The following is a 72,089-nucleotide window of genomic DNA, read 5'->3' as shown; positions in this document are numbered from 1 at the left end:
AAACAATGAATCTTCTCTGATCCTCGTGTTACATCATGACAAATGATTTCTTTTTTTTATAATTATGATTATTTTTATTTGAAAAAAAAAACAAAAATTCTTCATGGCCCCATCAGCCACTGCACATTATGGGGCAATGTTATTTCCCAGTATTTATGATATATATATATATTTTTTAATCATACCTTTTATTACTGGAACTGTAATGATTAGATATTCAGTGTTGAGGATGAGGACTGGTTCCATTTTGAGTCTGGTTCCTCTCAAGATTTCTTGCTCATGAAGTCTCAGGGAGTTTTTCTTACCATAGTCGCCACTGGCTCACTCTTACAATTATAAATCATAGGCACTATTCTTTTATACGACTTTATAGGCACTTGATCTGTGTAAAGCTGCTTTAAGATAATGTCTATTGTTAAAAGAGTTCTAGAAATAATAACAAATTGAATTGAATTATGTTTTCTTGTAAATGTTTAGGCTGTGACAGTCATATCTTTATAATACTGTAGATGCTTATGCATGTACCAAGAACAGTACAGCCTATATATATTTATAAACTTTTATATACCTGTCATTCAGATTCCATTTATTGTTTTAAAGATTATCTTTATGTCTATATTTCATATTTCAGAAATCTTCAAATCTTCTCTATTGCTAAAAATCGACCAGGAAAGAAAAGGGATAATTGTTCTATAATTTCCACCCACTGTTGAATCATCTTTGTTTTTTCCATCGAATTGAAATAGGCTGAAAACCAGCTCCGTCTCAACCTGCTGTTATACAAAACAGACCTGAGCTCGCCGACCCGAATAATGACATCATACAGCGACGAGAGTTCCTGTCTGACAGCTACGAGCTCGGCGATGATGTCATGCGAACCCCTGGTGCATGGTTTTTCGCTTCCCTGACCCTGCAGGTGATGTTATAGTTATATTACGTTATATAGTTAACATATATAGTTTAGTTTAATTGCAGTTCTCGAAACTGATTGGTCAGCCATATTTTTTGTTGAAAGCGACTGATGAACACATTTGAAATATTGTGACGTTTTCAGTAATGAGAAGTTTTGTAAACATTTGTGGAAGGTGTCTTCAGTTTCAGGGGTTTATTACAGCCAATTGAAATTACTATATATCTAGCTCAGATGTTCATGTGTTCAAATCCCAGCACCACCATGGTGCCAGTAAATCCAGCAGGGAACACCCTTATCCTTGGTCAGTTGTATAAATGAGATATTTGTGAATGTGTGTCTGCCAAATGCTGTAAATGTAATGAAAATGTATTTCTTTGTTTTGTACTGAAGTAGTTTTTTTGTGTATCTGTACTTTAATTTAGAGAGACTTTTACTTTAAATTCACTACATTTCAAAGTCAAATATCGTACTTTTCGCTCAACTACATTTTGTGAAATCAGTTTTTCCTTTTTATTAATGCGGTTAAAAATGTAACTGGTCAAACATTAAGAAAACCACCAATCAGGGTCGAGCGGGTGTTCTGTTTCGATTGGCGCTTGGTGTATCTACTGATCACCAACATACAGTTAAGTGTCAGTTCAAAAGCAAGCAGAACTCCTGAATTCCCAACAACACACATGACCTTCTTTGCACAATTCTTTTCTTAAGTAGTTCATGATCATTTTAATAGAATCAGTGTTTAACTCATTAATATTTTCATTTCATTTTCTCCCGCTTATCTGTAATTCGGGTCGCGGGGGCAGCAGTCTAAGCAGATTCCCCAGACACTTCTCCGTGTCCAGGGATCGGGCTGTCAAGGCCCCCGCCTTCGACTGCTGCCCAATCCTCTCAGCACCGGTCCCTTACATCCCTCCTGCAGGTGGTGAGCCCACGGGAAACTCATTAATATCATTCTATTAATAGATCAGTGTGCTGAGAGTAACTGAGTACACTGTGTTGAGAAGTCTTGGGATAAAAATGATAACAGGAACGTTATAGTCATAATAAATCATAGAACTTTGGAGGCAAAAACTTTAGTACTTTTACATAAGTGAAAGTTTACTTTTACTGGGAAAAAAATTTGTATCTCTAATTTTAGTCAACTACATTCTTTGTGTACTTCGTCAACCTCTGCTAAATTTCCACACAAGTTTATTAAACTATCGAACAGTGAGGCCTGCTGTCTGAAAAACACGTCACTGAAGCCAAATCAACTCCAGGAAAGAACTCAAGCAACCTATACTGAGCCATGTTCACAAAATTGGAAATACAATAACAACACACTGTACTATATACATATATAAGAGGGAGGCACACTATTGTACAGGTTGTCATTGGCTGCAGAGTCAAACTTTAGTTTGGAGTAAAAGATCCTGCTTAAAGCCATTTAAAAAAAAAAAAAAATTCTATCAATCATTTAATAAAATTCTTGACAATTTTTCATCTCGAAAAACTTCATGTCGAATAGGATAATGATATTGTTTTCATAAAACAGACACTAAACATGAATACAGTCTACACAACACAAAACCTAGTAACAATAATAATAGTAACAATACCAAAGGGTTGAAAAAAATAATAATAATAAAATAAAATAAAAAAATTACAATAAAATACATAAATAAATACAGTCATCAAACACTTTTTTCTTAGAACATAACATCAATAACTACAACATACATGAGATTTTTTTTTTTGTGTATAAAAACAGACAAAAACATAGACACCGTTTTCCAAAACTTGAAGTTAAACAAAAGAACAAGTCTAATAATAAAACATAAAAGATTCAGTCCATCATATTTAAATTGTATTCATTTTAATCCGCAACAAATGAATACACGATTTTAAAAAGCCTTTATTTATGTATTTGTTTGTTTGTTTGTTTGTTTACTTGTTGGTTCAATTGTATTTATTTCTTTATTTGTCTCATGTTTATTTATTCTTTCTTTTTTAAATGTTTATTTATCAATTCTTTTGAAAAAGTTTTTGTTAAATTTTTTTAGTTTTTCAATTAATTAAAATAATTTTTTGTTTTTGTCTTTTTTTTTTTTTTTTTTTTTTTTTAGCGAAAGCCACAGACAAGATTTTTGTGTATTTAGAATAAAAGCAATCTTGTGTTCACGCCTACTAAGAGACAACCGCCACCCCCCCCGAAACACACACACACACACACACACACACACACACACACACACACACACACACACACACACACATACACAGATTAAATATGAACCTCTGAACTCCTCACTCTAAACCACTGCTCTGTGACTCAGTGTGTCGCTCCAAGCTGCTCTTTAGCTTTTTATCCCTCTGTCGCACAAATCCCTCTGAATTCACCCCGTGACCTTTCACCCCTCGGCCAGATCCGAAGCAGACGCCATTTTAGGAGGTCAATCACAACCACCTGAAGCCATGACCTCCATCAGGTGATGCTCGGAGCGCTGGTCTGGGACTAATTAAAGCCGAGGGCACAACCTTGGCCGGGTTAAACCAGCACATCCAACCTGCAGCTCCTCGCTCCCTTCAACACGTCTGCTTCCAATAGCCAGCAAATTACTGCAGTATACAGAGCAACCCGGGGCCATGTGCTCGCGTTTTATAAGACTGATGTGAAACAAAAGGGCGATCGTCGAGTAATTAAGGGGAATCTGGTGAGTTAGAATAATAAGAGAGTGAGTAATTTGGTCAGGGAACGTTCAGAATGGTGCTTGTCAAAGCACGCCATTATTAATTATTAATTATTTAATTAAGAGAATTAATTATTTATTTTGTCTAAAAAAATGGGACAATACGTCAAATAATGACGTCTAGACACGACGCATAGGGAACACGTCATCAGTCATTCGAGGATTTACTCTCTGCTCTGCTACGGGGTTTCTCCAGGATTAAAGGAGTCAAATGTGTGTTTGTGTGTGTGTGTGTGTGTGTGTGTGTGTGTGTGTGTGTGTGTGTGTGTGTGTAAAAAAGAGAAAGAGAGTATATGTATATGTGCTTTCACACTCACTTAACAGCCATCCTCAGAGAGCCATCCCTTACTGTCACAGCTGAATCAACATGTCCAGAAATGTCAATTATTTCACTTTCGGACGTTTCCAAATAAATCCACAAACCCTAAAAATAAACGCAGCCCTCGTTCTTTCAGACAGAACGGGATAAATGGATTTTAGAAAACAAAAAGCTTTAACAGGAACAAAGGTATTGGGACACCTGACTTTTCCACCCATACGTGCTTCTTCCCCGAACATCTTTGGATGCTGCGGCATTAAATTTTCCCTTCGCTTGAACTAGGAGACACAAACCGCAAACCTCCAGCATGATGACACAAAGCTCCAAGAAGATCTGCTTTCCATGGGTTGAGAGATGTTAAAGATCTCCTGCTATAGAGCTCCAACCCTGTTAAACATGATGAATGTGAACGCCGTCTGAACCCCAGGCCTCCTCACCTTCTCACCTACATCAGTACCTGGCTTTACTAACAGCCTTGTACATGTATCTATCTATCTATCTATCTATCTATCTATCTATCTATCTATCTATCTATCTATCTATCTATCTATCTATCTATCTATCTATCTATCTATCTATCTATCTATCTATCTATCTATCCTGTCTGCCTCTTCGTGTTATTATTTCTGTTCATTTTTTTTATTCTTCTTTGCATCGCTCTCTCTCTCTCTCTCTCTCTCTCTCTCTCTCTCTCTCTCTCTCTCTATCTCTCTCTGCAGATAAAAAAAACTAAAAACGAAGAAATAAACATGGAATGGTAATGCAAATTATAACCTGTAGAAAATGAAGCAAAACTACAATAATGTAAAAAATTTTTATAAACTGCTAACGTTGCCAGGTAACTGTCGAATCAGGGTGGAAATGGTGGATCTGGCAACACCATGTTATCAGTGCATAGCATCAGGAAGGACACGTTCTGCCCTTTACAGTCATGTGTGACTTGTTTCCTTACTCCTAATTCTTTACAGCATATTTGATCACACATACACACACACACATACACACACACACACACACACACACACACACACACACACACACACACACACACACACACACACACACACACACACACACACACACACACACACAGCTCTGAGCTTGTGTCATTATTTATGGTGGCTCCAGTGTTCTTGAAAGGTGCAAAGTGTTTCTAATAAACGGTTTCAGATTTCCCCACGCCTCAACTGCATCCGTGTGTGTGTGTGTGTGTGTGTGTGTGTGTGTGTGTGTGTGTGTGTGTGTGTGTGTGTTTGTGTGTACACTATCAAAGAATCCCAGACTGCTGACAACCCGGGGGTCATCCAACTCTTCTCCCTCTGAAGAGAGAGAGAGAGAGAGAGAGAGAGAGAGAGAGAGAGAGAGAGAGAGAGAGAGAGAGAGGGAGATAAAGAGAGAGAGAGAGAGGGAGATAAAGAGAGAGAGAGAGAGAGAGAGAGAGAGAGAGAGAGAGAGAGAGAGAGAGAGAGAGAGATAGATAGATAGATAGATAGATAGATAGATAGATAGATAGATAGATAGATAGATAGATAGATAGATATAAATTATATGTTATAAATTCTCTCAGTTATAAGTTCCATTTTTATTTAATTGATGTTTCAAAATTTTCTCTCATTTGAAAGTTTTAATTTATTACTACTTATAATGTATTTAATATATTTTTTATTGTATATTTTTTATTTTAGTTTATCGACATGTTTATTAATTCTGTTCACAGTTTTGTATATTTGGATGAAATAGGAATCCATAATTTGATTTAAATTAGAATTCACTTTGTTTAGTATCTGATTCTAAGTTTCAGCTTCTAAAGATTCTCAGTTGATGTGAGAGATTGTGTGTGAGTGTGTGAGTGTGTGAGCAGGTATAATGGACTGAGACGCTGTTATAGAAACTCAATCTTCAGCTGTGTCTCCATGCTGTGGCATGAACCGTTTCTCTCTCTCTCTCTCTCTCTCTCTCTCTCTCTCTCTCTCTCTCTCTCTCTCTCTCTCCCCCCCCCCCCTCTCTCTCTCTCTCTCTCTCAGACCATCACACGGCGACAGCAGCTCTTACAGCAGAATTTAGCCAACAGAGAAGATGAAACCTGAGAAACATTCTGCATTTTATCTTTGTGCGGCATCGGAGGCCAAACAGACGAGGAATTAAAGACGTAATATTTGATATTGGTGGGTTTTTCTCTCACTGCTGGATGGTCACTGTGAGGAGACATCTGTCTTTTGGGGACAAAGGAGTGCAAAGTTTTAAAAATGTCTGTCTGTCTGTCTGTCTGTCTGTCTGTCTGTCTGTCTGTCTGTCTGTCTGTCTGTCTGTCTGTCTATCTATCTATCTATCTATCTATCTATCTATCTATCTATCTATCTATCTATCTATCTATCTATCTATCTATCTGTCTATTCCCTTTTTTTGATGCCTCCCTTTCTGCCTTGTTCTTTATATATTTCTTTGTCTCTATGTAGTAAAAGCAAATGTTCACATCAGCATTGTTAATATGAAATGACCATTACATGCTTCCTGAACAACCTATTCCACATTTATTCCCCATTTGCTGTTATAATGAGCTCCACTCTTCTGGGAAGATGTTTCTCCAGATTTAGTGGAGATTTGTGTAAAATTTTTTCAGATATGAATCAAAAACATGAATCAGGCAAGAACTCCAACACTCTCCAAGTCTGGATCCTACTATATCATCCTGTACTCATTTGCATATCAGATGTGATTGGATAAAATGTGCTGAGCTTTAGTGACATCACAACTCGATTGTTAATTTTTTTCTCGAGCAAAAGAATGTTGTACGTTTTTATCTATTTGTTTATTCAGTTGATTTTATTTAAAATAAATAGATACATTTAGAAAAATACCCCCCCCCAAAAAAAAAAAATAAATTAATTAAAAAAAAAAAAAAAATATATATATATATATATATATAACTAAGTTAAAAATATATAACTTTTTGTGAGTTTCTGCTGCGTCCCGACCGTAATCTAAACCCCAGCAGGGCGTGTCGAGAGCCTAAATGATGTGAGAAGAGATGAAACGACCAGCAGGAGAAGTTTCACAGCAGATACGGGAAAATAAAGACACACGTCTGCAAAAGTACACCATTAACCCTCAGCCTTTTTTTCCCGTATTTTCCCCGCTCCGCCGTCTGGATCTTACGTGGGAGAACCGAGAACGTCAGACAGAGGGGTAGAGATGGAGGGCAGAAGGATTTATATGAGCAGAGGTCAAATGGTCACCGTCTAACTCTCTATGGTCAGCTGACCGGCTCCAGGAGGACCTCGAGAAAAGCTCTGTGCCATCGAGTTAAGTCAATTGTGGGGTTAAAATTCTCATGAACTTTGGTCTTTTTTTTATTTCATAAAACAAAAAAAAATCTGATTTAACTCTCATTAATTAATGTGAATAATATAATGGGGGTTTTTTTGTTTTTTTTTTAACCACACATTGTGGCCATAAGTATTCGCCTTTTCCAGCTTTTGGACGGTCTTTGAATGCAGTAGCATGACATTTTCCTTTCACTTTAACTACAAGACCAAACCGTGTTCCAGCGTGATGATGCCCCTGTGCACAAGCCAGCTCCATGAAGATCTGCTTTCCATGAGTTAGAGTAGAAGAAGAAGTGCACTGACTGCACCCCCAGGCCTCCTCACCTTCTCACCTACATAAGTACCTGACTTTACTTACACCCTTGTGGGTGAATGAGATCTCGCACAAATTATAGAATATCTTTCCAGAAGAGTGAGGGTTATATTATGGTCAGGTGTCCATAAACTTTCAACCTATAATGTACTTTATTAATGAATTAAATAATGCAGATCTGCTGACCTTTTTTTTTTTTTTGCCCTAACCTGTTCAATCAAAATAAATTTTCACCTTTGACCTTGTACATCTTAATAAATAATCAAGTAATGATCAGTATATATATATATATATATATATATATATATATATATATATATATATATATATATATATATATATATATATTTTAGGGCTGTCAAAAATAACGTGTTAATTAATAAATTTTATTGGTTCTGTTTCACCATTTTCATAAAAAAAAAAATTTTTTAAAAATAAAAATTTAGGTGGAATTACAACCTTAAACGTCTTTTCTTTACTTAGATATAAAAATAAATAAAAAATAATTACATTAAAAATAATTTTCAACACTATACATTTGTTTTACTGATGCGCCAAGTCTCAAATCAGCACCAACATCCGCCATGATGCACACATCCGGCAATTAAAAGCGTCCGTGTGGAAACATAGTGAGTTCCGTTTGATCTCCTAAAGATTTACACCATTTAAAACACTATAATTACTTTCAAACATTTACAAGAATATTTTGTCTTCATGCTCTGTGTTGAGTTTAGTTTCACTACTAATAAACATAAATTTGCATGACGCATCAATATTTGTCCATGCGCATGTTGATTGGAGTATTAAAAACTTGAAAAATATTAATTTAAGGTGCATTTAGAAGCAGTTAGAAGTCACACACTTAGTATTAGCATTTCGGCTCAAACATCAAGAAGCTGATTCAAGCAAAGTTCTTAAAAAAAATAAAACCCAAAAGTACACCAAAATGGGCAAAAATCACTGGAACACCATTATTGTAAAAAATTACATTCAATTTCACTTATTTTTGCACAAGTTTGAATGTTGTTGATTAAGATATGAACGCAAGCTCGGGTGCAAATTGAAGAAGAAGATGAAGAGGAAGAAAGCACTGTTATATACACTTTTATACAGCATAAAATGCAGTGTTTTTTCCATACTTTAGTCACAAAAACATTTTGCTACACAAGGGTTTATTCCAAATAACCCAGATCTGCACTATATTGATGTATTTATTTTGTCCAGTAAAATAAAATGTGTAAAATATTCACCTGCTACAGTTTTAATTCCAATGTTCATAATCCACATTTTCCAGATATGCACTTGTTCCATTTTGGTCATTTTGATGTATTTCCTAGGCCTATTTTTAGAGAGTTTTAGAGACCTGCAAGTCTACAAGACCCACGTATTTACCTACTACTACAATTCCATCCACCATTTATACATATTTACCTCATGACACTGAGTATTTTATTGCATACTTACTGATCAAGTAAACGAATCGCATAAAAATGCTACCTATGTAAACCTTCAGTAGCAGCTGAACATACAGAACATGAAACTACAAAGCTATACGGTGTCCTAACTTCTGGGCCAACGAGTTCAAAATACGAACCCAGGGAACATGAACGCGGTGTGTAAATTTGACGATGATTTCATCGCCGCCGAGACGGATCTCTGTGACAGAATGCGGACCATAATGGAGCTCTGTGCCGTACCTCACAAGTAATGAACCATGAGGTATTTCGAAGGCATCTGTCCGTCTGTCAGCGTTCCGAACAACGTTCTGCCTAAAATTAGCAACCTGTGAAACGGTGCGATAGTGATGTCTTGCATCATGTCATTCATGAAGGACTTCTTTGTTCTTTCTTTACTTTTCTGCAATATTTAATATATAAGTTCATGTGAACTCGTCCGTGTTTCGGTTCAGCCGGACGTCTGAAAATATGCACACAAATATATACACATATACACACTCATCGCACAAGCACACACACTGCGCTTCCTCGCTCAGCTGCAGAGTATAAACTACTGTTTTAACGTTCGTCTTTGGCATTTATTACTGTTTCAATAGGATCAGGTTACGCCTCCGTCTTGGGTTACGACGCTACACGCCGAGCAACGAAACCCGAGATACCTAAGGCGTTTATCTCACAGTGTCCACACACAGAACACTTGGCGCTGACTCACTCGGTGTGGCCCCTATAAAGCTCAATCCACATTAAATCAACGCTTCACCTCTCGTGTTTTTTGTTGAAGTTGGACGCAGGCGCTTGAGCAAAGATGGACTGCCTGAACGGCTTATCTGCACCACCGGCCATGCTCAATCACACATTCCTGCCACTGCATATCCTTAAATAACACCGTCTGGAATATTTAGGAAAAAGTCACTTTACATTCCGAAAACACAAAGAGAAGGAAAAACATGAAGGAAGGAACAAATTCAATATTATTATAATATGTTCAATATTTTATGCTACAGTATATGGAAATAATGTGATAATTTTTTTTATTTTTTTTACAAAAGCTCCTATATATTATATTTAAATTGTTTTATATATTTTTTTTATTATTAATATTATATTATATTATTGTATTCTCTTGTATATTCAAAACTTTTTTTTTCCTTAAAATGGTCCCCAGTTTAAACATTTTGATATGTTTTGTTGTTTTATTGTGAATGGAATATGGATTTATTGCATTCTGTTTTTATTCATATTTTCACCTTTTTATTTATATTTTCTCAACTTTTGGAAAAATTGGAATTGAAACACGGTAGTAAGTTAAGATAAAATCTGAGCAAAAAATATATATATTTTTGTTTCTCAATTTATGGAAATGTCTGAGATTTATTTATTTATTTATTTATTTATTTATTTATTTATTTATTTACGTAATTATTTATTTTTGATTATACATTTCTTCTAGCTAATGAAATTCGATTCGTAAACCTTTCTTGACAGATTTTAAAGACTGTCACTTGAAGTTTGACCCTAAAATAGTTACAAATTAAGGTGCAAAAACCTTCAGTTTACATGAATATTCATTCAAATATTCCTGATCTGCCTACTAATGTTATATGCTTACAGAAATCATCGTGATAGAGAATTGGTTTCTTGGTGGGTGAAGATATTGGACTTCTGATCCGAAGACCCCTGAGCAAAGTCGTTATCTCTGAACTGCTTGGGTGCATAAATGAGATGACTGTAAGTCGGCAATCGCTGTAAATGTAAACGATAAAAACCCGACTGTCATTAAAATTTGTCTAATAACTAAAGAAATAAGAAAGACAGCCTACAGGGAAGAGGTTCAGGATCTGTAACATGGTGTGTAGGTAACAACCTGAACCTCAAACTGAAGAAAAAAAAACATTGAACTGCTTGTGGACTCAAGGGTATCAATCAATCAAGGCATTGATGAGCCGCAAACACACCTGTATGAAAATGTTTATTTATTTATATATATATATATATTATTTGTAAAAAAGGAGTGCTAATTTAAATAATGCTGAAAGAGGTAGATCTTTAGAAATGGTCCTTAGAACCTCAGCTGTTTGGAGATGAAGTAAAAGTTTATTGGCACCAGAACAGAGAAAAGTCTTGAGGCATGTCTTCCCTGTACCCTGAGAAATGGTGGGATTAGTGTATTGGTGGTTGAAGATTGGGGCTGTGTGGGGGGGGAGGGGGGGGAGTGGGAGAGATTTATTAACACAAAAATGAATTCAGCATTTTTTGATATTATTTTATATTGATGCTTATCAGTGTTTCATGTTTGTGAAAAAAATAGGCTTCTTTTTCAAAATGGCAATTTCAGGACCACAGTAGTTTCAACCCAAGAAATGTTTTTCATATTACATTTTTGCCCATTTGTGGTAACAGTTATTGTTGTAGAAAAAGGTATAGGGACACATGACATTGCCAGCCATATCTGGTTCCTCCCCAAACTGTATATAATGTCTTTGCTGTAACATGACATTTTTCCTTTACTTGAACTACAAGCCCCAATTTTTTCCAGCTCTTTGAACAAAACCAGCTCCATGAAGATCTGCTTTGCATGGGTTGGAAGATCTCCTGCCATTGAGCTCTAAACATATAGAACATGATGAACTGGAACAATGACTGCAGCCCAGGCCTCCTCACCCCACCTACATCAGTACCTGTCTTTATTAACAACCTTGAATAAGCACAAAATCTTCACAAAATCTAGTGGAACATCTTCCCAGAAGATTGAAGATTATTATAACATTAAAAGGGGACTACATGAAGAACGGGATTAAAAAAACATACCAATCTTATGATCAGGTGTCTACAAACTGGTGTCTACATAATGTAGTTTCTAGTGTTGTGTTATGATATTTATTCCCTTATAAAAATATGTTTTAAAAATATGCAAATAAGCAAAAATCTGGTTATTATGGTAAGAGGAAAAAGATAATTGGTTGTGCTGATAAATGCTGACATTTTGATCAATGTTCAATATACAACAGCATGTTTTTAAATCTGATTGATTATTGATTAATAAGCTAAAAATTATGTGAAATGCTGGTGGCTTATTGGTTAAAGCATTGGACTATGGCTCTGAAAGTTTTGAGTTCAAATCCCAGAACTATTAAGCTGCTACTGTTGGGCCCTTGAACAAGGCCCTTGACCCCATAGCTGCTCAGGTGTACGGATGAGATAAATGTAAGTCTGTCTGAATAAGAGCGTCTGCCAAATGCCATATATGTAAAATGTCCTTAGTGATAACATTAGAACGACTACATACGTATTTCTTCAAAACGTGATTCGCACATCAGCTGCATCTACTGTCAGGCTTCTGTGATAGAAAATAAATCAAGACGTCAGACGCAAAATCAAGAATCAGAAGTTAAAATCAAGAATCCATAATCAGGGATCTATATTAAGAATCAAAAACAGCTCAGAACGTCACTGAACAAATGCATTATAAACATGTAAAATACACTCTATAAATATAAAATAATTTTCACTATTTTGAAACCTTTTTTTTCCCATCTTTCAGTCTCGCCTTCACAAAGCTGTTTCATGACACATAACTTAGATTCACTTAACAGACTCGTCTTTCCACTTGCATTATCGGATAATACGACACCCGCGTATCACAAAAACTCTCAAATCCCACTCATCTCATCTCAACTCATCTCCTCTCTTTTTGTCAGCTCCGAGACAGAGACAGACGGAGCGAGTCCAGGGGAGAGCTTAAGCTCTTTCCGGCTCGTCTGAGGTCGCCGTCAGACGAATGTTGCCCTCTCGGCCTCGTCTCCTCCTCCTCTCTTTATTCTTTATTGCGGCGCTGCGGCATTTGTTCCCCCGTCTGATGGGCAGGAGGGAGGGAGCGAGGAAAAACAGATAGAGCTCAAGAGTACATGATATTCTTCATCTCCTCCCTACAGCCTTAATGTCTTACAGAGAGAGGGGAGGAGAGAAAGAGAACGACAGAAAAAGAGACAGAGGGCTGAGGCTATGTCTACGCTAATCCGGATACATTTGAGTGAAAACGCTCCACGTCCACATTATCGGTTTCAATTATTTCCAAAAAGTTGCGGATTCACACTGAAATGTCTGAAAACGTTTACGTCGCTCTACTGCGCGTGAGCAAAACGCCCGCCGTTTATTTACTTCCCGGCTCTTCGAAACGTCACGGCAACATCACGCCAACATCAAATTGCTCCCCTTTGGGACCGTTTTTAAAAAGCTAGGTTTGCCTTGTCTCAGTGTGGATGGAAGGCCAAACCAGGGAAAAAAAATTAAAACGTATTAGTGTGGACATGACCTTTTTACATATTACGCGGTTGCTATAGTAACAAATTAGACGTAAAAGCTGTACATTATTTGTTCTACGGGAACGTTTTACAAGACATTTACACGTTACCATAAACTGATAAAAGTAACGACCCTACTAGCTTCTGGGCGGAGTTTATAACTCCACCCCCAAATTAATTGGAAAAATCGAAATTATTTGACAGGATTGTGCGTATGATTAACGCTCATCAGCCGTCTCGGGCGTTCTGATCAAAGCCTGCAGCACCGTAACGCTTCTCTGGCGTCAGGGAGGCAGCGCTCGGTGCTCACGCTGCCGTAACACACATGATGAGTGGCCGCGTAATGCTCACACTGTTTCATGTACAAAGGCAGAATCCAGCTGCGGCATGAGCTTTAAACCTTTCAGAGGACAGGACGTGGATGGAGGGAGGGAGGGGAAAAAAGAATGAGAGAAAATAATGCGGGGGTTCCCGGGCCACTGGAGAGCTTTCAAAGTGAAGATGGAAAGCAATCTCATATTCATCCACCACGACCCCCACCTCCCCCGCTATTCCTTTAATACACATTGGGGAATAAAAACGCAACAAATAAAACGTGGAGGGTCAGACTGCATGCCGGTCATTTTTCTCCCAGGAAAAAAGAAAAGTAGGAGAAGAATCTGCAACGGCGGGTCCAAATTTTCCCGACATTCCTGGCGGGAGACGTCGTAACGCAGCCCTTTATCGCAACAGCTCCCGGGTTGGTTTGGCCAAAAGAACTCTTAACTCGGCTCCGATGCTGGATTTGTTCTATCGAAGAAATTAGACCTGAGCCATGGTCAACAAGAGCATTGTTATTGTAGGCAGCTCTAACGGCTTCTCTCCTCCTCTTGTACTTTCACGCTCTTCTGTCTTGTTAACTCGTTACAACTTTGGCAGCGGTGCATGCGACGCCATTGTTTTTGTTCTGATTTATTTTTTTTTCTCTTGTACGCACCGCTATAAATCTCTGGATATACAGCGTCGCAGCATTAAGGGTTTAAATCCTCCTCGAAAAGTTGGGAGTTGAGAGAAATCTCACACACAATAGAAGCGTTAGTCCATGAGCGTAGCTCCTAAAAATTTTGACATTTTTAAAAACTTTGTATTCAAAATCTCAATTATAATATTGTTTACAAGGATTTGTTATTTTCTACTCTTCAGTAACAAAGAGAAGTTACTTTTCTTTATCTGGGGATTTTCAAGAAATTTCGAAGGACGGCAGATTAGTTAGTTAGTTTGTTGGGTATTTAGTTAATTAGCATTTAAATTAGCTAGCATTTATTTTCCATAGAGTGCAAAATTGTCTCACTATATTATACAAAAAACTCATAGTAATCTCATAGTTTACAAAGACTTGTTATAAATCAAGCATTCTTGTCCTAGTGATGTCATCATTCAGTATCACAATACCACTATAATAAATAAACAACGAAATTGAGATAATTTCCTTTCTTTTCCTTTCCTTTCCTTTTGTCCAAAAAATGTTGTCTTTGGCTTCACAAAAAAATTTTGTCTTTGGCTTCACAAACTTATAAAACAAAAATAACTTATAGTAATCTCATAGTTTACAAGGACTTGTAATAATGTATTTTTTTAATAATCAACTGGATTGTGGGTTTTATTTTTTTTGCTTGTTTAGCATCAAATTTGTAAAGAAAAAAAAAGAAAAAAGGAAGAGGATATTAGCATCCTTGTCCTAGTGATGTCATCAATAACGATTACAATATCACATAATAAATACCGTCGGCACCCACTCGCACATCGGCCCGCCTTTCCCTGACATCCACTTGTCTCACTCGCTTTCTCTGGCGTCCCCCTGAGTGCCCTCGCCTTTCACCGCCACCCGCCACTTGGCAACCCTTAGGCCCGGTTTTGCTTGGTGGAGGTTGGCATCTCTCCCCTCTTAATTGGCGTCGCCGGACTGAAACAGAGCGCACTCATAAGTCACATCATCTGCAGGTATTTCTTACTGCTCATTCGGTCTGGCTCTGCCCTCCACTTTCACTCTGCTGGCACATACCCCCAGTGCCTGAATCAGGCCAGGGAACCGTCCGGCCTGAGCTGATTCCCCCCAGCATGAGAGGCGAAAAGCTGGTGGAAAGTGCTCCCAGAGTCTGAGGAGCGGGTGAGTGGGTGGAAAAGGTCGGTCCACAGCAAAGTCCCCCTGGCGTCATTTCTCTCTTCCAGCATGGGTTTCGGCACCACTGTAACACACCACTTGGTTCCGTGCTGGAAGAAAGAGGCAGGCAATAGTTCAGCTTTCTTTATTTACTTACGTTTTCACCCCGGTGCTTTTCTTTCCAGTACTCACGGCCTGCCTTTCTCTGTCTTCCACCTGTGTCACTCGCGTTCTCTCTTTAGCGCCTAACCGAGTTTCTTCGTGGACCGGGAAGCCCAGTCACCATTCGGCGACCCTTGGTGGCTCTGTCCCTGGGGCTGGCATCTCTCTCCTCTTTATTAGCATCACTGGACTGAAACAGAGCGCACTGATTAGTCTCATCAGCTGCAGGTGTTTTTTACCGCTCGTTTCGTCTGGCTCTGTCCTCCACTCGCTCACCGCTAGTACAGCATGCAATTGAGGGTCTTTGCAATCAACCTGTAACATGCAAGCAAGTCAGGTACACAGAAGTTACAAGAAACTGTAACCTGAGCATAAAGTCAGGAATTGAAATCATTAGCATGTTGTAATGATTTATTGGACATGTAGTAAAGTTTCTTTACAGCATTATCCTGAAAGGTACTCCATGTATAAGATCATTGACCCTATTCTACATTTCCAACTTTGCAAATCATTTCTAGAATATTTCTGAGCAAAATAGTTTGATATTTGAGTAATTGTTATCCAATTGACAATACAGTAATCCCCCTTTTATCGTGGTGGTTACGTTCCTAAACCGCCAGCAATAAACGGACGCCACCCCAAAATGTAATGTATATTTCTACTTGCTGGGTTCTGGAAATTACAGGTTTGTGATTGTATTGTTGTTGTACTACTATACATGTTTCCAGAAATTCTTTAAATAGAAAAAGTTAAATAAATAAATAAAAAAAACAAATCTATTAAAGTGTGACTTCAAAAGATCTATTAGGTATAAAATTTCCACTAGAGTCCCATTGATATTCCATAAACATCCTGATCTAGTTTCCACTAACATTTTAACTATGAATTGCCACTTCTATGACGAAAAATAGCACAATCCAACATTCTGACATGTTATACTTAGAGAAATCCGTTCTGTAATTGAATTAGCACAAATCCTAAACAGCAAGTAAACAGTGACATTATTACATTCGATTGCATTAATGACATCATCAAGACGTGTTTGTTTAAGAGCCAAACAATACGGATCAGTGTGACAAAACAAATGTAAATAAATATGCAAATTTTTCAGTTCAAAAGAACGAGTATATACACTATCCTATGTGTGTGTGTGTGTATATATATATAAAAATATATATATATATATATATATATATATATATATATATATATATATATATATATATATATATATATATACCAATTTTAGCAAAAACAAGTCAAGCTGTTTGTTTGTTGAATAATTCATGTAAAAATTTTTTGTAATTACTTTTTATTTTTATTTTTTCATATATTTTTATTTTTAATTATTATTCATTTTTCTTTGACTGAAAGCTTATGTGTTTATTTCATACTTTCCTGACTCAGTAGCCTTCTATTTATTTATTTATTTTATTTTGAGTCGATGTTTATTAGTTACACAGAATTTGAAAGGGTATAATAAGAAGGGAATAATAATAAGAAGGGTATAGGAATAAGAATAAGAAACAATACTTTGGAACTAGAACATCATTTTTTTCCCACATTTTGAATTTAATTTTTTTTATTCATCAATTTTCCTATATAACGAATCTCTGATCTTAGATAAGACTCCAGCCAGACTATAATCAGCTACACTGTTCCTCACAGATAATTAAACTGTGTGAGGTTTGACCGCAGAAGAGATGCTCGTATTGTTTTATCCCCCCAGCTTTAGTAGAAATGTTTTTATATATAAAGTTCGAATAAGGACAGGGGGAGCGAGCGATACCCAGACAATCTGCGAGCCACAGATCGTCTAACGGCAATGAAACACTAATCGTTCCACATCATCCATCTGCAGAAATAATCTGTCAGATGAAATAGTGTACATTCATCTCTCAGAGCTGCGTAATCGTCCGCTGGCTCAGCTCAGCAGTTCTGAGGCAGGAATAAACCGGTCTCGGGTCCTGCTGAAAGCCGTGACGGCCTCGCTGACAGTCATAAGCCCTGCTTTGACTCTACTGTCGGGGCACACTGGCCCTTTGTTTCTCCCAGTGACGAACCCCCCATCACCCCAGCTCTCTCTTACACACACACACACACACACACACACACACTTACTCAGGCTGACTGCCAAAGCACCAATGTGTTCGCAGAACCCTGGAGTGAGCAGCCATCAGCGAGCTCGTCAATATCCAGGCCTAATGTGACAACATGGCACAAGGACACTGACAGACACGGCTGTGGGATTTGTCCGGGTTTTAATGCACCAGGAATGAACGAGGATACACACAAACCCTTTCCCTTGTATGGGTATAGAAAAAAAAACATGATATTTAATTGTTTTGTTACTTTCTATTTTATTCTATAAGTGGAAGCCAAAGATGTGTGTGTTTCTCCCTTGAATAATTGACACAGATGGAATTTCCTTATTAATTTTTTTTTTCTCTTCATTTTTCAACCATATGCCCACATTCAGGATTTTTTTTTTTTTACTTTTCTCTAATCCTCTGCGGTGTGACAGCATGAAGGGATTAAAGGCATCAGAGAGCAGACAAATTGCCCCAATCCTGTGCAGTTATGTAAGTGTTGTTGAGGCAGGAGAACGCCTGAAAGGCAGGAAAGACAATATGGCTCAGGTTCTAGTCAGAGGTGGGAAGTAATGAAGTACAAATACTTTGTTACTGTACCTAATTATATTTTTCTGGTATCAGTATTTTACTTTACTATTTATTTTTCGGACAATTATTTACTTTTGCGTATTACATTTTTACACAAATAGCTGTACTTTCTACTTCTTACATTTTCGAAACAGACTCGTTATTTTAGTTTTAAACTATTCGGTGACATGATCAATATTTTTTCTTATTATTACGTGCCATTTTCAGACCATCAACCTGTTTCCTCTTATTGCGCAACTATTTCAATCTTTCTCCGGTGTTTATTTCCTGTCAGATGTAGACTAGTTTACAAAGCTAACAACAAGCAAGTCAGAAGGCAACAAGAAGTATGTGGTTAACGTGGATGAGACAGAGGGAGTCAGTGATGTAAACAAGACTGAGAACAGAGACATTCCTGATCACCTGGTCATCATCTTCATCTTTTCTCTGCTTGTGTTCTATATGGTTGTTCAGCCTGGATACATCCATTAGGTAACACAATTTAAAATTAGTTTTGTAATTTGTAAATTTTGTAAGTTAGAAGAGGTACAGTTTCTCCGGTATCACCTCATTAATCGAGTTTACTTATGACAATCACGCCATTAATCACGATTAAATATTCAAATTCAATTGACAGCCCTAATATTATTATTATATAAGGTCCAGTTATCAGCGTGACACTAAAACAGGTATTAGTAAAGGCTACTTTTTACTCAAGTACATGTCACAGCCCAAACTTCTTTAGTTTAACTTGAGTTAAAAAACATGAGTATCTGTACGTCTATTTAAGTGAAGGATGTGTGTACTTTTGCCACCTCTGGTTCTAGTTGATATCACATTCCTTACATCTCTCTCTCTCTCTCTCTCTCTCTCTCTCTCTCTCTCTCTCTCTGTCTCTCTTTATCTCTCTTTCTGTGAAGAAAATCCAAAGCTTGTCCTCTCAGTCTGCCAAAATGGGACTGAGACAAAGGAAAATGTCCGAAACTTGTTTCCTTTTAAATTAAATGTTTCCAAATCCCCTGTACATATTTCTGTGTATATGTGTGTTTGTATGCAAGCTGCTGATCTACTTCATAAACACACATGAAATAAAGCAGCAAATTTAAATTACTTACATGCCTATATTGTCCAGCATGATCTATTTATAAAAATCACGAAAAAAAAGTCTTTTGAACAGTTTCCTAATATATAAAGGCTTAACTCAGGGCTCAGCAAGCACTAGATAATTGTGCTGCATGATTTGGATTATCACTGTATACCAATGGCAGGCTGTGCATTTGGCATTGGCTATAAAAAACATTAATGTTATAGAGGAGTGCAGTATAACAGAGAGCTGCATCACAGATGGGTATCTTATACAGCGAGAAAAAATTTAATTGGAAAAATTGCGAAGTCGGTTGGATGTTTGAAATACTTAAATGAGCACTTTCCAAGTTTGCTTTGTAGAAATCAAGAGTTATAGTCTGATTTATATTAAGGTTGTAATCCAGCGTACCAGTGTAGATTTATTCATTGATAGAGACTCAAAGCACTTTTGTACGTCGCTCTGGACAAGGGCGTCTGCTAAATGGCGCAAATGTAAGTGTAAAATAGCATTACTAAAGCAAGAAACCCAATGAACACCAATGAACACAATTCATTAGATCTCCTTTCACTGGAGCCACAGCTGCACCGCCCACATACATCATCTCTAGGAGAAAGATCGATATTAAACTCATCCCGGGTTTTCCCTGCATTCTTTCTGTTAATTTCTTCTCCTCTGTTAGTCAATAAAAAAAATTAAAAAAATAAAAAATATCAAATCCACACAAATATATTTGAGCTTGTGCAGTTTGCTACAGATGGAGGTTGCGAGTCCTGACTAGCACGTTCTCTGACCGTCCAATCAGCACTCTGTTATACTGCATTTCTGTTGCATTGTAAGGAGGAGGAGGGGAGGGGGTGTATCAACATTCAATGTGGACAATCGCTGACACTGAAGACTCCTTCCTTTAAAATGTTTCGGAAATGCTACAGACAATGTATTTTAGAATGGAAACACATATAATCCTGCATTCAGAGTGAGACAATTAAACAGTGTAAGACTTTCATGCAAACGATTTGCAGCAGGATTGATGATTTTGGAAATGTACAGAAAGGAAAAAGAAAACCCAGAATGCTCTGGAAAGAATGTAAAAAAAAAATAAAACATACACTTGAAAGCAATCTTTTTTGGCCCAACTCCGAACCATCCTGTGATTTACAGATTTATTTACATCCACATCCTCCAACAAAAGCTGACAGCTTACTTGCCACAAGACACGTTTCCACCAATTGACTCGGAACAAGTGCAAGACATCTGTAGAAAAAACAAAGAACACAGAGGCGCGACCTGAAAGAAAAAGTCGTCCCGAGGTGCGATCGATAGAAAAACGGACGTGTTTATAATATAGCTTCTGTTTGAGAGATGAAAGTAAAGGATGTTCTCTATCTGTTTCCCCAGAGGAAGCCATGTATAAGGAAACACCACTCTTTCCAGATCATATAAGAAATAAAGAAGTGTGTGTGTGTGTGTATATACACATTTTTCCATCCACTCTCTGGATGAGAGCAGCTGCTTGACCCTTGTCCCCTTTCGCGCTGTGTGAATTCGCCCACTTCAAAACGGTAGCTTTCCAAAAAACCTCTCCTAGGCTCTATAAATACTTCGAATCGCCACGCTTTTTAAAAACAAACACGACGCCGAAATAAGGAAAGAAATGCAGCTTTTAAAGCTCAGAATAACCCGGGCTCTGGGCGCCGTGCTTCTTTCATGTCCGAGGAAGCAAGAAACAATCTCATTGTTACATTGTTACATTTCCTCCTCACCCCATGAAACTTCTCTACTTCTTTATTATGAGGTCAACGCCAGGACCCGAGTCCGCCACCGGGAGCGCTCACGAATATGGCCGCATCCTTTGAAGGTGCAGAAGATCGTGTTGAGAGTTAACAGCAAAAGCACTCAGGTATTAGGATCGGGTCGGGGTCAAACATCGAGTTGATGCTACGGATTTTCTGGAACGAAAATGATGACGAGTCAGGGCTTTAGGAGGTTGTTTTAAAAAGTTACGCTGGAATGCAGATCACAACCTTGTGACCGACATGGGTCATGCTATGGGGTGAAACCTCGCTGGCATCGGGAATTTTTTAGTCTTAAATTGTTTTAAAGACCCTTATTTGAAATTATGTCTTTAAATATCATGGTTTATCTTTTAGAAAGAAAGAATAAAAATGTTCGTTATAATCGTAAGTTTGTCCATAATGAGTGAGCCGGTGGCAACTGTGGTGAAGGAAAACCCCCTAACATAGCATGAGGAAGAAACCTTGAGAGGAACCAGACTTAAGAGGGAACTCAACCACATCTGGGTGGCACAGAATGTCAATTTTTACAGATAAATGATGTTGAGTTGTGCAGTGATGGTGATCAAATGCAAACTGTAATCCTGTTGCAGACTGTTGACATTAAGTACAATACATAATTAAGGGGGAAGATCCGAAAAGAGTAGAGGGACAGGAACAGTCACTGGTACCTCAGGAGCATGTTTACCTCAAGAGAGAGAGAGAGAGAGAGAGAGAGAGAGAGAGAGAGAGAGAGAGAGAGAGAGAGAGAGAGAGAAATCGTGACAGGCAGAGAAGGATATGGATTATTAATTATCCTTATTGTATGAAAGTTAATGTCACTGTGCAGTTGAGACTCCGGCTCCTCCCTATGGCAGCATAACTAAAAGGGAGAACCAGAAGGTAATACAGACATGAGGGATCTCTGGAAAAAGAGACGACCCACCACACCACCGTCAACAAACCTGAGTGAACGTGTGAGAGTGAGGGGACAACAGCATAGAAATATTCCAGTTCACCAAACACTCTATATCTATGATCCCTCCAGATCTGCTCATTTACCTAAGAAAAAATCTTGATCAAATAAATATGTTTTCAGCCTCGACTTGAACACTGAGTCTCTGTCTGAGTCTCGAACACTGGTTGGAAGGCTGTTCCATAACCGAGGGGCTTTATATGAGAAAGATCTGCCCCCTGCTGTAGTCTTCATTATTTGAGGTACCAACAAATAGCCTGCACCTTTTGATCTATATTGGCGAGGAGGATCATACTGGTACAGAAGTTCACTCAGATACTGCGGTGTGAGACCGTTAAGTGTGAAACAAATGTTTGTTAATATATATATATATATATATATATATATATATATATATATATATATATATATATATATATATATATATATATATATATATTAACAAACATTTGTGGACACCTGACCCTGATATGTGTCGTTTTACCATTGCATTCCACATTTAGTTCCTATTTGGTGTTATAATAACCTTTACTCTTCTGAAAAAATGTTTCACTGGATTCTGGAGTGTGCTTGTAGACGTTAGTGGATTTTCTATTTATTTTTTGGTCAACAGACAATAAGCAGCACCTGTTCAGTAGTCTGGGGTGGGCCTAAGCAAATGGTCAGGGTCTGTGAATAACCTATTTGCCTTTTACAACCTTGTAAAAATCAATGACCTTTTAAAAAGTGCACCACAGGAGCATGTAAAACCTCTGAATGTAAAAGCCAGAGGCAACAAAAGAGATGGGGGAAACGAGTAAAAATGTGAAAGAGACAAATTGAAGGAAGGAGAGAATTATTCAACAGGTAAGCAAGTGTCAAACTGTTGCAGCAGGCACAGGTATAGCAAGCAGAGACAGGGCTGCCAAATCCTGTTTAATTACCCCTGAACAATCCAGCAGTTCACTCACTTGGTCCCTTCCACATCCACCCAGCTCTGGCGAATGAATGAGTGCCTGTCTTTGTGCATGGGAAGGATTAAGCAACTGAATAATTGTGTGACAGAGTTCCCTGGAAGGGAAAATAGAGGGGAAAAATGAGTGCAAAATGTTTATACATTTAAGCATTATCTCAGTAATGGAGAAGCATTAAGGAGAGCGGGAAGAGTGTACACTGATGGTTTGAGTCTGGGAATGTAGGGACTCTATAATAGGTACACTATTGCAAAATGTAAATAAATGTACTGAAATGAGGCTACTACACTATGAATACATTTAAGTGGAATGAGCATTGGTGGAAAGATGGCCCTGACCCTTACCACTGTTTGGAATTTAGATTTGACTTGAGTGGCAGATTCAAAACGTGGAAAAGGATCAAGAGATCTAAATCTAGATCATTATGAGACCTGAAACACCTCTTATATCCGGCTATTACACCTTTACATTTATGACCATTTGTTTTTCAGACACCTTTATCCAGAGTGACTAACATTTATCTCATTCATTCTGTACAGCTAAGCAACTATGGGGTTAAGGGCCTTGTTTAAGGGCCCAGGAATGGCAGCTCAGTGTGGTTGGGATTTTAACTCATGATGTTCATGATTCAAAACCCAATGCATCAACCACTATGCTATTACTTCCCAATGAGATAGATTTAAGTCAAGAATGTAGAATTTCTGAAATTACACCATAGAATGGTCCATAGGCCTGTAGATTCATGCAAAGAATCTGGGAATATGCTAAAACTTACACTATAGAAGCAAAAGTTTTTTCGCACTTCACACCTTCACACTTCATCTCTAAATGATCAACCTGTTGTCACAACGTTTAAAGCATTTACCTTTAATGGAACTAAATGGTCTGAACCTGACAATGTCATTGTGCATAAAGCAAGCTTCATGAAGATATGGTTTTAAAGTGTTTTAAATTTTTGCCGTTTGGCAAATGCTCTCATTCAGAGCTTATAACGTTTAGCGTATTCGTCCAACTACTTCGAGGTTAATGGAAGGGATGAATTCAAATACCCTGAACCCTGCTGTATACGTGTAATATGAACTTGAATGTTAACGTGCCCCAGGCCACCTCATGTGAAATCAGTACATAACCTGACATTTGAGATATTAAAACAATGATTGGCCAAATTGTGTTAAATTAAAAAAAACTTGATTGTTATAAACCCTGAAAGAAAATATGCTTTGATTGATCACTTAAATGTACTTTCTTTCTATCTGTACAAAACATTGTTACAAAGCAGCTTTATGGAGCTCCAAATGTTGATCTCAAACCCTAATGAGCAAGCCAGAGGTGGCAGTGCTGAGCAAAAACAATTACTTTAGAGACAAGGAAGAACCCTTGAGGGGATCCAGACTCAAAATTGAACTCATCCTCTCATGGCCTCAGACTTTCTTTCACAATTACTTTGCGAACTGCATGATAAATTTGCTCAGATCCATCATCATCCCTGACACAGTGAGGACAGATGAAGCTCTGGTGGAAGGCTAAATTGTTGCCAGGGGAAATCCCCAGGTGCCGGCTCTGGGACTCCTATGAGAGGTGAAGAAATAGAGCACAAGACTGAACACATGTAGGCATGCTGCCTGAGCCACTTCTCTGAGGAATGAATAGAAAAACCCCCCGAAATTGTCAGATGTGATTAACGGCACTTCTTACCCCAGCCGCCTACAGAGACTATAGGTCACCTGTGGCAGTAATCGCTGACATGACAAATATTGCTAATTTTTTTTTTTAATTTTTTTTGCTAATTGCATCTAAATAATCTCATGTATTCCCAAGGTCACAGACTGGGAAAGGTGAGAGCGATGAACCAGTTTTCAAAGATCTGGGTGAAAGATAGATGCGTTCATGTGGGTTTTCATGCCTTGCTTGTGCTTGTGATCGGCTTCAAATATGAGATTTTCACTTTATCATTTTAAACAGAGCCAGCAAGTTCACAAGCTGTATAACTATAGCTACCAATCTGAACCAGACATTACATTCTGATTGGCTGTGGCTTTTTTAAAGAGTCATGTAACATAAAAAAAAATGTACTAGCATTCAGACATTGCAGTACTGGACAGAATCATCTGGAAACCAAACACTGCCCTGCTGCCACTGCATGCTCTGCTGCCTCAGCTCCATTTGGAGGTAATCACGAGCAGACCAGGAGCCCTGCTTCCTGTTAGCACTTCCTGATTAGCACCAGTAAGGTCTTATAAATGCGCCCTCCTGAGTTGCCCTCCTGTTAAGTATTCTGACTCGGACCTCCCCAAAAACCAAAGGCACCGTCAAAGTGATGAATACTGCTGTTGTGATGTGAGCGTGGAACTCAGGGCCACATGTACTTTGAGAAACCTGATCTTTACTCAAAAAGAAGGAAAGAAATATATATATATATATATATATATATATATATATATATATCAAGTGGTGAAATAGGGGTGGGGCAAAATGAAGACAGAGTGAAATGAACATCAACCAGGCCAGACCCACTTTTCTTCCATTTTTTGATTTATGGCTTTCCAGCGTCTGTTTGTTTACATTCCTAAGCGGGCATGGCAGCCACGTTTTCAGCTTCAAACGAGTTGACGCCCGAGTGGTTTGTTCCCCATTTGGCCTTTCAAGATCTGCTGCTGTTCTGATGCTTCATTACGAACAATCTGAAGAGTCTGCACGAAGCTGTAACCAGGATATAGACCAAATCATTTTCCATCAACTCTTCAACCCATTTGTGGTTTAGTGTGACGATGAAAAAAAAAAAAATAGCTAATGTAGAAACCAAGAACAATAAACAAGTGCCAATTAGCTAGCTTTTTGATGGTTCTGCTTGGGTTCTTCAGAAGGAGCAGACAGATCAGAGCCTGTTCGATTGAATGTTTCAAAGAAGAGACAAATAAGAAGGTAAGAAGCACCAAAACCTACACAATTAAATTTACAGCTGTTACACTGTTGGTTTATTAGGCAAATATTACATATTCTTTGGATGCAGCAAAAGTATTTTCAGAAAATAAATTTACAATCCATCGTTTTATGGTATTTTAAGGTACCAGTGGTAGACAAAGTAAACAAAGCATGTACTTGAGTTAAAGTAGATATACAGTAGGTAAAATATAACTCCAGTAAAAGTAAAAGTGTCCCTTTAAACTTTCACTTGAGTAAGAGTACAAATGTATTAGCTTTTAAATGTACATAAGTATCCAAAGTACTATGAATTATTATGGCTGTAAGTTCCTATTATCATTTTTATCACAATAATCTTTGCTTAATCAACTTATATGCTAAACTGTATGTTGGTGCTAAGTAGATGCCACCAACCAGCAATGGCGGTTCTAACTTAAATGAAGCCCTGAGTGAACCACACCATGACCCAACGTTTCAGCTTCGAAAAGCTCCTTTCTGCTTTAGCTACCATCACTGGATAAGTAGGACATATTCTCAGAACAGTCCACAAATATGGATATATTTCTGAGAGCCCAATTTCATATATAAATATCTATATATCTATATATACAGTGTATATATATATATATATATATATATATATATATATATATATATATATATATATATATATATATATATATATATATATATATATATACCCTAAATGCATTTATTGCACATCTGATTACACATTTTATTGTGCACAATTTATCAATCGCTCAGAACCAAGAAATATAAACTCCTTTGCTAATTGCAGCCATAAGACACAGTACATTCAACATCTATATCCTTATAATATGTTTTTTAAATGAGCCTTTTAAGCTGCACTGGAGACTCCCTTCACTGAACTCCGTCCAGGACCCATTCAGTACCATCACAGAAAAACTTTGACATCACAAAAACAGTTTTAACGCACCCACAGTTCCCACGCTCTGGATCCACAGCTACAGACATCCACAGTAGATCTAGATCCCCACAATAGCAATGGTTCTTCATTTCCATGTGAAGCCATTGAACTAGAATAATAATGCAGAACAGCAGACACCCTCACACTCACTCAAATCCTAATAATTTACACAGATTAGCAGTGTCAGTGTACCAGGATGGGGAAGAGGTCCTCGTTTTTCCTTCCTGACTGATGAGCAGACAGATAGATATATAGATGTAGGCCACTGGATTAGTTCTCTCACCCAAGCAAGACATGGATGTGGAGTAAGGAAAGAGCGCCACCACACCCTGGCTTCATTACACTTAAAGGACAACTCTAGGACATTCAAGAATATAGATTTTACTCTGGCAGAACATTTGGGACTCGACCTCAACTGACTTTGGCTATCAGTATCACAGTTTCTCTCAGAATTCACAACCATTTCTTATTTACAGGATTTTGGTGAAAAAGGTTTTATTGGGAAATTGCTATATAAGTATTGTATTTAAAAAATTTTTTAAAAAAATTGTATGATATCTTTCAGGCACTATGATGGCAGTTATTATTGTAGAAAATATGTAGCAATCCAAGATAAAAGGCTGATTGGACTCATAAAGAGGTGTGTTTTTTTGTAATCCACCACCAAATCGGAGACATTATTTTCTTGATTGTTTCGTCTTATTTCTACTGTTATCACACCTTTACATGGTCCGTATAAAAAACATAGCAGCTAGCAAAACAGACATCTTTAGTTATTAGTTAGCAGCCACGTTGCCAATTAGCCTAGCACCAGTGTTCTCCGTAAATGTATAGGAAGTATGTAGAATGCATTATTCCACATTTTTGAGTAAGTCTTCTGGTTTCACACATTCACTTTAACAGGCTTTGGTATTAACAATAAATTCATATTTTTTATATATTTAATATTAATTAAGATTACACACATTAATATATTGTATGGAATTCAGATCGGAAGGTCATGGGTTCAAATCCCAGCACAACCAAACTGCAACTGCTTTGTCCTTGTGCCCTTAACTCTTAATTGCTCAGCTGTCTTTTTAAAGGGGAAGGTCGTAATGTTCAGAGCCCTCTGCTGCCTCTGAAAGGAATTGCAAATGTAATTTACCAAAGGTTCTTTCCACAGTGGACTTGTACACCTTCCTCCAACTTCCAAGACTTTTTTTCTATAGGAAAAGGGGTGGGGCTTAAGACGTGGCTGAAGGCAGGGCGAATTTCAGGGCCACAATAAATGAACAGGAACCTGACATGATCATCGTTTACTCTATATCTTTATCTCATTATTCATAACTATTTTTAGATATCTCTTAAATGATGTGAAGAGTTTTTGATAATGAGCAAATAAATAGACATAATAATCACCTTCCAGGCATTAATATGTGTGAATAAACAGCACTATAGCTGTCTTGGAGAAAATATGGTCTATTCTATTTCAGCATTTTAAAGAGTCAGTAGAAGAAAGAATTAGTTGGAAAACATTTGGCAGGGAAATTAGTTGACTAGGAAAAATGTAAATGTGTCCACCAGGTGCTTGATGGTGGATTATCGAGCTGATTAATCTGCAGCATAGCAGGTTTATGGGTTAATTAGGCCCACAAGTCCACAGGAAAAGTGATGGCTCCTGAAATGTAAACAACTCCCTCAGTGCTACACACATACAACGTTTTTAAATAAACAATAAAACTGACCAAATGAGAATGTATGTCTAACCTCTGAAATAAAGGAAAGGGGAAGATGAACAAGGACATTTCACAACCATCCCTTACTCCATTCTTTCCAAAATAAAAGTGGGTGGGGGGTGTAATGATAGAAAAAAAAGATAGAAATTCTTCTCCAGGAATTGAGTATTGAGAAAACTATGAATCCTTTAGAAAAGTATTTGCAGGAATGTATCTGCTCCTGGATATTAATCCCGTTCAAAAACATGATTTCCTACCATGAGAACTTGATTAAAAAACTTGGTTGAAAGTTTGTGTTCAACCCTCTAACTTGGAAAATGAGAGAAAGAGGGAGCGGAGGAAAAGAGAGAACAGAGAGAGAGAGAGAGCCTGACTCTTTATACTTTCTGCACAATTTCCTCCCTATTTCCTCCCTAAAGACCAAGTGTCTGCAGAATGTGCAGAGTAGGCTTTCTGTGAAGCAGAAAAATGCTAGGACCTGCTAGAGGAGCACAAAAGAAAAAGAAAGAAAGAAAGAAAGAAAGAAAGAAAGAAAGAAAGAAAGAAAGAAAGAAAGAAAGAAAGAAAGAAAGAAAGAAAGAAAGAAAGAAAGAAAGAAAGAAAGAAAGAAAGAAAGAAAGAAAGAGTACAAAACATCCTGCTTCTTTCTGTCCAAATGGATGCTTGAATTCTTCGCTATGTTTTGGGCTCAGTTTATGTAAAACAGAACCACAATTCCACTTGACCCACACACACACATACACACACACATACACACACAACACACACATAAACACACATGTCTCACAGATGAATCCAGTTCTGGGCCATGCTGCCTAGATTGTGTGAGAGTGTGTGTGTGTGTGTGTGTGAAGGTCAGTTAGCAAACAAAGCTAAATGTAATACACAGAATTACAGCACACATAAAGAGTATTTTCTATGTAATACAACAAATCTAACAGAAACATCAATTTTAATGAGGGTTTTACCTCATTTCTGCTGTTATCACACCTTGACATTGTTTATATTAAAGAGTAAACAGCTAGCAAAACACAGTTATTACTTAGCGGGCATGTTACCATTTAGCCTAGCACCAGTGTTCTCAGTTTTCTAACTGTATAGGAAGTATATAGAATTTATAATTAAATATTATTAAGTTAGCCTTCTCTTTTCACACATTCGCATTTGATAGGTTTTAGTGTTACAAATAATGCATACTAATATATTTAAGTTTAACAAGGATTTGACACATTTTCAGGACAAAATCGATGCTAATGATTAGAATTGTCAGGTAAAAATATGCTATACAGGTCCAAATTATGTTGATTTGTGGATTACGTTATTTCTGGCTGTATTTTTATTTTTTTTTATGTGATGTTTTCTAATACAAGAAAGTCTTTAGGACCCCTTCATCATTTACCTCAATAAGAGGAAAAAGAAATATAGGAAAACTATTGTAGTTATTATCATTGCTGTGGCATATGTGAATTTCTATACATTAAATGTATAGTGCTTTTTACTTATCACATACTTTACAGCCCAGTGAAATTCCTTCTTTACATTTTAGGGGTGAGATATGACACGGCATACCTGGAGCACAGAGGGTAGAGGGCCTTGCTCAGGGGGCCAAAGAGTGGTAAAACCTTCCGATCAGTAATCAGAGCCTTAACCGCTGAGCGACCTCTTCCCTCAAGATGTTATTAAAATCAGTCAAAAAGAAGGACGTTTAATGCTGATAAGGAATTGAAATCTGATTCAGTTCTTTTGAGTTCCATTGTAACTCAAGAGGCGAAAGAACGCTTGAGGAAACTCGAGGTCACGCTTGCTGTCTGCTGTCAGGAAGGTGTCAGGAACAAAACACCTTTTCACAAAGCAAAGGGCTTTAAAAACACTTCAAGTTCCTGTCCACTTCCACAGGGGAACCAAGTGGTGAAGCAGTGAGTGCTGTTTAGTGGTGTCGCCAAACACTCAAGGCCTATGTTAAGGCTGATCCATGACAAATGCATGGATCCCAAGGATATGTTTTTCTGACCTTGATTGGGGAGGAGAACAATATTATTGCGCGTGCACAACCGTGGAAAAACTAACACGAAGAAACCTTGCTCTTGATTTACAAGGGCATGCTCTCAGGTTGAAGATCTGAATTTTAAAGCTATATTTCAGATAATTTAATCGAAAGAAACTGTGTAGACTATTAAAGATGGATAGTACCGTCATGTTCTAACAAATTCCTGATCGTTTTTTATCCTTTTTACACCAGAAGAAGTGTGTGTTTGTGGGAAAATGAAGATCTGGATGTGCTTGAGGTCAGGTTAAAAAAAAAGACTCTAAAAGGAAACATCACACTCCATTCTTTTTAGACATTGGCTGCTCAAATCTTTGAGCTTCAGGAAACCAGGCTTTGGGACATTTAGCCTTTTGAGGTCAAAGGTAACATATTTATACCTGGCATGTTGCTGGGTTGTTGGGTAAAGGGGCTTGAGGACGAGATCATGTACAGGGCTGAAAAAAAGCAAGCTGATCACATATGAATAATAGTAGTGCAGTTTGGATATCTTAAGGAAAGCTAGAAATGTTAATTCTCCCATTTTAACATTATTTCTTCCAACATGCTTCTTGATATTGAATATAATTTTAATTGTGTCACTTTTTGTGAATTTGCAACAATAAAATATTTGAATTACAAATAATTCATTAAAAAAGTCAACTGACTTTTTCAACTGACAAATTATAAGACTCTAGAGAATTAAAAATGGATCCTAATAAACCCACTAATTAATTTGCTTAAATCCAGAAAGAATCTCATTCCAAAACACCAATCTACCTACGATGAAAAAAAGCAATTCGTTGGTTCAACAACCACAACTTATAAAGGTAAATAGATTAGACTAAAAAATTTACATTTCAATCTCCACTTTATATATATATATATATATATATATACAAATTAAAATGTGAACATAAATGTGTGTGTTAAGAGAATTTAAAAAAACGTGCAAACCCGATTCCAAGAAAGTTGGGACAATGTACAAATTGTGAATAAAAAAGGAATGCAATAATTTACAAATCTCATAAATGTATATTTTATTTACAATAGAATATAGATAAGATATCAAATGTTGAAAGTGAGACATTTTGAAATGTCATTCCAAATATTGGCTCATTTTGGATTTCATGAGAGCTACACATTCCAAAAAAGTTGGGACAGGGAGCAATAAGGGGCCGAAAAAGTTAAATGTACACATAAGGAACAGCTGGAGGACCAATTTGTAACTTATTAGGTATATATTAGGTATATTAGGTATAAAAAGAGCCTCTGAGAGTGGCAGTGTCTTTCAGAAGTCAATATGGCAGAGGATCACCAATTCCCCCAATGCTGTGATGAAAAATAGTGGAGCAATATCAGAAAGGAGTTTCTCAGAGAAAAACTGCAAAGAGTTTGAAGTTATTATCATCTACAGTGCATAATATTATCCAAAGATTCAGAGAATCTGGAGCAATCTCTGTGCGTAAGGGTCAAGGCCGGAAAACCATACTGGATGCCCGTGAACTTCGGGCCCTGAGACAAATGGGACAACATTCCTATTCCTAAACTTAAGCAACTTGTCTCCTTAGTCCCCATACGTTTGCATACATTTGCAAAAGATGGGGATGCCACACAGTGGTAAACATGGCCTTGTCCCAACTTTTTTGAGATGTGTTGATGCCATGAAATTTTAAATAAAATTATTGTCCCTTAAAATGATACATTTTCTCAGTTTAAACATTTGATATGTCATCTATGTTGTATTCTGGGTTAATAAATATTGAAATTTACAACTTCCACATTATTGCCATCTTTTTTTTATTCACAATTTGTGTGTCCCAACTTTTTTTGGAATCAGGTTTGTAGAAAGTAGTCCAAAAATTACTTACATACAGTAATAAAGTACATTCACTTAAATATTTTACACCATTGTGAGAAAGCCAGTAATTAAAAATAAAATTATACAGGTTTAAACTTATATGTATAGCATGATCAAAGAAAGAACATCAAGTTTAACACCCGCTGTTTGCAAGATGCTTCCCATCCTTTTGGGAAATAAATTTGTCTGTAAATCTCTTTTCTCAAATTGATTTAAATTTATTCGTAACGCAAAAAACCAGAGTTGGCGCAATGAAAGTCTGAGAATGATGTCATAAATTAGAGGTATCTCTGCCTCCATTTTCAACACCTCTGTTGTCAACAGGGAGATTAACAAACCACAGGTATGTCACAATCGGCAGGAAAATCGTCTAGGAAAAAAAACAAATAAAATCTCATTATGTCATCAGGCATAAACGTTGATTGTTCTGTAAATGTCGATTTTGGCATTGACATTGCAGGCTGCTGGGGAAATCTGTCAAATACAGAATGGGTCTGTGGGCAATGTGTGTGTTTATATAACTACACTATGATTAGCATCATTTTCACTACTTCATCTTAAGCATAATTTCCACTACAGGACATAGTGTTCCAAACATTTGTGCTAATTAAAAAGTAACATTATCGCTGATTTATTTCTGGTTTCCCCATGGCTTTAATAGAACCAGGGCAAAAAATGTTTGGTGATCAATTGGCAATAAAATGATACAGAATAAAAAGGTTATAATATAAAAAAAAAAATATATATATATATATATATATATATATATATATATATATATATATATATATATATATATATATATATATATATATATATAGGTTTATTAAATGTAAGTACAATTTATTGCCATTTTGACACATAAAAAAACAAAACAAATGCTAACCAAAACAATGTCCTTACTATATTGAATTACTAATGCAATATATTTAACAAATGTAGCAATAAATAGTAGCAATGTAGTACAAATGAACCTACAACAGAGGATTCAATAATAATGGAAGCAGGGAAACATGGTGGTAGGACTGAATATTTCTCCGCTTTATCCCTGTAAAGCTGCATTGAGACAATTTACATTGTTAAAAGTGAGATAAAAATAAAAATGAATTATATTGAGTATGTAGCTTAAACCATCTTCTAATACTAGGTGGTTTACCTCCAAGTACTAACCAGGCTGACCATATTTCAGTGCATTTTTTTTTTTTTAAACTAAGAAAAACAGGGAATTATAGGAAAATCATAATGATAAGCAACCTAAGAAAGTCTTAGTCAGAGTTTATACCTACAGTAGGCTGTGGAAAAATTGAGCTTTTTACTCTAGCACAGGTGTTAAGGTTCTCACAGGAATATCTGGCAGGGTATCTGGTTTGAATTATGTCTGCTTTCTTGAAATTGGGTACAAACTACTTAAGGTGGGTGGGCCTTGGACTTTGTCAAATTGCTGCACTTATTTGTGGTTTCCACAGCCAGAATGTCAACGTTGGAGAGCCATCCAGCATAGACGGACTAAAGATAACATCCAAAATAATGGCATATCATGTTTTGTTGGCGGCACCAAATGTGAAACTGTTTTAATGAGAATCAGCAAGTCTAAAACTCTGGTATTCTCCAGGAAGTGAGGGGGATGATGCCATCAGCCTTCAGATAAGGACAGAGTCCTTGCACCTGTCAGACAAGTTTAAATATATTGGGATCGTATTCATCTAACCTGAGCAGTGATATAATCTGGGTAACACTGTCTTGATTCTGCCTTATGGCCCTACGCTGTGAGTAGGGACCTGAAAGATAAAGTTGCAAGATCATAGAGCAGAAATGAGGGCCCTCTAAAAGCTGGGCTTACATTCCCATTCTAAGTAAATCTGTATCAGACAAGTCCCACTTAAAAAACACACCAGGGACAACAGGAAAATCTGGGGATCCCCCAGGAGCTGTTGATATCTGAGGCCATAGCTGGAGAAGTTTAGACTTTCCTTTTATCTGACTATGATACCCTTGAGATCTTTAAAATAATAGATTTTACAAGTATACAGTACTATTTCTATATAATTGTGATGGGCTGGCCCTATTTAATGCACATCATGGTGTCGTGTCTCTTCAGGATACACAGCGATTCAACTACGCACAAGCTTTACCATTTACTTTTGCTGACATTTTGGACTTTCACTTAAACTTTCCTAAACTTTTTAAATGAAAAATGTACCTCCTGTCTCACTCCCTGAGCAGTATTAATGAGTGAGGTCAGCTCTCCCTAATGAAACGGTGGGAGGCATTAAGGTCGAGGCTGAGAGCCAAGGAGAGAGAAAGAGGGAGCTTCTTTCATTAAGATAACACGGGTGGAAACACCATCCATCTGCCTACACCCCACTACTGTCATATGACAGCAATATTCTACAAACTACCAATCAAATCAACACGACTCACGCTTACAGCATATAATATCTGTCCAGGTTTTGCTTCAGTTTTCTCGTTCATAATTTGAACCACACCAAACCATCCATAGACATTGGTATGGTACTTACTTTGATAGTAATTGACATGGTGTTGATTTTGATGAAATGGTCACTACAGATTATGCAAAAGTCTCTTAAAAAGCTTTTCATAGTTTGACCAGGAATTTATTTTTTTTTAAAGACAGAAACATAATTGACCTTATTATATGAGAAACAGTGTACATGGATATATTGCATATATAAACTTTAGACATTTCCTTACATGTAAGAGCTATGAAAGAAATAACCACAATGTTATACTTAGGTTTTTATATTAAACACACATTTTTTACACTGAAAAAATCTTGAAATATAGACAAGCAATACTGTGGGATTTTAATTTTTCTATTAGCAAAATCAGTGGTGATCATATCATACATTAGCTTGCTCACCACAGTGTTTCTCAGTCCTATGGTTTAGATACCCAGAAACACAAAATCATTAAAAAACTATTTATTTTGTGTTAGTTATCTGTTGTCTTGTGTAAATTCTGTTATTTGATGTGGCAGATTGATCTTGAAGGAAAGTAGTTTAGTTTAGTTTAGTTTAGTTTAGTTTAGTTTAGTTTAGTTTAAATAGACATTCATGGAGGAGGATGGGTTTCCTCTTAAGTCTGGTTCCTCCCAAGGCTTCTTTTCATACCATCTGAGAACATTTTTCCTTGCCACAATCGCCACTGGCTCAATCAATTGAAATTATTTTTAAGGAACAAACGTATAGACAATAAACTTATATAACAACTTTACAACATCTTTACCTCTGTAAAGCTGCTTTGGGACAATGTCTATTGTTAAAACTTGAATTAAAAAGCTAAAATGAATTGAATCATTAGCTGTATCAGCTGTATGTGGTTACAACGACAATAAAGCAATTTGACAAATAGTAAAATCGTTAGCTGCTTAAAAGCATTAAGACAAACTTAGTGAAACAAATGTATATATGATTATTGTCCCCTTTTAATTTTACTGTTATGGTAGGCCATGCTCAGAAACTTAATAAAAAGTCATTGTTGATTGTACTAGCCATTCATTTTAATAAGTTTTAAGCAGGAGGTCCACATATAAAGAAGATCCTGATTCAGAAATTATCCTCTGAGCTGGTACAGCTGTGTCTAGGCTTTGGGTTTCAGCTGCGAGTGCGTTTAATGCTTTAAGTAATAAAATGCTTTGTATAAAACCATATTATATTATACAATAATAAATTATATTAGTATAAATATTATTAATACTTGACAACCAGCAAAGACAACCAGCAAAGTATCATCTCTTGCACCACAATTCACTTTGTTTTGCTTTCTTGTGTTTTTTTTTTTTTTTTTTTTTACATCAGAGAGAGGCACCTTATTGCCCCCCACCCTCAAATTGGCAAAAATGGTATTTGATATGTCAGTACAAAAAAACACGCAAAAAAAAACACTGTTTCCCCCCAGAGTATGATGGATGAAGCTGTCACTGATGCGGCCTCTCAATTAAGTAGCTGTGTCTAAACACCGTTTATCTCCAATTTGCCTTAAGTAGCAGACCACAGCATTCCACGAATACACATACACACACACACACACACACACACACACACTGCGGTTCTGACACACAGAGCTGTAATTAAGGGCAAGTGTGAACATCTGTAATGTCTTCACCGAAACTCCAACTCATAGAAGCATTGTAAATTGCAGGGTGTCTGTTTATTTACTCTTGAGGGTTTTTCCCTTTTTCCAACAGGAACTGATCAGATGTATAAAAAGAATTTGAGTTGTGTAGCATTCCAGCCACAAAACAAGACAATTCGAAGGTTGAACTGAGCCTGTGTAAAAAAAAATGGCTTTATTATATATATATATATATATATATATATATATATATATATATATATATATATATATATATATATATATATATATATATATATATATATATCACTTTACATGTATTTAGGATGCCTCTTTAAAAGAAAACCTTTTAAGTTGTTGCTGTGTTTCTTTATTTCGAGGAGAAGTTGTGTGTCACACTGAATAATTTGCTAACACAGTTGTGGAGTTCAGGAGAAAAAAAAATAGAAAAATTAAGAAAAGACAATGAGTCAATTTTTTTTTTAAAACAGAAGACAGCATGGAAGTAATGGAGATGTTTATGCAAACGTCTAAAATTGGCTAATTCCTCAAATCAGCTAATTCCTCAAATCAGCTAGTTCTTCAAATTAGCTAGTTGAAATGTGCTAGTGGTGAGCGAGTGGAGGACGGAGCCGGACGAAACAAGCGGCAAAAAAAACCTGCAGCTGATGAGACTAATCAGTGCGCTCTGTTTTAGTCCGGCGATGGCAATAAAGATAGAGCCACTAAGCAGAGACGAATGGAAGGGTCACCAAGCGATGACTGAGCCGTGCCGGTCCGCGAGGAAACTCGGGCGAGTGCTAGAAAGGGAAAGCATGCCTATCCGCGAGTGAGACAGGCGGACAATGTAAGATAGCAGGATGATCCGCGAGTGCCCACCGGCAGACGACAAGATGGGAGGCATCCCGAACCGCAAATGTGTGGGTGGAAAATAAAGGAAAATAAAGAAATCTTTGCTTGGTGAACTTTTGCCTGTCTTTCATTCTTTCAGCACGGAACCAGTGAGGTTTGCTACAAACAAATGAACTTGTTCCTCAAATCAGCTTGTTACACAAATCAGCTAAATAAACAAATTAGCTTGTTAAACTAATCAGCTAGTTCCTCAAACCAGCTCGTTACACAAATGAGCTAGTTCCTCAAATCAGCTAGTTCTTCAAATTAACTAGTAAAACAAAATAGCTTGTTAAACAAATGAGCTACTTCCTCAAATTGAATAGTTAAACAAACCTGCTAGTTATTAAGAATAGCTAGTTCCTCAAATTAGCTAGGTAATTAGCTAGTTCCGTAAATCGACTCGTTTTTCAAATGAACTCACTCAAATTAGATAGTTACACAAACTGGACAGTTAAACAAACCTGATATTTACGTAAAAAAGCTAGTTCCTCAAATAAGCTAGTTATACAAATGAACTAGTTCCTCAAATTGGTTAGTTACACAAATGAACTAGTTCCTTAAATTGGGTAGTTACACAAATAAACTAGTTCCTCAAATCAGCTGGTTACAAAAATGAACTAGTTCCTCAAATGGGTTAGTTACAGAAATAAACTTGTTCCTCAAATCGAGTAGTTACACAAATAAACTAGTTTCTCAAATCAGCTTGTTACACAAATGAGCTAAATAAACAAATTAGCTTGTTAAACAAATCAGCTAGTTCCTCAAATCAGCTCATTACACAAAATAGCTAGTTCCTCAATCAGCTAGTTCTTCAATTTGGGTAATTAAGCAAATTAGCTCATTAAACAAATGAGCTAGTTCCTTAAATCAGCTAGTTCTTCAACTTAGCTAGTTAAGCAAAATAGCCTGTTAAACAAATGAGCTACTTCCTCAAATTGAATAGTTAAACAAACCTGCTTATTAAGAATAGCAAGTTCCTCAAATTAGCTAGATAATTAGCTAGTTCTGTGAATCAACGTTTTTCAAATGAACTTACCCAAATTAGATAGTTACACAAACTGGACAGTTAAACAAACCTGATATTTATGTAAAATAGCTAGTTCCTCAAATCAGCTAGTTACACAAATAAACTAGTTCCTCAAATAAGCTAGTTCCACAAATGAACTAGTTTCTCAAATCAGCTTGGTGCACAAATAAACTAGTTCCTCAAAACGGGTAGTTACACAAATTAACTAGTTCCTCAAATCAGCTTGTTACACAAATGAACTAGTTTCTCAAATCAGCTTGTTACACAAATGAGCTAAATAAACAAATTAGCTTGTTAAACAAATCAGCTAGTTCCTCAAATCAGCTCATTACACAAATGAGCTAGTTCCTCAAATCAGCGAGTTCTTCAACTTAGCTAGTTAAGCAAATTAGCCTGTTAAACAAATTAGCTAGTTCCTCAAATTGAATAGTTAAACAAACCTGCTAGTTATTAAGTATAGCTAGTTCCTCAAATCGGGTAGTTACACAAATGAACTAGTTCCTCAAATTGGGTAGTTTCTAAAATAGGCTTGGTATTGAAATTAGCAAGTTAAATTAGCTAGTTACTTAAATCGGCTATATACATTTCTTAGATGCCTGAATGTTGCATATCGATTATAAATCTTGCTCTGCCAAGGGTGGAGTTTTTTTGCAAACCTCAATGACTTGACTTTACAAAACATGTCAGACTTTTGAACCTTGCCAGAATGCTTCTCATTACTTAGTTTTCCTCTCTGCATTACTCAGGCACACTGTATAAGCTCCATACATGTCGATGCAGAGCGTGCTCTGTGCAAAGAGAACACAACACAGGGTTTCATGTCACTCAGCAGCACGAGCACGGACGACTGCACTCGTTTCACCAGCGGCCCCGCACACAACCTGGCTTTGTTCGGATATGAAAAGTCGCCTGTGACGCCCGGCGTCTGAGGTGCTAAAACGCTGGGGTCAGAGACGAAGGAGGTCTGGGTAAATGTCCTGAAATCTCCCGAGTGACTCAGAAGAACAGGGGAAAGGTCTATATAATCTCAGACATATAATAAAGGTGTCTCGAGATGCATAGTGCTGTGGTATAAGAAAAATGGATTGCTGTGAAGTGTTTTACTGCATTTATACAATTGATAACATTCGTTTTTGATCAGTGATAAAATTATCATCAAGTCCTTACTAATGAATAAATAACAGTTATTACTAGATGATTATTGGTCATTATATATTCTTAGCACATAGCATTGGAAATATTTCAATGTATTCTACAAACCCGCTCTTGAAAAGCCATTTATCAAGTCAGGGGAAACTTTAAAGTGCTATGTGATGGCCAGTTGTGCGAGCCCACAGCCTGCATGCTGAGTTTTTTGTTCAGTCAGTGTGCATGAAAGACTTTATTATATCCACGGCAGGTGTGGACTCGAGTCGTGCGGCAGTAACCTGAAGCCTCAGAGGCCAAGCTGCAGTTTTTAAGAGGTGTTCGACAGTAAAGAGGCCATCGTGGGGAAACACACAGCCGTGTGTGAGAAGAACAGACACACCCTGACCTGTTCAGAGGTCAAAGTCAGTCAGTCAGATTAGTGTGTACAAGAGCCTACAATGATACATTTATATTAAAAGGTTTTATTTTATTAAGTGTTATTGATTTATTAAACATTATTATTTGAAATGATAGTATTTTATTTATCTTTACTACACTACTAGTTGTTACTAATTATAACAGTTTATAAAGTATTATAAAGTAAATGTTACAGTAACCAATAACTGGACATGTGATAAAGTAATACCTGGACATATTACTAATAACTGGACATATGATGACATACAATAACTGGACATTTTACTGATAACTGGACATATGAGGACATACAATAACTGGACATTTTACTGATAACTGGACATATGGGGACAACACTAACTGGACATATTACTAATAACCAGACATATGGGGACATACAATAACTGAACATATTACCAATAACTAGCATACATGGACATACAATAACTGGACATATTACTAATAACTGGACATATAAGGACATACAATAACTGGACATTTTACAGATAACTGAACATATGAGGATAAATATTAACTAGACATATTAACAATAACTGGGCATATAAGGACATACATCAACTGGACATATTACTAATAACCAGACATATGAGAACATACAATAACTGGACATATTAACAACAACTATCATACGAGGACATACATTAACTGGACATATTACCAAGAACTACCATACAAGGACATACATTAACTGGACATCGTACAGATATGTGACATATGAGGATATATATTAACTCTAAATATAAACTAAGACTGGACATATGAGGACATTAATTACCTGGACATACTAATTATTGGACATATGATGACATACATTAACTGGGGTGGTGAAGAGTAGGTATTCTTTCTTTTCTTTTCTTTCTATATGTCTGTGTCTAATCGTATTTTACCAAAAAACAATTGCTGATATTACTCTAAAAATATATTTCTTTAATCACATTTCTTTACACACACATTTTAAATTGGTAAGAGCTCAACAATATGAAATGGAACGAAAAATGGAGCGTGATTTCTATTTGTATTATTTTATTCATGTTTTAATTATAAATTAGATTTGATTTATTCAACCACAATAATATTTTATTATATTATTCATTCTATTTTAATTGATTATATTTTATTTCATTGCAATTACATTTTAAAATATGATTAATTCTTGAACCTCTGATATTCTGATTAGTAACCCAGAGCCTTAACTACTGATATTTTATTATTATTTTTTTTTATGTTACTGAGCAGTCATTAAAATCATGTACCTACATGTTGTAGTGTGTTTGCAGACAAATATATCACAAATGCAATCTGAATTTAGGCATGAAGAGTTCCTGTAAAGGGACACTTGTTTATTTTTAATGTAATTACACTCATATTTGTCATCGCTATGAAACTATCGGGTGTCATTTCATCCTAATATTATTCATCAACATAAAATATTCCTGGCCCTGAAAAAGCTCCATTTGCACATGTGAAGTCTGATATTTGAATAAAGATTAACCTCAGCGCCAGTGTTTTAAATCTGAGCTCAGCTACATCTTCTAAAGCTCGGCCATGACCCGGAAAAATGACTTCTGATGTCTATCAGCTAAAAGGGATGCTATTGCAAGGCAGGCAGAACATGAAAGAAAGTCTGGTATGAAACATTTCGGGGTGAAGAAAGATGCTTTGATTTAGCGTAGCAATGCACGCTGTACCAAAAAAAAGGAGAAGAAAAAAAGAAAACGATTCGCCCCGGCCAAAAAGTATAACTATGAGGAAAGTCATTATGCCCATGCAGCCAGACGTGGCCTCCTACTCGGATCTGAAACACTGAAACACACACACACACACTTGTGTAAACCTACACTCGACAGACACGCTGCTCCTTCCCGGCGCACCACTTCTGCAAGTCACAGGTTACAAAGCGGCTGTTTGCTGACAGCTCGGAGGATTGGTGTAGCCCACATCCCCTTCCCTTCTGCTGATAAAGTGCTGTGATAAGCAAGCCGGCCCCCAGCCCCCAGGGCCCGAGTGAAAGAGCAGCCTGTCTGAAACAGGAGCGGAGAACCAGAAAGGGGAAAGAGGAATGGAGAAATGAGGAAAGGGAGGACTCCGGTAAGAAAAAAAAAAAGAAGAGTGGATACACCCTCACATTTGCATTCTGTACGATCGCTTTTTCTCGAGAAAATTCCGATCGCCTGCATTTCAGAAACCGAACTTTCAAGCTTGGAGAAACCGAGGAGGTAAAGAAAAAATAAATAAATCACCGCTTCCTTCCTGCTGTGGTTTCATGAATTGAGGAAATGCATGTAAATAAATGCAAGAACTCAATTTTATTATTTTTTTTTTCCAGAGAGGCGGAGAATTAAGGAATACAGAAAACCAAGAAATCCAATCCAGTTGCAGCTGAAAAAACTCTTCTTATATTTCTTTATTTAAAAAAAATAATAATCATTTTAAGTTAATGCTAATCCAATATCCTCATATTTCAGTTCAGTTCGATTTTTTTTTTGACACTGCTTCCAAAGTTGTCACAAGGCCGCTTTATAGAAACCCAGATGGAGATCTGAATCCCAAATGAAGCAAAAGGAGAAAGTGGTGAAAGGGAAAAAAAAAAACCCTCCATGAGGTGACGTGAGGAAATAGAAAGAACCCTGACATGAACCAGACTCTTCTGGGTGACTTCGGGGAGCAGGATTATAAATCATTAGTCTTCAAAGTGTGTATACTTTAATGTCAAACAGGGCTAAGTGTGTCAGAATTGTGAATAAGAGTCCTGAGATGAGAAGAAGACAGTCGTTTTGGAGACAGCAGCAGGATTTAGATATAAATCGACACACTGAAGGTATAGGATTAGATTTAGGGGGTTGGGCTAAGAAGCGTTGGATATAAACTGTTTTGTGGAAGTGTGCACTATGAAGGATAAAATATTTGGACACCTGCCACTTTCAGCCATATTTGCTTCTTCCACATAGATAGAGGCATACAATTGAGTATGACGTATTTGGATGTGACAGCATGAAATCTTTTGTTCCAGAATAAGGAAGTCTCAATGAAGATATGCTTTTCATGGGTTGGAGTGGAAGATCTCTTGCTATAAAGCTCTGACCCTCAAGCCTAATAGACATGATGAATGTAAACATTGACTGAACCCCAGGTCTCCTCACTTCACCTACATCAGTACCCAACCTTACTAACACCCTTGTGGCTGAATGAGCTCAAATCTTTTATGTTCAAGAGAGTCAGAAAAGGCCTTTCACTGCATGCTGATGGTGTATGGCAGGGGTCCCCAAACTGCAGCCCGTTGGCCGAATAGGGCTCACCCCCACATTTAGAACGGTTTTCTGAACAATGCCAGAGACATATTTTAAAAATGTAATTTTTGATAATAAAGGTTGGCTTTTAAACTTAAATCTCCCTAATTATTTGTTAGATTCCCCCACCAACCAACAGAATGGTACATTCAACATAACCTTCCATCGTGATCGAGCAGGTGCTACTGCACTCGAGACAGAGCAAAAAAATTAACAAAATAGCCAAGCGGTCAGGAAAGAGAAACGTTAATTCAGAAATGTTAATTTTTATAGACAGACAGACAGACAGACAGACAGACAGACAGACAGACAGACAGACAGACATACCTAATGAGCCAATTTCCCCTATTTGCCATACTTGTGTAATTTCAGAAGAATGTTTTTGCATTCAGATCTTGAGGCATCTGTCAGAAAGCGACTTTAAGGCTGTCTCGTTTTTTCCCTCCATCCCTCCTTCCCTCCATCCCTCCCTCCCTCCCTTTGTGAAGCCTTCTGACATCCTGATCCGTTACTGTAATGTATAGAAGAGGGATTTTCAGTCCTGTCCTTCCGCCTAACACACCTGATTCAGTTATTTCTGCCTTTGGGTGTGTCTGAGTGTCAAAGCCAGGTGTGTTGGAGCAGAGTCAATCCGAGAGTGTGGAATGGTGAATCGAGCACTACAGAACCTTTACATCACGATTACACTCTTTTTGTAAAGTATACGCTCAGTGCTAAATTTTATTACCATTGGATATTGATTATTAGCCAACAGTGTGTCTGAATACTCGATTCTGATTGGCTGGAAGGAGCGAGTTCGAACTGGTGAACACAAAATTTATCACACTCTCAATATCGCGCGATAATTCTCTCATGCTTAATTTCTTTTTTTGTCTTACTTCAATTCTCTCTCTCACTCTCTATCGCTTTCTCCTATTATCTTTATATCTCTTTCTGTTTCTCTAACACTCTCTCTTTCTCACACTCTCTCACTTGCTAACTCTCTCACGTTCACTTTCTCCTGTCTTTCTAGAATTTTCTCAATCTCTTTTTATCTCTCTCAATCACTCTTCTTATTTCTTTCCCCATCTCTCTTTTTCTCTCATGCTAACTCACCCTTTTATGCTTTCTCTGTCTCACACTCACTCTCGCTAACTCTCTCACGCTCGCTTTCTCTCTTTCTTTCTAGAATGCTCGCTATCTCTCATTATTTCTCTCGATCACTCTTGCTGTGCACTTGTTTCCCTTAAGCACAGACACCTTCATGGAGTTAAGTTGTGGAATAAACCTACTTGGCATGCTAAGACTGAACACTACATGATAAAACACCACTCAGCACCTGGTCTATGTAACACTCGAACACCTCCCCATGCTCATAAAAAGCCCTGTTGATTAGCTGATGAGTTTAATCAGGCGTGTTTGTCGACTCCACACAAGTGTGAGTTAATACAGGTTTGCGTACGACGCCTCAGGCATTGTGAGCGCTTTCAGTATTAGCGCTACACCATCGGTTAGCTTCACAACGCTTTTAAACCGTATTTGTTCCTCTTTTTGTTTTTTTTCCAGGGAAACGATGTGGCTGTTTTTTTCTCGCCTTAATCACACCCTTGTTTTCTGCTCATCGCTGTAAATCAGGGCTTGAAGAAAAGCAGCTAACTTTGATGCTTGTGAGATGCACAAGCATCAACGCATTAGCATGTTCAGGTGTGTGTGGCTCAAATATCCCATAATCCCCCTCAAAGGATTCACAGGTTCAGCGCTCAACATGAAGACCTTGAAGAGTTACCAAAGCTGAGATCTCCTCCTAAAAAAAGATCTCATAAACTTACACATACAGTACATATTTGTTTTATCTGCATTTTCAGCTTTCTTCGATTAAAAGGTCTGAGTACTAACAAGTCTAACAATTCAAAGCTCAATAAACCAAAACAGAACCGAAGAAAGAACCAAGGAAAATCCCTCATAGGGGGTTATAGAGGAAGAAATGATAGAAATTGAAGGAAGGAGTCTCCAGTGTAAAAGCTTGCGTTTTATCTGCATTTGTAATTTCACAAGAGAACAAAAAATGAGAGGCCAGTGAAAGAACAACTGGACAGGATCTAAATTAGATTAAAAAATGTGTTAGGACACTTGACTTGCCCAGTCATATCTGCTTGTTCCCCAAACTTTTACCACAGAGTTTGAAGCACACAATTGTATAGGATGAACATTTCCCTTCGCATGATCTAAGAAACCCAAATCTGTTCCAGCATGACAATGCTCCAGTGTGCAAAGCCATTTCCATGAAGATAAACTTTACATGGGTAGGAGTGAAAGATCTCCTGCTATAAAGCACTGAACTATATAGGAACACTGATTGCACCCCAGGTCTCCTTGTACAGTATCTGACTTTTCTAACACCCTTGAGGCTGAATGAGCTCCAATCTCACACAGATCTTCACAAGCACACTCCAAAATCTAGGGGAACATCTTCCCTACATGTGGAATGATGTTCAAAAATCACAATCCTATGGTCAGATGTCCACTAACGTTTGCCCATAACTTGTACATTAAATGTTAATCTAAATGAATAAAGCATTTTCCAACATCATTATTCATCAGAAATTGTGATTGCTGTCAAGTTGCCTTGATGATGATGATGATATAAATACATTTTTGTGTGGAAAAATAATTCCTGTTTTCCAGAAGAAGAGATGATGAATTAGCTAGCTGGGTAGAAAAAGTTAAATGATGAAGAATGGAAAAAAAAAATGGACGAGCTTTCAAGTTTAGTCACGAGCCAGTGCAAAGCTCTAAACACGGCCTTTTCCAAGACGGAGGCGTTCAAACGAGAGATTTCCTCAAACACTCAGACAGGAGGCACGTCGCTGTAGAGTTACGCGGCTCTGTGTTTGTTTTCTCTCCCTGACCCCGGTGTGTTCATGCAGCTCCAGAAGAATGAAGTGCATCTTTTTGAAGCTGGTCCGGTTAAGGAACAGGAAGGAAATTTTTCTTTGGTTGAGTTTTTTTTTTTTGTATGGATGGAATGACTTCCTTCTCAAATAAAAAAGGAAAGGTTTAGTCTGGTCTAAAATCTATGTGTGGAACAAGCTGCATGTTTTCCGCTCAGAAGAACCCTCCCCGTTCTAAACAATGAACATGACATTAGTCCAAAAAAATTCAGTTCTGCTTCATAGTACAGAAGCCCTTTTTCTATTTTTTTCCACAGAGTTGAAGACAAACAATTGTATATGACGTGTTCGGATGTGGGAGCATAACATTTTCCCTTCACTTGAACTAGGAGACAGAAATCTGCTCCAGCATGACAATGCACCTGTGCACAAATCCAACTTCAGGAACATCTGCTTTCCATGGGTTGTAAGATGTGGAAGATCTTCTGCTACAGATAGAATAAATATCTCAGACCATCATTATTTATGAATAGAAAAATAAAAAAAAATATTGGGCTAAATAATGGATTGAAGCACTTCATTACACTAACATTACCCCTGTCATGGTCATGCAGTATGAGGCCAGTGGTCATTGTAGCAAATTGGTAATATCAATTACAGTTCAAATCCATCCTCAAAGCTCTGGAGTTGCTCAGTAACTTCCATCATCCAGCTGGACAGTGTCCAAAGAGATCCAAAGAGAAGATAGAGACACTGGTACCTCAATTATTAGGTACCTTAGGTATTCTAGTTCCCTTTTTATTAAATCATTGAAAAAATCTAATCATCTGATATCTTTGATAAAGGTTCACAGAGATGAAGGCGGGGGAAAGTGCATCCTAGATGTTGTCTGGAATTGAAAAATGAAAAAATCTCAATCGACTGGTTGCAGTTTAGAACGATGTCTTTAGATCTTCATAAAATTTGATCTATAAGAAAAGATTTCCAAGTGGCCCCCTGCAGTTGCAAAGACTTGCAGGGTTAAATAAATACCTGCACTTGCACCCACCTTCGCTTTAGTATATAACACCCCTACTCAGTCATTGGTTATTTTCCTATAATATTATGGTATAAGACATAAGAAGGTGCTTAATATTCGTTTCATGTACATTACAGCACAGTGAAATTCTTTCTTCACATATATCAGCGATGTTAGGAAGCTGGAGTCAGAGCTCATGGTCAGCCATGTTACGGCCCCCTGGAGCACAAAGGGTTAAGTGCCTTGATCAATGGCCCAAGAGTGGCAGCTTGGCAATACCCCTGACCTTCTGATCAGTAACCCAGAGCCGTAACCACTGAGATACCCCTTCCCCAAATGGGCAAATGGGAAATTTGGCATGTTCTGAGGAAAACTATGCACTTTTATCACTTTTAAAGCACTTATTTTACACCCATGTGCATACAGGATAAAGGAAAAGCTTAATATGTTATATTACCTATTACAAGGAGGAACCATTACAGGGAGGAATCAGTATTCGAATTGAGGGGGGGCTGGGGGGATCCGGGACCCACCATAAGCCATTAGGGACCCCCATGACAAGTAAAAAATAGACTATTTAACTAAGATTATTTTAGTAAAAAATCACCCATAAGACTTGACTCAATTCAAGCACAGGGAGAAACACATTACAGGGAGGAGGTAGCTTAGTGGTTAAGGCATTGGACTTTGGATCAGTAGGTCTCAAGTTCAAATCTCAACACCACCAAGGTGCTCTCCTTAACCCTCCCCCGCTCAGTTGTAAGTCGCTCTGGTTCAGGGCGTCTGCCGATTTAAAAAAAATTAAGGCACTATGAAAAAAAACATCCAGAGAACAAACACAGAAGTTCTATTACCAACTAAAGCTCCATTTAAAACACTTATACACACACTATCTTTTTCTCCTCAGTGCCTTCAGAGGGTTCTTACAGTCGGCTGCCCGATGTCAGGTTACACTCCGGCTCCGTTCTGTCATGTTAGCAAACAAAGCAGTCGCTGCGCAATCATGGCTTAATAGTCTGAAAACTTACACACAATGACACCTTTTACTTGTACAGCCACACTGAGTGTGTGTGTGTGTGTGTGTGTGTGTGTGTGTGTGTGTGCGTGCGTGTGTGTGTGTGTGTGTACACTTGAGAAACTGTAGACATAAGAGATATCTGAGATACTGTGTGGAAAAAAGTGTGCGTGTGTGTGCGCGCGCGCGCGCGTGTGTGTGTGTGTGTGTGTGTGTGTGTGTGTGTGTGTGTGTTGTGTTTTTTCCACTGTAAAATAGTGGAACTGCATCAAACGAACTGTAACTATAATAAAAAGTAGATATTAATAAAAGAAATTGAATAATGTTAGCCATACTAAAATAATCATAAAAAAAAATTAATAAATAAATAAATTGGAAGAGTAATATATTGAAAGGTATATACTGTATATATATATATAAAACATTAATATATAAATAAATAAATACATCAATAAGAATAATCTAGCCAAATTATGTACACTATATAAATAAAGTAAATAATAAAATAAATTATATGAGAAATATTAATAATACTAAAACAATGAATAAAAAAACAAACAAATAAATAAATGAATAAATAAATAAGAATAATCTAGCTTAGTTGTGCAGCAAATAAATGAATAACCAAACAAATTAATTAATTAGAAAAATGGTTCCAATCTTTAATTGTGTAATTATACAAAAAAATAATAATAATTTAAATCAAAAAATCAAAGACCTTACTGTTTTGTTTTGTTTTTTTGATTTATTATTTCCCTGAAACCGTACAATGTTCACCATATGTTGAGTTAAACCTCATCTACTTCCCACTAATTTACACCTGAAAACACTAATGACACTAATGACCTGAAAACACAGAAAACTGAACTCAGAAAAAAGGCTCAGGATGGAACCTACATTAAAAGCAGTGAGACTGGGAACAGCCAGGCTGCGATCCAGTCATCCAGTCATATTCCAAACTCTAACGGGGAACAAGTGTAATCTAAGAGTCACTTAGTGTAGAATTCCGAGTCGAAAACACTCTCCGTGCCAGAGATCTTAAACATACACACATCAGTGTTGCGACACACGGCAGCATAATCTAATTTCCCTCCATCAGACTGGACTGCGCTTCAAAATCTAGATTCTTTTTGTGAAAACTTTTTGACATTTACCACATTTTGGCAGATGCTCTTATCCGGAGTGACTTACAGTTCTCTTAGTTATACATCTGAGCACTTGATGGTTAAGGGCCTTGCTCAAGGGCCCAGCAGGGGCAGCTTGGTGGTGCTGGGATTTAAATCCATGATCTTCTGATCAGAAGTTCATCATCTTATCCACTGCTATTCAACATGCACACACACTTACACACACTAATGAGGAACTAAACATACAACAGGTAAACTCACTGCTACAGGTGTTCGTGTGTAACCATGGCGACAGATACCCTGTCCAAGGCAGAAAGCAGGGTTCTTTATATCTGGGTGTCCCAGCTGCTGGTGATTGCTGACTGACTCGTTCTCTGTAGCCCACATTCGTCGGCGTGTATTTTTGGGCTTCATGGTCTGGCTGTTGGCAGTAGAGCGTGACGGTGTCTCACGTCCAGACACACACACACACACACACACGCGCACACACACACACATGAGCATACACACATATACACAGATGTTGTGTGCACATGTGGGGCTGGTTAAGTGATTCAATCCTTGGTTACGTAAGAGCAGGCTGTGTAGAGCTGGCAGTGTGTGTGTGTGTGTGTGTGTGTGTGTGTGTGTGTGTGTGTGTGTGTGTGTGTGTGTGTGTGTGTTGGGGACTGAAATATTGGCACGATGTATCTTGGATGATTTTACTTATGGTTTTTTATCATCTGTCAGCATGTGAGCGAACGACACTCCTGCTGCTCCTCAGGTCTTCCGACTCATCTGATGTTTGTGCATCGTAAGGATTTGCGTCGTTCCAAACCCCATTTTCCGGAGGATGAAAAGCAAGAAGACACTCTGCCTCTCAGGTTTCACGAATGCGGCTCTGATGAAGTACACAGAAAGCGTTTCTCACGTGACTTGAATGTTCAGCTCTGTCAAATGAAAGTCTCCAAGGCCATTCCTCGTCTGCTTTGTGACGGCTGTTTGCTTTTCTTTTTAATTCCCGCAGATGCTCAAGTGAAAGATGCGCAGGGCAAACGGAGAAGGGGGAGGAGGAGGAGGAGAAGAAGGTGGAGGAGGGGAAAAGGTTTGGTCATGGCCTTTTTCGTGAAATCTTCGAACCAATGAAGTTATTAATAGAAGATGAAAAAATACGCGTGAGAAGGAGCGAGGCGGGTTTGTGGTGGAGTCTGAGAAGAGAAAGAGGAGGAGGAAGGAGCAGGCAAACAGATGCATCATCTGTCCATTTCAGGGAATCTCTGCCGAATGGTACGTTCAAACATTTGAGAAAGGTTTTGGAGATTCAGTAGCACAGCTGAAGAGCAAACACGGATAAATGATCCCTGGAGGATGTTGAATTTATTACCCATATATTTCGATTTCAAGCTATAAAGTAAAGCCTCGGAAACAGAATTTAAAATGCAATACAAAATATACAGGACTGAGCTCCACTTCCTTTCAAAACATTATTCATTTATCAACACGAGAAGCTTTTAAATACCTTTCCACAGGGTTATGAATCAATTAGGGGAAAGATTTATTATAGATTTATTAGAATAGGTGAAAAAATGTAAATGAGGACTGAGAGACCTATTGTTTATAGATATGCTGTGGATTTGATCAGATATACAGTCATTTTTATATTTTCACAAATATAACAGGAAATGTGTTTTTATCGTCAGAAATTATGTTCATTTCCTTTCAACTTATTACATTTTCCTTGTTTTCCATGTCGAATATGAATTGAGACAATTGCAAAATATACAAACGTATATCAGACTTTCAAGAAAAATAATAATAATGTATTTAAATATTCTCATTATTTATTATTTGTAATATTCTAAATAGCAATTAAATTATGTTTCCAGGAAATAATAATAATAATAATGGTTTTTTTTTAATATTTATTTTATATTTAAACTGGGTAATAATAATTATCATGAAACAATCAGGCCACTGGTTAAAATTTTTTATTTTTTTATTTTTTTATTTTTTTTTATTTTTTGAACAGATTTTATCATCGTTTTATACAATTTTATAAAAAATCTTTTGAACAATAAATTACAACTTGATGAAGCTTTAACTCCTGCAATCCAAACATTTAAGTCTGTGATGGACATTTATTTATTTTTTTTTTTTTATAATTTAAAGCTTATTCAGCATTTTTTTGCTTTGTTTGTAATACAAATTACGAATAAACACATAATAATTGCAATAAAACTGGTGTGTGTGTGTGTGTGTGTGTGTGTGTGTGTGTGTGTGTGTGTGTGTGTGTGATTCACAAAGTGTGATTAGGTATTTTAAGACCTGCAGCATGAAGCTCACTCCTGAGCGATGGATATTTTGCAGTTCAGCATTTGTCATGCATCGAAATGTGTACTGCACGATCAGCACAAAAAATATCCTCTCCGACTGGTTTTCGTTTGACGAGCCGAAAACCTTTCTCGCCGCACAGCCGAAGAAGACTTATTACCAAAAGGAATGCACTAACGACGGCGTTTCGCGACTGAACCCGGAGGCCCAAACTGTGATTTCAATTAATATGTGATTAACAGAGCAGTCCTCTATTATAGCATGTTTCATATGTAGGTACTAGTGTTACATTTTGAACCACGTCCGTGCCAAAGTCGTTCCAGTATCCTTATAAAAAGAAACGAAATCGCCTTGCTGTTTGGATTGGAGCGCGAGGGAGAGTGGTGCAGCCGCTGTGCTGAAATATGTTTGATTTGGAGGTGCATGGAGTGTCGTTTAACCCCGTCTCGGTCATGAACTATCCCACTATGACTCCAGCTGCCCTGCACTGCCCTACTGTAGGGGTTTGGGGTGTGTCTTGCACAAAGCAATAACTCAATTATACCAGGACGCCTTGCTTCAACACAGCAGGTGTTTTTTTATTGTTATTATTCTTTAATCAAGAACAAATGTCTGAGGATCACATTGAGATGGAAATGTTTGATCTGAGGTTCTTCATATATACACTGCTGACAAAAGAGAAAAATCTGCCGAATGTATAATTTTCTATATCAACAGTTGTTAGATCTTTAGTGTCTGCTTCGGGAAAATGCCTCGGAAAATCCAAGTCCAATCATTCCTTACCTATATAATAACACCTTTACTGAAAATCTTTTTATTTTCTGATGGTTTGAATGGTTATACTGGGAATTGTATTGCTTTAGTAAAAACCCTAATGGTCCCTATAGGTCTCTATTGCTAATTCTATTGGTTATAACTGATACCCAAAGGACCAATAGAACATTACAACATCGTAGACCATACTTTGATATCTACAGGACACCATTATGGACTATTGGAAGATCATGGAGCACCTACGTTTCATTCTTTAGTAGTTTTGTTGGCTTGATTAAAATGATTTGTAGGGAAAATCAGACAGACAGACAGACAGACAGACAGACAGACAGACAGACAGACAGACAGACAGACAGATAGATAGATAGATAGATAGATAGATAGATAGATAGATAGATAGATAGATAGATAGATAGATAGATAGATAGATAGGAAGTTGCAGCTTACTGTTCAAAATATTGTACTTTGAACCAGAAGGTGATGAGTTCAAATCCCAGAACACCAAATTAAGCTGCCATTGCTGGGCCCTTGAGGAAGGCTCTTCACATTCAACTGCTCAAATGTAATGTAAAGTTACAAAATCTAATGGAAATTTACAGTAAATCTGGAAAAAGTTGTCTGCCAAATTCCATAAATGTGATACTATACTGATGTGTACTGTCATTATAGTTTAAATGCCATTTTATATATTTATTGTAAATATAAAATCATATTAAATAGAAATGTAACACTGTATATTTATAAATAACTGACTATAAAAATGAACCACTCTTACTAAAACAGTTGAACTAGTTGGCAAGCAGTCGATTGTGAAAGGTCCAGGTGAGATGAATCAAACTTGGTCACGACATTTACTTCTTTCTTTTTTTTTTGATAAGAAGCAGCAAGAATAATGTTCAACAGACAGACGGCTTATTTAAACCCTTTAAAAGAAAATAAATCAGACGTCCATTTGTGGACTGACAAAATATCGCAGCCGATTCCAAACGAACGAGTTTTGGCTGAAATGTCGGCTGTTTTTAGAGTTTTTAGAGTCCATGTGCAGCTGAATATTCACTCATCAACAACACCTTGTGCAGGATTAAGCTGAACGGACGAATTCAGAATGACACGGAGTTACCCAGTGTGTAGACACGCCAAAGAATTAATAACTCACTGAGGTAAATGTGTGTGTGGAGTTGGATAAACAAAATATAAATCTGAGTTTTTCAAAGATGAAAAGCAAACAAGAAGAATATGATGGAGTTTGTTTTGTTTTTTCGGAGACTTTCGTCACTCGGGTTTTTTTCACGAACGCGCCATTACACACCTACAGCATCAAATATTCACACCGGGAAAATATGTATGGACTCAAAGAGGGGGGAGGGGAGGAAAAAGTGACAAATCCTTCAACATGACCTCAGTATCCACAATCTCATAATAGTGTAGAAATAAAATATACACTATACAAACAAAAGTATTGGGACGGATGACTTTTCCAGCTATACTGAATATGGTTTCTTCTTTAACTGTTACAACAAGTCCGAGGCACACAAGTGTCTTTGCTGTGACATGAAATTTTCTGTTCCAGCATGACAATGCACCTGTGCCCAAAGCCAGCTCCATGAAGATCTGCTTTACATGGGTTGGAAGATGTGGAAGATCTCCTACTATTGAACATTATGACTGTGAACGCTGGCTGCACCCCAGGCCTCCTCACCTTACCTACATCAGTACCTGAATTTACTAAAACCCTCGTCTAAACATCTTCATATAATTCTAGTGAAACATCTTTTCAGAGGAGTGGAGGTTATTGTAACACCATACTCTTATGGTCAGGTGTCCACAAACTTTTGGCCGTTTTGTCAGTTTTTCTCAGGTGCATTGGAGCATTTGCCAGATCAGCAATGAAGTTCTCAAAAATACTTGTTCAGCCTCCACACCATTTAGTCACACTTGCTCATCATAAGATGCAATGTCTGCTGTTTCCTACATTATCAGTTGTTTATGTTCATGTTGATCAAAATATATTATACTGGTTCCACCTGAATAGTTTTAACCCCCAAAACATCTCAGCATCAGTTCATTGTGTACGTCATTGAATGTAAAATGATTAAACCAGTCGTCATCATCTGTCATCTAATATTCCTATTATATTTTTTTGTAAATGTGTTGAATTGATGAACTGTGCAGATGAATCTTGAATGTCAGTAATGAAGGCGAGTGAACGGCATCAGATCAACCAATGATCAACCGGTTCTCTAAAACAGGTCAAAGGTGAATCTTGTGAAGCTTCAGTGGAGGGTACAGACAAAACACAGAATTATACATTCTGAAAATGGATCAACAACTAAGAGGCTAACAGACACGTGTACAGTAAAAGTGTGAATCCTGTCTGGTCTCCTGCAATCAATAGAAATCAAATATCCAATCAAATAAATACATTTGTGCTGCTGGAATTCATAAATGCCAAACAGAAGGAAGTCGATTTATTTTTTTTTTTTGCATTTTTAATCATTACAATCCAAACCGTAGTTTATATCAAGAAATCCTGAAACTGTGCATCACACTGACAACGTGAATAAACATTGTGACGATCGTGTTTGTGAACAATGACGAGACTTTTCATTCTGATGGGAATGAGATTGGCGCAAATACTTACTTTAAAGAGATGAACTGAGGATTTTGAGAAAAGTTCAAACTTTTGCAAGAAATCCAGTGTTTTGTGCTGTTTGTACACATTGTTATGAGAAATACACGGACTGCAAATATTAATGATGATTCGAGAAAAAGCAGCTGAGAAAAACTGTAAATATAACAAAAAATATATATAATAAAGTATTTATCTTTCATTTACATTTTACTCTGAATGTATACATCTATCTAATAAAATTAGTCTGTCTGTCTGTCTGTCTGTCTGTCTGTCTGTCTGTCTGTCTGTCTATCTATCTATCTATCTATCTATCTATCTATCTATCTATCTATCTATCTATCCATCCATCCATCCATCCGGACAGACAGACAGACAGACAGACAGACAGACAGACAGACAGACAGACAGACAGATAGATACTATTTCACACTTGATAATTTTGAATTTATTTATAATTTCATTAGATTTGGGTTTCAACAAATGTGGCTATGTTCCATTTTATTTGATCTTCCATGTGTATTTATTTTCACTTTGTAAGATTTAATTTGTTTTTACTGTAAACTATTTTTGTGAGCTTTTCTGTGGTTGATCAGTTTACATCAGTGATATGGTCATGTTTCATTTTTACAGTTTATTAGTTCTGACTTCTACTCTACATGCTGTTTTCTTTCTCTCTCTCTCTCTCTCTCTCTCTCTCTCTCTCTCTCTCTCTCTCTCTCTCTCTCTCTCTCTCTTTTAAAACACACCACACCACACCATTACCGTATGTTGCCAGCGTACCCACCGCTAAAGCGCCCAGCAGTTACAAGTTATAGTGGAAAATAGCAGGACATTTTTAGAAGCAACAGAAAAAGACGTAAGGACAGTGAATTAGCTTTGTGTAATATGTTGATTTACAGATCAGCTCGATGCAGTGGAAGAAGATTCGAGATCAGAATTACTGTAAGTTCAACAGCCAACACAATTTTCCCTTATTTAATAATTAAGAAAACATTTGTGTTCAAGAAATGAAAAATAGTAAAAAAAAAAATGACGAAAAAAAACACGAAAAGTTTTACTTCACGTCTCACACAACTACACATTGTGATTTCTCATTCACTGATATGTAGATAAAAGTCAGCTTAGTGAATGCAGAAAAACTAAAATGCACTCGTCTAGAACGTTCTAGAACCTCTCTTGCACAAAGCTACAATTCAAGAGGTCTTGCAAGATTTGTTGTTTGAGATAATCTAGTAATAAAATCATTAATGCCACCTAAAGTCTATTTATTAAAGGAAAATATTTTTTTTTAGATTGATTGTCTATAACAGCATCTTCCAAAAATGTTATATGGAAACCACACATATTCGGTACATTATAAGTGTTTTTTTTACAATGAATTTATATGTATTTATTAAAAATGGCTCACAATTGCAGGTTTTCATGTAGAAAAACAAACTCTCGTTTTCTGAACACTTTACAACAACTTAAACGTACAGCTTTGCCTAAAACTGACTTTCACAAGCCACTGACACTGGAGACTCCTCCCATTATATTTTTTATAAACCTCTTTGCATTAATCTTTATGTAATTATTCAACTATACACTCTCCTGTGTGAGCTGTGACTATAGAAACAATTATGCATTGAAATGTACTGAAGGTTTACTCAAAACCTGCAATGTGACTCCAATCAGAGAGCCTGAAAATTAAGCCCCACCTTCTGACCAATCAGAATCGAGAACATAGCCTTGGATTCTTTGGTGTAATGATTTAAAAAAAAAACTCATTATTTAGTATTGTTTAGTTTCGTAGTCATTATTTAATATCCATTTTGTTTACTTTCAACTGTATTTTAATGTATTCGACGTGTCTCCCTTCCCATGTACACACACACACACACACACACACACACACACACACACACACACACACACACACACACACACACACACTTTTACTATCCATAATGTCAAAGGAAGCTCTCACCCCAAACACAGAGTCTCAGCTGGTGTAAACACAAGTCCTTCCCACAAACTGAAATAAATGGGCCAGACACAAAATCACAGATTTACACACCACACACACACACACACACACACACACACACACACACACACACACACACACACACACACACACATACATACAGACACTCACACACACGCACAAGCACACACACTCTCACACTCACACACTCACACTGTCTGGTCTGGTCTGTTTAAAAGTCTGAAATGTATCCATTGTTTCCCAGAAGGATACAGTTGTGGAGGATTTTGGGAATGGAATATTTAAAGGTACATTTATGTGTGATTTTACAACAATTCAAAGTCTGAAATTTGAATCTATGATCCCCTATCGAATATCTATTGGGTTTGATGGGAGAAGCTTGATATGTTTATTATATGTTAATTTTATATCTATTATTAGATTAGATATATAACTATATAATTATCTATAAGTATATAAGTATGAATAAAATATAAGTATCTACCTATAAACGTATCTACTGGGTTCAGTGGGTGTAAAGTGAAGTTAAGTCTGACCCCACCGTTTTATAATTAGCTAGCTATAAGATGTGTATAAGAATCTGGTATATAAGTTCTGTAAATTTAAATTTCAGACTATGCAAAGTATCTATTAGGTTCAATGGGAGGAGCCTAATATGTACATTTTAAGTCAGACTCCACTCCTTGCCCAACTACCCACCCAAACCCATAATTTGATTAGAATTATCATTAGTAAGGACTGTCGTGGAATCCATTTAACTACATGCCACAATAATCACGACCTATGATCGATGTTCCTTCACTATAAGCTGCGTTTTCGTGGTAACAGGATGAGGGCGTGTCTGTAAAATGATTGACAGCATGGCCATATAAACCAAAACACACTTTCGGGATCTCAGTTTTCTGAAATCATATTGAAACTGAGGCCAAAACACTTTTTTGCACTTTTAAATGCAATTCTTTTTTTCTTACAACCTTTCAAGTCTCTATTTTCCAGTATTGTTACATAATGTGATTTTCAATATTTCCTCATGTGAAAGGTTTACCCAAACAGACACTTAATATTTTGACGTGTGCATTGGCAGTGTAAAAAGTAGCACGTAAACAAAGCTTTTTCTTTGGGATGTAGTTTGTACTCCAGCTTCAGGCTACAATTAGAGAAGTGTAAAAGCTGCACTAATTACACAGGAGACACCGAGCATGCAACCACAGTTCAACTTCTACACCCTGGTGCTCCGGATCGAATGTTTACAAGCCATAAAACTAATACGCCACTTAAAACACAGTGTATGTAATTGGCTTTAAACACAGCAGCAGCGTTATTTGAGTAAAATCCCTTATTACACCTTTAATCCCGCAGCTCGCTTGTATAAAGCGGAAAGAATTCGAGAGATCGGTGTAAAAGGTGACTCTTTAGTGTCTTTGATTGCTTTGCAGTTCTGTGTCTTGATTTCCTGCCAGACACGTCGAAGCCTATCGCCATCGCTCGGGATTGGTGTCAGCCCTGTAATACCTGAAGATTACACTGACTCAAAGGCAAACAATTAAGTCTTACACTAAAAAAAGTCACAGCCAAAAAGAAAAAAAACAAGGCGTCTATCACCAACCCAGAATCCTCTGCTCCATTACAAGGTACATCTGTAAGCACCATGCCATGGAAACCGACCAGCCAGACAGCAGCAACAACAACTGAAACCCCGGACAGAACAGACACACATGTGCTGTACAGTATAGACAGAGCTGTTTCCATGTTGCGTTTTTTTTTTTTTTTGTTTGTTTTGTCTAATTAGAACTCGGCAGCTCTGTTCTCTCGCACGCTAAATTTCTACGGATCTGTTTGTGCAAGCACGCAAAGTCACGCCGCCGTTTTCCTCTCCGTCATTCAGCACCTCACTCCCCGGCTAGTCGACTGGGAGAATTTCCAGAGGGTTCCGCGAGCACCTCGGGTACATTAGCGTGAGACGACGAGGATAACATTCATGACTCGTAAATCAGATTTGTCAGAACAACAGCGATAGATCATCATGTCTGAAGAACCGAAACAGACGGTCTGATTGGCTGAACAAGAAATGGAGCCCAGGCTATACACGTGTTTGCCCAAAAGCCTACTGTTTTTAGATCTTTTCTAGATCATAGAAGGTACACCGATTATCCCTGTAACACTAATCCAAATAAAATCAAAAAGCGGACATGTTGTATAAAGTCTGCACGTATTTGATGTATATCTTTTTGTTCCATCGTATAAAATGTAGCTTTTTTTTTTTTTTTTAAGAAAAGATTAACAGTTCAAAGTGTTTTTAGAACACATTGTATCCTGAACAGGGTTTTGGTTGGTCATATCTATTCCAGGAACACTGGACTTAAGGCAGATATAATTACCCAGAATTTTTATTTAAATTAAACTTGAACTGCTTGCAAATCAAGATTCACACCAGGGCCAATTACTAGCAGCGAATACATCTCCTGACATGTTTCTGCAAGGTCAGAAAACCGGCTCAATCACCAGAGCTGGGGAAAAAAGTATTCAGGAGAAATATTTTAGGGAAATAATAGCATCTTCTCAAAAACAATACACTTGAGGTTCACTATTGTTCACAGTTAATGTTTGATTATGATGAAGCGAACCGGAGGACTGCTGGGAGTTTACCTGAGACCTTTTGACCGCTAAGGTCAGCATCAACATGGCTCCGACGCAGGCATGCAGGGAAAAGTTAGTGCCAGCCGTGTCACATCGCCATAACTCAGCCTGTTGCTAGGGATGAGACTTCATTAGAAAGGCTATGACCTACAAATAGCACCCCTGCCTGCAATAAATTCCCAAAATGGCGCCTGCCAAGCAAAGCCTCTCTCACTCCTTTCATTAAAATAGTTAACACTTAATCAAGCAAGACATCCAACTCCCACAAGTGCACGAAATTTGGAACCATAGCCATTTAAGTGGTGTGTCCTCTTTAAAACATGATGAATTATTTTCTGGTCATGAATTCCCATCATCCCCTGCTCCCTGTGATTTCTTTTTAAAAGGATTTGCCAGAGATTTCCGTGGCCGATAGGCCCCCTGGGAGACCACAGTGTGAGTCTGAGCCATGCAACCCACCAAAATATTTTGCATAATAGTTAGTTACTGTGCTATAAGCACCAGGAGAAGCTGTCAGTCCAGTCCCTCTGGCTAATTAAAAAAGGTTGAGGGTTTGGTGTTAGATTCCACGCAGAGTGGGCAAATTGCCGGAGATTCGAGGGTTGGAGCGCGGGATCATCACATCTTATTAAATCACTCCTCATCATCATCAGAAACACTGATACACAACGTAAACGCTGACTAAACAATCATAGAGTCGAAAAAATAAGGAGACAGGGACTGATTAATGCTAAACCTCATCAGTTATGACAAGCCTCTGCTTATTCCTTTTAACACAGACATTTCTGGAACACATCATGACACCTCCAATCACGTTATATATAAAACGAAATTTATTCCGTGTAGACATCTCGACAAAACTCTCTGCTATTGAAAAACGTTTTTCTAATATTCAATTTCCTGAAGCATCCAGTAATTTCTCTCCAATGACCACATCTTTTCAGGACTTTTTAAGTGCAGGCCTCGGGTCCAGAAAAACCACACAAAAAACCCATCAAGGTGTTCTGCAAGATGTTCTGAGAACATCTGTTTTCATGAAGACGATGAGGATGATGTGATGTGGCCACCATGAGTTTGATCATTTCCCCCAATTGAAACCATATAATTTTTGTCTAATTATCATTACATTTAATGTTCTGGACTTCCTGTTTTTGCTAATAGAAACAGCTAATTCCTTATTAGAAATCATTATTATATTTAAATTATATGTTAATTAGGCACAAAAAGAGCCTTGTGATGTCACTAAGAAACCACAGAACTTATGATATATATATATATATATATATAAATATATATATATATATATATATATATATATATATATATATATATATATATATATATATATATATATATAAAATGTACACACGGGAAGGTGGTAACTTAGTGGTTATGGCATTTCATCTAGTCATAACTTTGTTATGAGTTTAAATCCCAGCCACACCAAGCTGACACTCCTGGGCCCCTGCCCTTACCATCATAGCTTGTTAATTGTATGAATGAGATACATATTAGTCGTTCTGGATACAGGTGTCTGCCAAGTGCCATAAATGTAACTACACACACACACACACACACACACACACACACACACACACACACACACACACACACACACACAAACACAAAGCCTCACTCTCTCACCTTGATTTTATCACCTCCCCCCGGAATGTCACACTGTCCACATCCTTCACTTCCTTCTTGTCCTCCATCTATGTGATGTCTTTCCTTCTCTGTGGCGTTGAATCAGACTGGAGAAATGATGAGACTGAAACAAAAATCAAGCGTGCTGTAAAAGTCACTTGTGTTGACCAGATGCCCCAGTTTGCCATTCTGAACTGTGGATCAGTGCAGAAGCTCACTGCTGCCATCTGTCTATGAGGAGACAATCTACATGTACTTGTGGGTTACAGCAGTGTTAAAATGTAAAGGTTTCAGCACTTATGTTCAACAAGAGTTCATGCTAGTTATTGAAATGAATGTACCCATTTGCTCATTAGGGCTTCATAAATTAACACTGTATGTGCCTGGCTATCATTAACGGTAGTAATATAAAAAAAATATATATTATTTTAATACATTTATTACAATATATTATCTGTGGTATATGATATTTATTTATTTGTTTGGCTGTTTGTTAATTATTTTGTAAAGATTTTTTTTTTAGCAGATTTGTCACTTATTATAAAAATATATTAATATTTTTACATGGACTAGTGTACATTACCCAGAATGCCCTTCAACTACCCACTGACAGTGATGCAGTTGGATTTCAATGCAGCAGCGCTTTAATCCTTTATCTGTCCATCTCCCTCATCTACTCATCTGTACACTTAATTCAAAGCAGCTTTATTAAAAAAAAAAGGAGTTTAAATATAACTTTTAAATTCAGAAATTAGCATCTAGGTTTATTGCTAATAAGTGAGCCAGTGGTGATAATGGCAAAGCAAAACTCCCTGAAATGGTATAAGGAAGAAACCTTGAGAGAAACCAGACTCAATGGTTGGCGCCGAATATCCATTTACTACGTTCCAGCATTGTTGAGATTATAATTATTTTACTGATGAAGACTCAAGTGTAAAGCTGTTCATTGTAGTCCTAAGCCATTGTAGCAAACTGTTTATAGACCGTAAGCAGCTCATCATGCAAAACTTAAATTTGATGCTAATACCACTGTCAATATCATCACACATACTCTCATAGATCACCAAGTACGCCAGGCCTAGAATCAAATTCAGGAACAGTGTTGGTCCTCCAGGTCCTGGAGGCAGATTCAGGAACAGTGTTGGTCCTCCAGGTCCTGGAGGCAGATTCAGGAACAGTGTTGGTCCTCCAGGTCCTGGAGGCAGATTCAGGAACAGTGTTGGTCCTCCAGGTCCTGGAGGCAGATTCAGGAACAGTTTCGGTCCTCCAGGTCAAATAGTATTCAATAGCAAAAAATTTCAACAATGTTAAACAGGTTTCGCTCTTAGCTCTTGAAAACAAGTCTACTTTTTAAACTTACCATTTTCTACTCAAATTAATGAGAAATTCATTTTAGAAGTATAGAGATACTAATATGGATGCCAGACTCAAAGTACCATCTTGCACTGCAGTTATATCTGATGGTTGGAGTTTGAAAAGTAGACTCACTGTACACTTTTAAAAGCTAATACCAATACCTGTTTGACACTGTTGACATTTTTGCCATTAAACACCAGTGGAACTGGAGGACCAAATATCAGTAACCATCTTTTCCAGCAAAGTAACAAGAAGCATTTTTACGAATGCATGTTACGAAGAGAAAAAAAACTCAATAAATTGTTGGAAGTTTCTCAGGAATGTTGAGCTAAACTGAATTTAGTGAAAAATGCAATTTTATTTCCAAGTCTGACAATGTATTTCTAATGAAATACTGATTAAACATTCAGCATTCCCCAGGCATTTGTTCAGGCCACAAGTAAACAACTATAATGAAACTTTACCACGTCCACGTGTGGTCTCTTCTGATACAACTTGGAAAGAAGTGGACACCAGGGACATGATTTTAAAGAGTGCTTGGACCACTTTAGATCCTCATTATGCAGATGAGTTCTGTACCATGTTCTTCTGTTTTCAGTGATCATTTCGAGCATCTTATGGAATCTGGTTAAGATACTAAAAAGTATTTTAGTAAACGTTAGCAAATAGTTCTTTAAAGTATATATATTTTGTTTAAATTCGAGGTTGGACAGGCATCACAAATAACACGACCTAGCACACTGTTACTGTATACTATTTGGAAATTAGACTATGCAGGAAAACTCATGTTTCTTAAGAATCCAGCAGGAGAGTTTCACTGTATTATATGTAATTTTTTTATCTTTTCAATCTATTCTCAACATTTGGCGAATATTATTAGAAAAGGGTCGCCTTTAATCTCGCAATACACTTTAACATTGTATAGATTGCCGCATTAGGAGCATGGCCAGGATTGTAGATACATTCTGTTTAATATTTTTCTTTGTAGCTAAATGATAATATGTACTGATTGTACATATTTTTAAACCCTGTTCCAGTGGCTATGGGGGATAGGAGAATTTGTGATGGCAGGAAGCCATGTGTGGAGTTATTTTGTGAAACAAAAGTTATACCGAGTCTCATTTTAATCCCTTTTAAGTCCATGTAAAAAAAAAAAAAAAAAAAAAAAAAAAAAAAAAAAAAGAGCTGTCTACTGCAACAATACAGGCAGGATTAGTAAAGGTTTCTCGCACACCCGCTCTCTCTCTCTAACACACACACACATTCCATTTAATCATGGATAGTTCCTAAACAGAACAAAAATGACCTCCTGAGTAATTTTTTTTCTAGAACGTCTAATGAGCCTGCACACAAAATTTTAATTTACACACTAATTGACTCTATGAATCACCAGTGAGTTAAATTACATTCGCACTTAATAACTTCCAGAGAGTTACACACAGATGCTCATATGTTTCCCAGAGCACTTTTTTCCAGCACTTTCCTTTAAAAGCAGAAAAAGTCAATGAATGATTTTTGTGACTCACCAGGCAAAAAAAAAAAAAAAAAAAAAAAAAAAAACAGGTTAACACTGATTTAATTTGCTACCCAGTTCCTACTGAATCCGTATCCTCTGAACTGAGGAAGGATTTCCTGAAATGTGGCATTCGGCAGCATTTCACTCTCGAAATCGCCAGAGAGGAAACTCGTAAACGCACTAACATAAATAGCTAATCAAATCGAGAGTAAACCAATCAAGGGCTTTCTCCTCGTGTACACACGGCAGACGATTAGCGGCTGGATTTCCTTCCAAGCTGTTATTTTCCCCCCTTTTTTTGTGGCAAATCAAGGCAATTCAAGCAGCGTGCTACGGACAATTAGCAACTTGTTTCACTTAAACTAAATCCAAAACCCATTCTGGAAGAACCTACTGTCAACAAGCTGGAAAACTCTAGCCGCTCTCCCTCAGGTACATTAAAGGCTTGCTTACATTGGTTTTTTGCCGTTATTTGGTGAAAGGGATGTGTATGTGTACTAGCAAACCGTCCAAGTGTGTCAGTCAAAACAGTTGCTTCGAATCAGACTATGTGGTCCAAATCATGAAGCTCGTGAACACAGCAGGAGATGAAATACAGATGACGGGCTACTGCTCAGGTCCCAGGTTAAGTTTTACTGATTTTTTTTTTTTTATCAGGAAAAAAAATATGGGATGCAAGCAGGTCTTTCTTTTTCCTGTTGTCAAGAAATCAGTTTTATTTCAAGATTCATGCTAGCTGTATGGAATATTTAATGCTATAGAATAGAACATTTGCAAATGTGTAATATTGCACGAATCAAGTGCAATATTAAAAAATATAAAAAAAAGTTATGATAAAAGTTATGGGCAGAGTTAGCAATTGTTTTCTTTGCATAACAAAATTTCTCATGGGATTCACTATCTTAGCATTTTTAAATTCAATTCTTATTACATTCATGGAACGGAGAGAGGCGGCCCTGTATCATGATGCTCCCACCCTCATGCTTCACTTTGGGGATAAAGTTTTTGACTATTAAATGATAATAAATCTGACACTTCAGGAAATATAATCTGGCATTTGCAATTTTATAAGGTCAATTGCGTGACCTATGTTGTATAAAAAATATTCAAGTTTAGGCTTAATATATTTAAATTAATTTTATTTTATTTAGAATAAGATTGAATAAGTTTAAAGGCAGGCTTAGCATTTGTATTGCTTCTGTAATATGTCCTCAAAAATCTCTCCATTCATGGTTTCATCAATGACATATCATAGCTCAGTAGCCTTTGCAGAAAAAGCATGATACTCCCACCCCCATGCTTCACTTTGTTTAGTCTGAACATAGTGTATATAAAATATACAAATATATTGATCTAAATTTGTCTAAATACATTTAGATGCACAGTTCTGTGCTTTATTTTCATCACAGGTGCTTCAGCATCAGCTGTAGGTACAGAGATAACTGTAGTGCTCTTCACTGATTACACTGTTGTTTCTGCTACTTTTCGGTTGTCCTGCAACTCCTTTCAATTCATTAATTCATCATTATTACCTTACAACCTAATTTTTCCGAGAACGTCTTCTTCTGCTCGGCACATTCATCCAGGGACTTTTGAATCTGCATTTAATTGAATCAATTATAACAGGAAAGTTTAAGGTGTTTGATATGGCACTATTTGCATCTAGTTCTCTGAGATTCATCTCACTGAACCAATAGAAATGTCTACTAATAATATTAGGTTTAATAAGTAATTGGAACATTTTAGAACTAAATGTAAAGTGTATATATATACACTGGAAGTATATAAAATGAAAAAAGCGAGGGTCCGAATACTTATTTCTCATCATTGCTGATAATGTCTATGCATGGTACCATATGCTACAAATGGTATAAAATGGCCACAAATGTTGTGGTCAAAAAGAAATAATCCGATATTTCCTTTCAATGTGGGGATGCTGTATGGAGGAATGAGAGTCAAGCTGAATTTATGATGAAAATGCTGTTCAAAAGTCCAGAGTGGTTGATGGCTAGGCTAAACGTGACATGAGAACTGTTTTGGCATCTGTAGACAAATTGTGGTCAACAATTTCGAACAGAATTTGGCTACACACACACCTGCACAATCTTTATCCCGACCTCATCTCCAGGCCCTGAAATGTACCTGCAAAAAAATAAACATGTTCGTTCTCTCTCTTTCGCTTTTATACACTCCAGAGCCCATTTTCCTCATGTCTGATTATTCATGCATTCAGAGCAGGCCCATGCTGAGTAAACAGAAAAAGCAGCCCATAGCTCAGCTCTTATAGAGAGCGTACGGTTTCACTCTTGGGGAACGAACGCCAGCCCGCACAGCTGTTTCCTACTAAAATTACACCAAAATTCAATTCAACAACCTAATGTTTCAGACAACCAAATTGCTCGGAGGCTCACCCTCCCTTAGTGAAGAATGAAACTTTCCACAAAAAAAAAAAAAAAAAGATTGGTGCAGATGAGGAGACCACTAACATACTCAGTGTGTTTCCATTCCTGCTTTGTTTTCATATTTCCTATTATGCTCACTGAAGCACTCATCACTACACGGATATTAAAAGCCAGCGCTAGTGTTACTGGATGCAAACCAATCAACAAACACAATCAAGTCTGGATGAACTGCTGACACATTTTAGATGTAGTCTATCACATTATAACTAGCCCTGTACACAACACAGAAATTTGTCCTGAAATGGACTGGCAGCTTATCCAGGCCAAGAATTCACAGGACAGGATCCAGCACCATGTCAACTCTGACCAGGATAAAGCTTTTGCTAAAAGTGAGTAACAGTAAGCACAACATAACATAACACTATAATCTAAATATTGTTGAGTATCGTCATATTGGATGTGAATGTTGCTGCAATATCTCATTACATTTCTCTCTATTTTTACTTACTTTCATTCATAGTTATCGTTTTTGGTTCTATCTCAACTTTTAAACTTTTTGAAAAAGTGATTTAATCTTAATAAGCTGTATCCCAATTAACCTACTAGCTAACTAATGCTCTGTCTACATTCATTTGGACAAATTTAAAAGCTGCGTTTCTTTTCAAAAACACTTTGCATCCACACTATTGTTTTTAATCGTTTCCCAAAAGTTGTTGATTCACATCCGAACGTCTGAAAACGCTTACGTCCCTGTGCTGAGCAAAACCTGAGACTCTTCAACATGCGTCATTTCCTGACCGGTGTTTATTTACTTTACCCTTTGAAAGGTTGCGGCAATGATTAAAATGATAAAAAATTGCGTCATTGTTTCCAAACGCTTCGGTTTTCAAACTGCAGTCCACACTGCGACGTGAAAACGCCGTTTTCAGGTTTATCCACTTGAGCATTTTCAGCTAGATTTTCATTGACTGTAAATGGCGTCTCTGTTTAGAGAGAAATCTATGCATTTTTAATGAAAATTTTTTTTTGGTTTTGGGTACTTTTTGGGCTTCTATCTCTGTCTCTGGTTATTAGTCAAGTAGGGAAAAACAAGGGAATATCATAAATATTATAGCTTTACAGATTTCTCCAGTGTTACTGCCACCTACTGGACTGGAGCTCGAGTACAAGGCTATCTGCAGTAAAAAAAAAAATTGTCTTATGTCCAGTCTCTCTTAAACATGCTGTGAAATATTTTCAATTTCCACCTCTAATTTCCGAAGCTCTCTAAAGGACATACCTAAGAAAACCACTAAAACATCTGGAGATGAATGTTAATTACTGAACTATGTGAATATGCTGACTCAAGGCACGGCTGCTTAATAGACCAGAGGATCATGTTCATGTATAGGAGTTAAATCTTCTAGCTTGTATTAGACGGGTGGCCCGTTTCATTCCTCTGAAACACTCACGTTCTGTCAGGGTTGCCATGTCCAAAAGAGACTCCCTCCAACCTGGGGTTTGAAGTTTGGAGGATTTCTGTCTGCTGGTAAAATGTTGGATATTTTGTGTATATTTTCAATTAAAAGTAAAAAAAAAATCTCTAGTTTCAAAACTTTGTAACCAACAATAAGAGTTTGTCTTACAATTTGTACTAAATTTAAACATAGCAAAAGCCACAGTGGTGGTGAAACAACTGTGATTAATTTGTGACTTTGTGGATGTTATTGAGATATTTTCCAGAACAACACTGAGTGTTTTATTCCATAGCTACTATAGAGATTTATGTTTTTAGTTTAAAAACTAGTTTTGGCTGTTGTGGTCCCAGACCTGGATTGCTTTACTAACCAGTACTGAAGGTTTTTTTTTTTATATTTTTCAATGCCTATTGGTCTGGTGCTGCAGCTCAGACCAGGGCAACCTGCGTTTTAATAACTGACAAAGCCCCTTGCATTTCGGTCTGAAAGCATTGCAGTGTCTATAACCAATGCTTTGCAGCAAGGAGTCTCTTTAACTGTTAAATAAATTCCAGAAGGACCCCCTGAGCCTTATTTTATATACCATACAATTCTGGCTGTTTACTGGCGCCATGAAGCATTTTATTCTTGAGCGTCCCACAAACAGTACACATTGGATCCAAGTTGATGTTATTTATAGACCTACTTGCTTTTGAGCTGTTGAGGTTTGGGTTAAATTCAATTCAATTTCCAAAATTCAGTTAAACAGGCTGGACTCAGTTTTAAATGTAATTTAATATAGCTGCAAGAACTAGTCTGCATGGCTCAAGCACTTTTTTTTATAAGTAGTGCCCCTAGTGGCCAGTTCTTGACCATATATGGAAGGAAAATGATGCACTATTGGGCCACAATCAGGATGATTTAGGGCCTTCTTGCTTGACCTGTGTAGTGGAACGGAATATTGAAAATGAAAGTTTCACATTCAACTGGCCATCTGCAGGACGAGTGCGTAGATTTCAGGCCCTGTAACAAAATCAAACCTAGCAAAAGTGAGTCAGTGAAAAAGGTTTGATTGACTGGCTGTGTGAATCAGTCTTAGACAACACCTTTTTGTTGTTTCTGTTGAATGAATGAACTGCTGTTACCTACTAAAGGTGCAATGGCCCGCTGAAAAAGGCTGTCATTACCAGGAGCAGTGATATACAAACAAGATTACTCACCATGGTAATAAATACATATATGTGAGGGGGTGGGGCAAAAAAAGTAAGACAGGAGAAACTAGGAAAACAACTGATTCTTTTCAGCCAATGTCCTAAATTAAGTTGTTATATTTAGCTCCCAGACAGGAGAGTCTGTCAGACAGATGATACCAAGTGTCTGCTGTCAGTTATTTGATGGATTTGCTTCTCATTCATAAGCAGCAAATATTTCCCACCCTAGTGATGGAAAAATGATTTTTTTTATAAAACCACAGTTCATGTCTGAGTACGCTGAGACTTTTTAAACGGGCATGATTGTTGCAATTATAAAGCTTGCAGTCTTGAGACAGGTGGCTAGACAGCCAGAGCAAAGAACAATGAGAAGTCACTTTGGCAATCAGCACATTAAACAGGTTGAGTCTTTTGCAATGTTTGATAAGTCATGTGAGGTGATGGGAACATGACTGGATTTAGTCAGATCTGTGCAGTGGTCCAGTTCATAGCAGCTTCTGCTGGTTACACAGCTTCAGTACTTCACATCAGGATGAATAATGACCTACAGTTGAAGTTTTCAACTATTTCATTAGAAATTAAAGTGTTAAAGTCCAACACTAAAGTGTTAGACTTCAGATCGGAAGGTCGTGAGATCAAATCAAGGCACTTAATCCACAGGTACTGTTGTATAAATAAGATAATTGTAAGTCAATCTGAATAAGGGTGTTAACTATATCTCCTACTTAACTTACCCCGACTAACCTTAAAAACATGGTCTTTAAATTTGTATTAGCTTTTCAAATATACCATACACAATGATGCCAATCAATATAAGGATTAGCTTGGTGATCTCTGTACAATCACTGTAGGACACAAACAAAGATGCTTGCATTTAGGACAATCATAATAGGCATCAGGCAGGCAGGAAAAAAACTACATTGATCATTTGCAAAAGTAGAACAAAAAGAAATGTTCAATAATGATTATGTAAAGATCCATAAGAATGAGAGTTTGCAAATTTTTTTAAATAAAAATAAGGAATTAGCTGGGTAAAAGCAAGCAAATCAAATAACACATTAGGAAGGGGGTAACTTAGTGGTTAAGTCATTGGACTTTGAAGCTGAAGGTTATGAGTTCATATCCCAGTCACACCAAGCTACCACTTCTGGGCCCATGAGCAAGGCCCTTAACCCATAGCTGCTCAGTTGTATGAATAAGATAAATGTAAGTCAAATGTAAGTATGCCATAAAGGTGATTTAAATGAATAACAGGTCAATAAATCAGGATCAAAGTGGTCACCACATCCAGGACTGTCTTCCACTCTGCATCATATTGTATTGTTATGAAAGCTTTTATATTTTTACACACATTATCAATGGACACCAAAAAAACAATAAATACTAAATGTACCATGAGGACTGCATTACAGTTAAATGTTTAAAACAAATATAACTATAAACCAGGAAAGAAGGAAGGAAATTACTAGATGAAATCAGTGAGTAACACAATGATCGATGTCCACATTAAGTCGGATAAATTTGCATCAAAACGTATTTTAAAAAATTTGTGCAGTATAAACTAAGCTGTTGGAAAAGAGAAGACATATAAATTGGAATCTAAAGCAGGAAAACGATTAGCACCTGGTACCTGGACTTCTCTTTCTCTCTACATTTGCTCCTTTTCCACAATTCTATTGCACACTGGACTGGGACTTGAAGGCTGTTTATTATACATATAGCTCTTATTTTTGTATATATATTTTATAGCATGGTATATTTTTATACTTATATTTTTATACTTATTTTATTTCTATTTACATGTACATTCTTCAGTGTTGGACAAAAAGCAAATCACTACATATTGTACTCTGTATGAATGTGTATGTGAGAAATTAAATTTGGTTTGATTTGTAATCTTGTTCCTATATAGTAGTGTGGACTAAAAAAAAACAGACATTCAATAATGACAACTTATTTACAGTCATGTGATGCAGTCATGTGACCTATTAAACTACTAACAAACAATTTTATAGTTGGTTTAACCACAGCAACGAGTCTGACTTTTCATTTATTCATTTAAAAAAAAAATTTCTCTACATTTTGCATTGATACAAAGAGAAATGCAAAGAAAATAAACACTGATGCACAGATGCAGACATGGACATATCCTAAGTGTTCACAGCATTATGTGAGCTCATGTATGCAGTTGGGACTTGTCACTTGTCTGCTCTGAGTGAGTTCAGCTGCTCTGTGGTTTATGAGTCTGAAAAGATTTCACAAGTTTAGAAGGAAGCACCTGTTGCCTTCCCAGGTTAGGAGCTGACCTGGGTTTCTTTGTGTCAATTTAGGATGCGTTTAATTGTACAAAAAACAGAAGAAAGAAAATGTAAGAAAGAAGTTAAAGAATTTTGCAAATTTATCCAAGAAATCAAAAGATCTTTACAATATCTTTTACAAAAATCATTGAATTGACCCATAGCTAGTACTATAATGAATAGACATTACAGTAGGTGCTGGAACTGTAATGAATGGACATTTGGGTGCTGGCACTGTAATAAATGGTCATTTGGTGCCACCCAGATAAGGATGGTTTCCCTTTTGAGTATGGTTCCTCTCAAGGTTTCTTCCTCATAACATCTCAAGGAGTTTTTTTTTCTACCAAAGTCTCACTCACTCATTAAACTTATAAGGGACCAACTTATAGACACCAAAATTATAAATTTTA

At 37.1% G+C, this 72,089-nt stretch overlaps 1 long non-coding RNA gene across 1 annotated transcript; it reads right to left on the bottom strand.

The window, feature by feature from the left end:
- Positions 1-15,070: 15,070 nt before the first annotated feature.
- On the bottom strand, positions 15,071-61,583 carry LOC310726926. The gene is made up of 3 exons (XR_014533876.1): positions 61,462-61,583; positions 15,691-15,850; positions 15,071-15,608 (listed from the first exon to the last, which is right to left on the bottom strand). It is a non-coding gene; the product is annotated as an uncharacterized lncRNA (long non-coding RNA).
- Between the last annotated feature and the right edge of the window lie 10,506 nt (positions 61,584-72,089).

Source organism: Silurus aristotelis (genome assembly GCF_946808225.1).
Source record: "Silurus aristotelis genome assembly, chromosome: 5".
Classification (NCBI taxonomy): domain Eukaryota; kingdom Metazoa; phylum Chordata; class Actinopteri; order Siluriformes; family Siluridae; genus Silurus; species Silurus aristotelis.
This window is presented reverse-complemented; position numbering and strand designations above follow the sequence as displayed.